This window comes from Scardinius erythrophthalmus (assembly GCF_964197995.2).
Source record: "Scardinius erythrophthalmus genome assembly, chromosome: 11".
In the NCBI taxonomy this organism is placed as follows: domain Eukaryota; kingdom Metazoa; phylum Chordata; class Actinopteri; order Cypriniformes; family Leuciscidae; genus Scardinius; species Scardinius erythrophthalmus.
The window spans coordinates 10,823,527-10,895,615 of record NC_138231.1 but is presented as its reverse complement, the minus strand read 5'-3'; the positions used below and the strand labels follow the sequence as shown (position 1 = coordinate 10,895,615).

The following is a 72,089-nucleotide window of genomic DNA, read 5'->3' as shown; positions in this document are numbered from 1 at the left end:
ATGTGATGGGTTTTGACGTGAACTATTTGCACACGAACTATTCGCTTTTTCGTTACGCATCCGGTGTGAAAGGGCCTTAAGGCTGCATCGATAGGTAACTTCGCGTCTGATGCCATGTTGGATCCATAGATATAAACAAACTGCTTCGGTGTGTCGCATAGACGTCGTCATCGTCTTGCTGCTCCCTCCCCGTTCTGTGATTGGTTCCCTTTTTGAGGGGAAAATCTGGTCCATGGTATCCAGGCTGCCTAGCAGCGTGAATAAAATCGCGCTGCGCGCAAGGCAGCATGGTGAAACCCAGGCTAATGTTATACAGTACCAGTAAACAAAACGTTGTTTCCACACAAATTGATTTAAGATTTAAAATAAGGGATTTGTGAAGCCAGCCAAACAGATTACAGCTTGCCGGATAGAGAAAGTACTTTCAATTTTGTTATGGTTGGTAAAAAGGTGCAGTCTCTGGTGTTGTCTGAAGCTTAATCACCTTCTTACTGAAGTAGTTTGATGTCAGAAGTACCTCAATGGGTTTATAGGAGGACTGGAAAAAGAATGACAAACAGTAATAGGAAGTTGCACTGTGGTGGCGACAATTAATGTCTCCGTAAACTGTCTTTCTCTTTTTCTGACAGAATAGAATGAATGTATAACCGTTCAGCATAATTGTGCATCTCGTGCAGCGCATGTAGTTATGTATTGCCTGTAGCCAGTGTTTATGACATTACATTCAACAAAAAAAAGATGTTAGAGTAATGTAATCGATTCACCGAACACAAAGATTTTAATTCTTGTTTAATAAGTTGCTTATGTTCCGTTATAAAAAATTGGAATTGTTACTTCATTAATTTTGTATTGAGTTACATAAGCAAAAGGTTTGGATTTGGACATTTGGAAAGGAAAAGGACATTTCATCCTCCTAAAGAAAGTGTTTACACAATAGCAATACCAAACCCATTTCCTCTTGAAACTTTATTTAAATAAATGATCACCAGACGTAGAAAACCATGGCCGTGCCAATGGCATATAGCAGGACTATTCAACTTCATCAAGAAGTGGGCCAAATGATACATTCATCGGGACAGGCCCGAGCTAGAATATTTTGTGAATGAAATCAGCAGAGCACAGTTATGTTATTATATATTTGTTCATTTAAAAAATAAAATCATTTTTATAGTTTTTTTTTTTAGTTTTTTAAAAACATTTTGTATTATTCATGAGAAAGATTCCTTCCTATGAGGAAATTCAGAAAAAAAAAATGCATAACGATTTTCCATTTAAGATAATAAATCAGACTGATACTAGAGCTGTGCATCTATTCTAAAGTGCCTTTTTACATTGTGCTTTTTCTGTTTTGCTATGGTTTCATTGCATAATAAGCACACAGGTTGAGAGTTAGGCCTAATTATATTCATTAATGTGAACGAGTAATTTTCATTCTTAATACTTGGAACTTGTGGTTTTTGTCTTTTTTCAGTTTGGATGATTCAGTGACTAAGACTTAACTGGTTTTAAAACTGAATTTTTGACAGATGATACACACGTTCTCCACAGAGCGCATGCAGTGACACATTTTCACATCAAGCAAAGAAGTTTCGGAGAAATAGAGCGAAACACAAAACTACCAATCTCAAGAGAGCCACTGAACTTTTTAAGCAGGTCGAATTCAAGTTCAATAGGCCTGGAATATAGCATATTTATGAAGTAGAATATGCAAATTAAAATATTATGAGTCCAGACATTTGTGAACACCTTTTGCAGTTAGGCTAAATTTTGAACCTCTTAGTTTAATATTATCACCAACTATATTGTTGTGGGATCATGGTAAAAGCGTATCTTGTTTAGAGATGATGTGAAAGATGTGAACGTTTGACTGCATGATAATGTATTTGAGAAGGTTGTTGAAAAGAATTTTTCTCCTTCATGTGCAGGTCAAAGTAGTGTTTGGCGGTGGGGGTTTAGTTAGATCACTTTTCTCTCCACATCTGCTGGGCGTGCTGCTTTTGACCTGACCTGCTCATGTCAGAGATGAAGTCATCTGTAGACTGAGCCGTTGGGACGCACGCATGCACCGTATGTTTCTGTAGTATGTGACATACTCTTATAATGCCTGTATCAGAACAGTTTTTAATTCTGCTTATTTTTAACTGTTGTTAAAGCTCATGTAACAAATGTTTTCTTCATGTTATGATGATATTTAAATTTTAATTCTTCAGCTTTACATCTAGCAGCTGGGCCCCTTTTGTTAAGTAGTGACCTCATGTTTGGTTATTCCCACTGATGTGCAGCATTGCCAAGACAAAATTGTTACATCATAGCATGCTTTTTGCCTTGCGGAGATTAAGCACCTTATCACAGTATTTGTCTCGTTCCATGTGTCCGTCAAATTGCCTTTTTCAAGGAGGTCCCCTATAAAACCTATTATAACAATATGCCAAGATGTTTATGTGCTGTATAACGAACACCAGACCTTGTTTGAGGTCAGACCTGCATTGGGTCAGCTGATAAACTGTTCGTTTTTCTGTTTTCCTCAGCAGTTAATCATTTTCTTCCTGTGCATGTGGGATCCCAGAATGACAACTAACACATTCAGGGCATCTTATCCACCTTATTTTTCACAGCAGAAGTGAACTGTTTTCTGTGAATGTGCAAGAATTCCAATTCATATCGCTTCGATTGGTAAATAACTAGAAGAATTATAAAGTGCAGGAAGCGGTAAAACTATTTGTGCTACAAACCAGTGTGTTTATGATTATGATAATAAATTAAAATATGATATCAAATAACTGTTTGCAATATCAAGCAGTGTAACAGACTTTTTCTATGGCTAAAATATCAGGAAGCAGATGACACCGGAAGCCTTTCGCATTCAAGTTACAATTGGCTGCAGTCGCTCTTACATCAAAAATATGGTGCACTTCAACATATGAAAGCAGCCAGAAATTTGCTGTTATAGAGGATATAAAAATGTGTTATTTCCACTAGCAAAGAAAAATTGTTCAGTTTTGCTGTTAAAGGGAGAATGTGAGTTCAAAACATGATTTGGTAACACTTAAAGCCTTTATGTATAATGCATTATAAAGGTATTCATAATGTGTGTTATAATGCATTATATCTTATCATAAATAATTGTAACTAAAGTTAAAATGCAATATAGTATTTTGCAGATTCCTTGTTGCAATTGAAATTAGTGGGTTGTCATGTTTTTAATGCATTATACTTTTTAAAGGTGTAACAATGAATAGATAAGTATTATAATGGTTACAATTATTCATGCGACTATACAATTAAAAATATTTTTATAATGCGTTATGCATAAAAGCTAAAGTAAAGTGTTCAAAAAAAAAGGAGGGCTGAGTAAAAATTAATTTTTGTGGTTATCAAAATTATGCCACAACAGCTGCTTGAACTTAACTTGTGTTTGAATGTGGAATATTCCTTTAAGAGCCATACTAGTGGTATTGTCTCCTTGCCGAGTTTGGCTTTCCAACTTACGGGAATATATGCACGGCAAGCACGCCCCGGGGCATGGGAAAAAGGCTTATTTGAAGGAAAGAAAACTGATCTGTAACAACTTTCTCAATTACTATACTATTCCTAAGACTCATCTACAGTGTTTATACCAGTAGCTGTTCGTTTCCTGGAGCAGGCTTTGCACCCGTGCCATGACTCCATGGAAAGTAAAGGTCTCTTTACTGTAGCCCAGTTGAGAAACTAAGGTCAAACAGAAATGGGCTCCAATGTCAGGACAAGTACAGCTTGGAAAAAATTAGACGTTTAAAAAGTCAGTGAACAACATCCTGTAGACATGCTGAAATCATTGTCTAAATGTCTCTTTTGTAGTTTTCAGGTAGTTATCTGTGGATTGCTCTATTTAAATTGTTTTGCATTAAGTTGATTATATAGCCAAGGTTGGACTAAATTGAGACAAATGCAACAGGCATGACCATATGCATACTTGTACAGTATGATTATGTATAACATTTTAACTTTATGTAGCATGACTGATTGCAAAACGTGATTTGGACATGCTGCAAATTCAATTTTTCCTTATAATGAACCCCTTTTTGAACGAAATCACCCATAACAGTTCTGATTGCTGCTAGTTTTTATTATGACAGCATCTCCTCCCATTGCAATGTTGCATGCATGTTACAATTCTACAAATGACTTTTCTCTCATATTAAAACAATTCCATCTGTTCACAATTTATCCATTCCCTCCCTGTCACTAATTAGCACAGAATACATTTTTATTTTAAGTGTAATTTAGGTCACAATTTTTGGCCAGCTGCAGTAGAGTTCGGTTGAGCACACCCTTTGAAATATTTCATAATTCGGCTATCAGCGCAGATCAATAATAAATAAAGAGGCATATTGGCAGAGAGAGCTTCTCTTAAGCCTCATGTTGACTTTTACAAATCCATCGTGTGCTAGAGCCAATGTTGGTTCCCCCTCCATCACCTTCCTGCTAAAAAACAAAGGCCTTTCGGAGTTTGCAGTGTTTTCATTAGTGAGACCTTTAATAGAGTTTTGAATTTAAGTTTAACAGATCGATCTTTTTAATGCACTGGGTAGTGAAAGTTAGGATCTATGCACATCAATCCAACAACAACTACTCACAAAATAAATCTGCTTATTTACTGTATCATTTTTGTCATTGGTTACAGTCTTTCTTTTTCTTTTTAAACAGCCTTTTCTTTTCGTGCTGATTTGTTAGACCGCAATTGACCTTTAGTCCAGGTCCATAGGGCTCAACAATCTGTTTAGAGAAGAGCAGGTGCTTGGTTGAATCATATGTGGATTACTCACATAGACAAAATGAACATTTATTTGTATGTTCTGTGCAGTTTAGTTCTACATGGTATTTATTCCCCCCATTGCTCTTAGGAAAAGCATGACATTCAGGTGTTCAGAATGCTCTCCAGAGCCACAGCTTGTTTATGCATAGCTCCGCTCTTCATCCAGCCCTTCTGTGTGGATTATTGCTCTTAAGAACAGAAGGGATGGCTTTTTGTGGTGCTATCATTCTGTAATCACAACCTCTCTTTTCACTATAGCAGTACAAAGCTATCTTGAGTATAGGCTTTCATGGTCATAGTCTGCCAGCTTATGGCCTTATTCACAATTCCTCATCCGCCTGCAGCATCGCTCGGAGAACACAACTTTTCTCCAGGATTGACCAGGAATCCCCCTAATCTGTGGCTGATTAAGCCCCACTGCACAGAAACCATTTGAAGGCCATATTTTCATAAGAGCATAATGTTTATTTGACTTGCCCCACCCTTATTATTTCTCTGCCGATTATGAAAATAAACCCCCTGACACATGTCTAGGGAAAGGAAAGTCGTCAAAGCAGCATGTTTAAATCAACCAAATTTGGACATGTGTTTTTAATATCCTTTATTTACTTGTTCCTAGTGATGAAATGTTAAATTGAAGTTTTACCTTATTAAATGTTGCTGATGCAGGCAAATATATATGGCGCTAACCTCTAAACTGTGTTTTACTGTAATATTATATTTTTGCAAAATTCAATCTGCCCAGGGGCTTTTAGAAACATTATGAATCTGGGATTGATGGTAAATTTCAAATGGAAGAACGCTGCCACAGTTTATTGAAATATCATGCTTTTTTTCTTGTTTTATTTATTTATATTCATCACTCATTTTGGGGTGTCTTAGGGTTCAGCTCGCAGTTGATTGAAATTGGTTCCGTGTCATGTCTGCTCTCATCAACTTATTCCAGGGTTTTGTTGGGGGAAAAGTGTGTAACTCAAATCAAATCACATTAACGGGTCACTTGTATAATAGATTAGGCTGATAAAATTCCACAGGTCCAAATTTCACATTTTTATGTAGTGTTTGTTTCACTGTGCTGCCAAGCATCTCCTTAGTTACAGGAAATTGTGTTGGTACTTTCAGATTGAAGCCACTTCATCAAAGGCTTGACTGGCAATGAGAGTCATTTGTTCCATGATTTGTATTCATGATAAAATTATGCAAGAAAATGCTGTGAACACGGGCATCTTTTCAGCACTGAATGGGATAATGTGAGAAAACAGAAAAGCCGGATTGGTACTGGCAGCAGACTGTTCAGAGCTCCATTAGTTTTAGAAAAATGACTCTAGGAAGGAAAACTTCATTCTGAATCGCATTAGTTTTATCAGTACTCCCAGAACAATGGCTTTTTAAAAAAAGTCTAACTTTTTGGGCACTTAACAAAAGCTTAATTTTGACAGTGCAATGCATGAACATATCCGCTTGTTTTTTCTCCTTACTTTAGATGATGAGTTTGGCGCCGAGGGTGGTGGTCCTTCACAAGCCCCTTACGATCCACCCCAATCCCAGCCTTCTTTCCACGGACATCCGTCAAACCAACCCCCAGCATCCAATTTCAGTAATATTCAGATACCTCCTGGGTCTCACGCCCCAGCCAATACACCTGCAGATATTCCCCATCCAGAAGGTAAGCTAGCTGAGCATTAGTGGAATTATTACTTTACAACCATCTGTCAAGTTTCCAATATACACAAAAGTTTGGGGTAGCCATAAAAAAAAAAAAAAAAACGGAATGGATGCATTAAATTGATCAAAAGTGACAGTAAAAACATTTTTTCTTTCAAATGAATTAAACTTTCTATTCATCCAAAAATTCTGAAAAACAAAACAAAAAACGGGTTGCCACAAAAATGGCTTAACATTGATAATAATAAGTGTTTCTTGAGCAAGTTAACATATCAGAATTATTTCTGAAGGATCATGTGACACTTAAGACAAGAGTAATGATGCTTAAAGTTATCACAGGAATAAATTACATTTAAAAAAATATATTAAAATAAAACATTTTTTAAATTGTAATTATATTTCACAATATGACTGCTTTTACTGTATTTTTGATTAAATAAATGCAGCCTTGGTAAGTGCAAGAGAATTCTTAAAAAAAAAAAATTAAAGCTTATCAACCCCAAACTTTTAAACTATTTCAAGGGCTCTTACTTGTTTATGGATAGCCATGCATTTGATAACTAACTTTAAAGTATTTGAGTATATTTGAGTATTTGCTCTATTTGTGTGAGCAAAGCAGCAGAAGATGTCAGAATGAATCACTCTAACACTGATTGTCATTAAATAACTCTAATCCCTTGACTCAAACATACAGGTTAATTAGTATTTCTCAGAGTGCTGGCACAGAGCTGTAATGTGGTTGCATTTATATTTCCCATTCTGTTTTCCTGTTTTCCTTTTAAAGAGCAAAAAGCTAGGCTGAGGGTCCCCATGAGGGGCATGTTTCCCTTGGTAACTGCTGTGTCCTATGTGATTAGTACCTCAGCTTCCAGACACGGAAATGACTAATCTGCAACATGGCACCCCACATGCAGCCACTTAATTTGATCATGCATTGCATGTACTCACTTCCTTGCTTGTGTGTTTGACTCCATGTCAGCTCTCGGACTCTTTAAAGATTATGCTCAGCCATAGCTAATGGCTAAGCCTATCTAACTCTGAATCAATTACGGTGGTGGACTAGTTAATTCGTCCATTACAGTTTTTCAACATCCTATCAGCCATGATTGCAAATGCAAAATGCATTTGTTTATGATTAAATTGACTTTTTCCCTTCTTTTGGAGCAGCACAGCCCATCAAACCAGTGCCTGTTCCACGAGCCATGCCAGTGGTTGATCCTTCGCTTCTAAACAATACCCAGGAAGGTAAGCTTTTTGTGTGAAGACAACTCTTTACTGAAATCCAATCTCACCGAACCTGGCAAATAATCGTGACAGAAAGAATAGGACCTCATTTCACCAACATGATTGATCTCATTTTCTGCTCAAATGGGCAGAGGAAAAAGCACACATTGCACTTGGCTTTTCTAAATAAATTAATGAGGTAATTTCTGACTGCCCTATATTGTTGCAATTGTCGGAAATAGAGCAGATTGAACGATTTGCAGTGCAAGATGCAATTTGTCCAGTTACAAATTTGAGATGACAAAAGTTACTTTTCTTGCCCAAACCAGTCATGTATACATTGACAACAGAGTATCATTTGATATTGTTTTGGCTAATTGAAGTCAGTCTGCTGTCATAACAGGTGCCCAGACAATACATAAATATTGGTCATCATTAATATTGCATAGAACCACGTGCCAAAAAAAAAAAAAAACATCTACAACCTCAATCTGAAAAGTTTGCAATGTCATACTGCAAATTGCTTTTCTCATCCTCTCTTAACCGTCAGGGTCTTTCCGGGACAACAGATTGGCCATGACATTGTCTAATTGGTTTGAAGGGAAAGTCTGTGCCTCATAAGACACTAATTGGGCATGTGAAACATGGCTCTGAATGTGAAGTGTTGATTTAGGGGTCGTCCTTGAAACCAGGGATTAAGGCACCGATATACTTCAAGCGAAATCGAAGAATGAACTGATGTGATTTTCATTTTGAACAAAATCAGGCCGAAACTTAGCCTGGGAAAACCCAGACAACTTCCGGCAAATTCAGATTTGCTCAAGAAGTAGTCTGGCAAAGAGCTCATTCAAGCCCATTTCCATGGCCTAGAAATCGCGGCACCAATCAGAAATGTTGAGGCGGGCTTTACACAATGACGATCGCTCTGATTGGTTTTAGGTCTATCCAATTGAGCCCAGAGGCATTTGAGCGACGTCCGTTCAACTTTTAAATGCATTATTATATTCAAATTGCAAACACATGAGGACAGTCTCCATGAAAGACCCACTGGCAGATGAACGTGCTACTACATTTCTCTCCGAAACGGAAGGAAATTAAATTAGATTTAATAGAGGATTTTAACTGTGACACGATGATTGACAGGGCAGTTTAAGTGACAGGATGCACGCGACAGATCCGTCCGATAAAGATGACGAAGTAGTATGTCCCAAAGCTTGCCTACTTTTTTGCTACACATTCAAAAGTAAATACCTTTTCTTCACAAAAAGAGTACATACTTTTATGGCGTAGTGAAACTTAGGCGAATTGGGACGCAGCATATGGATTTACACGATGACGATCGCTCTGATTGGTTTTAGGTCTATCCAATTGCGCCCAGAGGCATTTGAGCGACGTCCGTTGGTGACGCCCCTTTGGAAATGATTTGTCTATGGAGCTTTGCCAGACCATAACTCAGTTACTACTGAGAATGGTCTGGTTTTAACCAGGCTAGCCGAAACTATGTTCGTTTTGGGAGTTTGAAACAGCTTGCCAAAGAGAACTCTCCGGAAAAGTGGATAATTACTTCAATCCAGTTTCACTGACAGTCTATCATGTCCCCGTTAAACTTATTTAATTCAGTTAGTTGCCAAGGCAAATGTTTTGGGTTTTTTTTCTTCGTTTTTTTGTTGTTGTTTTTTTCAATGACTGAATATTTAAATTTTAGTTAACAATAACAATACCAAATCTGATATGGTTGTCGGTTTAAAATTAGTCAAGTTAATAAGAAAAGTAACATAGGATAATATGATGCTATATAAACCAGGGTTCCTCAAACTCGGTCCTGGAGGGCCACTGTCCTGCACAGTTTAGCTCCAACCCTGATCAAACACACCTAGCTGTGAGTTTCTAGTGTTCCTGAAGACATTGATTAGCTTGCTCAGGTGTGTTTGATCAGTGTTGGAGCTAAACTCTGCAGGACAGCGGCCCCCCAGGACCGAGTTTGAGGAACCCTGATATAAACTATATGCGCTGGATACAGATACAGAGTCCTCTTGTGGCTCATGCAGAGTCTTCACACAGACCAGCACTTCAATCTGTCATTTAACGCTGTTGTGGTTACTCTATTCGTTTCGGTGAAATCACAAAACAAAATGCACACAAACGTGTCTCTGGTCTTTATATACAATCACTGATGTGGTGAACATATTCGGTTTTGATGAGAAAAAAAACCTATACAAGGGCGGATTAGAACCCAGAACCTCTGACACGCTTCTACCACTAGACCATTAAGGTACACAAACAAATTTTGCGGATCTATGTAATTATTTACGTAAAAAAATCTCAACACTAACAATATATTATATTATAGTAGATGTAAGACTGAACATTAAAGGTGTATGTCGATAAATTAAATCCAAAGTACTATTGAAATTGATTTTCTGGATATAGTAATGTTAGTTTTTTTTCTGCCATTGTTATTGTACATATATTGTACATATTTCTGATATACCATTGTATTAGCAGCCCCTCCCCCCACACAGTTACGCCACTGATGGTAGTGTCAAATATTTTATCCTTCTGAAACCTTATGCTTTATTATGCTTTTATAAATCAATTCAAAGTTATTAATTTAATGAATTTAAATTCCTTTTCTAAACCCATGCTCATCCAATCCCTATTTTTCAGAGTAGTTGCTGGTGATCAATACTTGCAGGGCAGTGATTAAGAAGACAGCAAACAAGCTTATACACCGACATGCCCCCGAGACTACCTGCAGAGATAAAGCCTGAATAGTTATTTTGGCAGCATGCCTACGAAACCGGTTTCGTCTATTGTCACGAAATCCATAACTTTTAGTCGGCACGGTCTGGAAATGATACGATTCGATTTCGCTGAAAATCGGACAAACGGTCTAGGAGGAGTTAGAAAAAGTAGGTTTTAAAGAAAATAAAGATGGTGGACAGGAAGTTTGGCTGACTATGGCAAAATGTATATCTATGTTTTCGGCATAACCCAGGGAATCTATTATGACCAGTGTCATTACAATAGGCAAATTTATTCAAAAGAATTTTTGGAAATTTCATTATCACTTCTTTACCACAAGGTGGCGCTGCCCTGAAACGATACGTTCATGCGTTCACAAATACAGCATTTTGGTACAAAATTCAAAATGGCCAACGCCAAAAATGGTCGCTATGGTCGACTCGGCATGGCGCCATGAATATAACGAGACCACTTTTATGCTTTTTGGACAAACCGTTCAGAAGTTATAAGCAAACATAGCCTATTTTCGTATCTCCGGACCAGTAGGTGGCGCTGTGCCGAAACGCAGCATGTAGCCTCAGGTCATGCTTGTGATGACATGTACCAAGTTTTGTCTGAACACGATAAAGCGTTGCGGAGAGACAGCCTTGTGCTCTACGTCAATTTCATTTGCGTGTTATTCGATAACCGTTGGATTTATCAAAAGCTTTTTGATAACTTTTTGCCAGCATAGTCTGAAGATGATCTGATTTGATTTTCATAAAAATCAGAGCAACGGCCTAGGAGGAGTTCTAAAAAAGTAGGTTTTTTTTTTTGAGAATTCAAAATGGCGGACAAATTTTCATAATGGAAAATGACGTCATAGGGTGCAATCGTCTTGAGCTAGGGAATCAGAGGAAAAAAATATTTAGTTTCTAGCCCTTATGATTCAAAAGTTATTGGCGTAAACATGAGTGAAACTTTGGACCTTCGGTGCTTGGCCCCTAATAAGAAGAACACCAACAATTCCAAGGTGCCTCCGCACCTTCGGTGCTTGGCCCCTAATTACAACAAATCCCAAGATGGATCATGTCACTGCAATGTATCTGGGAAATCCATCTTAGTAACAAGCAAATCCTTTCGTCACTGGACCTGTACTTACAAGCCATGTCTAAAGTCCTAATCAAGCTAGTCTTCAAACCTGCTTCACCAACCAAAGAGTAACTTTCTAAGCAAGTCCTCAAATGTTAAAGTCATTCTAATACAATCTGCATTCTTTTTCGTCAGCATATAAGTAGATTCATATTTGTAAATATATCACATAGAATGAACCAGTGTTTGTCCCAATTAAACTTCTGTTCCACATTTCACCCCCTCTACAGCCAAAGTCGACCAAGGTCATAACATTACCAGTATTTTAACATGTTGAAATGTTCTTGAAGTCGAGCATCTCAGTTGAGACAGCTCTGTGGTTATAGTCTTCCCAGTCTGTGTATACTTTAGTAATCGAGGTGTAAGCAATGCTTTTGAATGAGACAGAAAATGTATTGTGGTTAAATATTAATACTGGAGAGGAGACAGGATCTAGAGATCTTTTTTAGGTTCCCAGAACTGCTGTACCTTAAACTGTTTTGAAAGCTGTCAAGTGTTTTGGTGGTCGTCTCTGTCCAGTTCATTATTTTGTTCCCACATTATGGATTCAGCTCAAACTGTCACTCAGAGTGTCATTGTGAGAGCCAGCATAGTTTACATTGTGGTAAAGGCATTTGTGCACCATGACTATAATATTTCAAATGCCTGAAGTTAAGTATTCATAAACTAGCCCAACCTCAACTCACCCTATAATTTAATGTGCTGTTGGCCACTGGAGAGACATGCATGTGTGAAATGGGTGCTTTGCTTTTCCAGAATTTTCTCCTGGGAATCATTGAAATACTCTGGTAATAGTATCTGTATCTGTCTCATTATTTATATCATTTATATATTCGCTATTATTTTATAGCTAATGTACACAACCATTCAAACGTTCAGGGTCATAAATAATTTTCTTATGCTCACCAAGGATGCATTTATTTGATCATAAATACAGTAAAAACGGTAATATTGAGAAATATTATTACAATTTAAAATATAATTTATTCCTATGATGACAAAGCTGAATTTTCAGCATCATCACTCCAGTCTTCAGTGTCACAAGATTCTTCAGAAATCATTCTAAAATCCTGATTTAATGCTCAAGAACATTCTTTTTTAGAATGGTTGAAAACAGTTGTGCTGCAACTCTGTCACTTGATACATTTAATTCCCCCTTAGAGAATACAACTAATAATTTCTTTTGCTCTTTACAGGAGACTTGCGGCTCACACCAGAAGACTTTACTCGGGCTCAGAAATACTGTAAATATGCAGGCAGTGCACTGCAATATGAGGATGTGGGCACCGCCGTCCAGAATCTGCAGAAGGCCCTGAAGCTTCTAACCACTGGCAAAGAATGAAACCATTGTGCTGTCCCCCTTAAAACCACTTTATCAGAGATCTGGCCCAGATGAACTGAAAAAGGGCCGTTTCCCCAACCCCATCTGTATCAAAAAGAGACGCTCCACAGGACACCCCCACATCACTCAATACAACATCTGTTTCAGTCATATTGGATGTCAATAGCTTTTCATTACTAGACCAATGAGACAAAGATGCAACACTAAAAAAAATCAGGTGCATGTGAAAAGACCCTTTCAAATTCTGAGGAGTTAATACATATTCATGGTTTGAAGTTTTCTGGCTTCGCAACAATTTGGTTAGATATGCATGGACATGACAGCATGTCTCAAGATGTCTATTAAACAAGAACTCTCATCTTTACCTCAGGCTCTCTGAAAGATGAGCATTAGAGTGACTTTGCCCTTAACTAATTTTACTACATTCTGTTTACTCCTTTGTATATGCTTAAGGTGGAAGGATTCTGCAGTCATTTACTTAAGTTTTCTGTGTTATGATCAACAATAAATCTTTTTTTGACTCTTATTTGACTTTTCTTGGTCATTTGCAGTGTATTTTTCCCTTTGTATTATAATCCAAATGAAAAAATTATTCTTTATTTTGCTTTTTGGTGCTTAAGTATTAAATGTAGTCATTATATGCTGCTTAATAAGGTGGATGCATTACATTATGTAAACAATAAGCATTACGCACATGCAGTCAGAAAATGAATGAGGATTATAATAGTGTTAAATCAGTCAATTAAAAGGTCAAATCAGTTTATTTGACTAGATTAAATTAGAAAGACTGGTATTTTCTCCTTCACTGTCATTTGGTACTTTGTTCATATTTGAATTATTCCAGATGCCAGTAACAGAGTTTAGTTACATTATGATGGGTAATAAAAAAATAATAATAATTATTAGGCACAACCCATTTAGCCATATGCATGAATGAACTTGGCCAGTTCAGTGTGGATATGCCGGAAGCAATTAATTACAATAGGTAGTTCCTGTTGTTTTCTGCTCAATTTGTGATTCTTGCGGTTGAATTAGCGGTGCCACTGTTTTCCTCTCTCTCCACTGTTTAGCCTGAAGTGTAATAGAAAGGGCATTGACTGAGCTATCACTGCATGCATCTGCATTTGCCTGAATCCTTTCCTGCCTCATTGCGGATGCAAATGAACATCACCTGGGATTTTCCATCCTTACCTGTCTTACTCCTTTGTACTCCGGTTTAATTGGCTCAAGTGAATTTACAAAGTAATATGTTGCTTCTGATAAAATCCATCTAGGAGTGCATATCCATTGACATACAGAGGACGGTTGAACCATAATGGCTTTGTCTTTTAACCTTTTAAAATTAACCTTAAATTCTGAGTGACGACATTCTTCAGATTCTGTGACTTTGTAATCTCTCTTTAGTGTTTTAAAGTGTGTTTAAGGGTATTGACATTGACGCACAGATAAAGTTTATTACTTGATCGCTATCAGTGCTGTGGGAATCGAGAACCCGCTTCATCTTTTTTCTCCTTATAGCGTTATCATTAAAATTGACCATGTTTTGCATTGGCTAATGAGCAAATTATTATTTTTTTTTGAACAGCAAAGCATTTGGAAGGATTACACAAATCCTAATTTCTAGCTCTTTAGTTGTTTTAAGTTCAAAATCTTCAGGCAATGTCCTGTGCTATGGTGATAAAACATCATTGTGGCTGTAAATCTCACTAAACAAAACATAAATGTAGCTAGCCTATAATAAATGTCCATGTTATTGTCTATGGGTTCTCACACCCACAATAGATCAAAACATAACAGTCCCCACAGAGAGACACTATCTGATTCAAAGAAAGAGGCAGGCTCTTCATCCAAATAAACTATGACAATATTTGTAGTTATCATTCATACATCAGCTCACAGGCTTGTAGTAAACAGGAATTGGTTACAACTGCATAACCTGAAATTTCTGTAGAGCATGAAATTTGACCTGAGCGCTAAAATGTAAGTATCTGAGGTACATGCAAATACAGTTATCCGACTTGTAGGAACTATCTAACTGGAAGATCTTCTCTGACGTTGAAAACAAAGTAGATAGCATGGGTTACTGAGGACAAAATCATTTTTACAGTTGTTTTATAAGCCGGTCTTTAACAAATTAATAAGAAGTAATAATTTGTTAATGAAAATATAAGTATGAAATTATTAACAGACATTTAAGCACAAGCAAATTGTTTTAATGTGTTTATTACTGTATGTATTTATTTGCAGATGTAAATTTGCCTATATATATATCTTACAAGTGTTGGATATAATGATGTACTATCATGTAAAATATCTCACATCATTTTTGTTTGGTTGAGTTTAAAATTATGCAAAATAACATACAAATATATGTATATATATTTGTAGCATTTCTGTATAGAATGTGTGCATGTGTATAGCCTATATTATATAGCATATGAGTGTGTGTGTGTGTTTAGCCTACTCTATCGACATATAAATAACTGCGCGTTTTTTATATCCAAATGTATAAATATAAAGATGTATGTCTATAAATAAACATAATAATGTGTTACTTTTAATTAGACATTGTTATTTGCTGCTAATTTCATATTTAATCCCAATGAGTACCATGAGAACTAATACAACGTAGGCTATTCATATTTTATTTATTTATTATTTTGCGGGGTCTCCTCGGGATTTCTCTTACTGTAGGGTGGGGCTCTGTTGAGAACTGCCTCCAGCGGTTGGACAAGTCAAGAACAGTTTTGTCTAGTAAACTCTTGTTAACGCTTTAACCAGCATCTGTCCGCTCGGAGAACAGGTTCATCCACCCAAAATAGATATTGCACTTGGTTTAAGAATATCTCCGGTTATGAAATGTTTTTGCTAAGCATTGGCGTGGCGCGTGAAAGTTGATGGTGGGCTGCCTCTCAAAGTTCTCTTAAAGTTGTTCAAACAGGAGAAGAGATAGGCTATAATGGTTCTTCAACGAGACGAGCTTCAATGAAATAATGTAAGTAACTTTTCTTTAACTTCCTGTTTGTTTCCTTGTGAAATGGGATATTCGGACTATATCTAATATAAAAAATATATATATTTTGGTTTTCACTGTTTAACGTTCGCTGGCAATAAGTCCCTGATGAGGTAGCTTTTGTGATAATAGAATTTGACCAAAAGGAGATTGGCATCCTTTGAAAAGTTCAAAATATCGTCTAAAATTAATCGTAATAATAATACAATCTTTATTTTGATTGTCAACTCATAAATGGAAAGCGCACATTGTTTGTTGGTAGGCTATAATAGGTGTATTGTGCATATTTTTGTTGCACTTTACTTACTGTTTTGACCACTGAAGTGAAATATCCATGCCCCAAAAAGAATGGGTGTCGCATTACAATGTTGGTGGGCAGATGAATTGCTTATTGGACTTTTAGATGGCCGCAAATAAAACTGTAAACAACTAAATAGTACTTAAAATGTCTACGTCTAAATTATAGCTTCCACTCATAGTCTGTCTTTCTAGGTGCCTGCCTACACGTATAGGCTACAGCGTTTTTGGGCGATTAGACATTTGATGCCTGACTGTTAACTTGATTTTAAGTCACAACCATGAAGTATATAATGTGGAATTTCTTATGTCATTAGATGAGATGAGCTCATGTCAGAAAAAAAAAATGGGAGGATTATAAATATTCAATTTACCTGTAGTGTTGACAGCTGTGGTGTTTCTGAAGTTAATAATCTCTTGAAGTCTTGCTGTATTTTCAGTTACTTTTAAAGCATTAGTGGTTGTTATTAATGCATTTCTTTAGTACAGTTTTTCGTAATTCCCAAAGCTTTAAAGTCTATATTAATATTAGCATTCCTATTATGATGCATTATGATTTTTGTGAAGTCTTAGACTTAATACCAAAATGAATACCAGAAGGCACTGTTTCTGGTTTTCCAACTCATTTTTTTGCCATGATGAATCAAGTTCTTTATGCTGTTTGCAGGGTCCCCTGAGTCGCTGACCCCATTCATGTGTATTTACATACGCTTAGAGGAGCGTTCTGAACATTATTCATATGTTCTATAATGTCATGTATTACATGAATTTTATATAATGGTCTAAATAAATGGCCTCATTCTGATCACTGTGGCGACAAATGCTCCAACTTACAGAGTTGCTGTGAGGCTGTTTATTTAAGGCTGAAAAATATGTAGTAACATTCTGATTTGTAACAATGATTTATTTCTGGGTGTTGACTTACATTCCTCTTAGATAAGATTTTCTTCTCATTTAAAGGGATCGTGTCCCTTTAAATTAAATTATTCCACCATTGTGGTCTGGTAATGAATGCAATTGATGGCATGTTGTGGTTGTTTAATAAAATATGAATTCAGGGCCCTATCTATTGTTCTGCTGGCTGATTCTGCCTTTGCTAAACTGCACTGTGGGCTGGAAATAGAGATCTCCATTATCTTTCGACAATGGTTGTTGAAATGAAACAAGATCTCGGGACCTCACGCAGGATCTTGTAACTTCACACACTTCTAGTCTTGGCAACAAAAGCTTACAGACTGAGGTGTTATTAACCATAGTATCAAATGAAGCATTGCGATAATCTCATTATAACATACTCTGTACCAGATGGAGGGAATTTTCCATCCATTTGATATAATGAAGACATTTATCACTGTAATCCTAATGTAGATGAACAATGCCCAATCAAACATATAATGTCTTCATCAGAATAACTTATGAGGTCTCTAGTGGTTATCATCTCCCACTGGAATCTTCATTTTCCATGAACTTCTGATAATGCCTCAACAGAACTTGTCTTCTTGGAAGCAGATTTCAGACCAAGGGTTGTTTATTAATGTCCCCAATTTCAAATTTTGAATGTGTTTTGTAGTGAAATCACAGATATGTGCAGTTGATTCATCTGAGATTGATTTTATGGATTGGTGTTGCATGCTTTGTAGATTTTCTAACTAAGGTTTTACAGCTTGATGGAGAAGGAGAACCGTTTTAAGTACTTTTTATTCTTTAGTTCTATAGAAAACCATACATTTTCTGATGCTTCAAAGAACTCTGAAACCGATATTCTGAGATATTTTTCATAGATGTAACATCAAAAATGTTTTTTAACCACAGCCAACTCAAGAACCCTATAAAGCAAAAAATGTTCTTGATCTATATTACAAATAACCATTGAAGAACCTTTAAGTATGTTGTTTATCTCCTTCTCTTTCCAGTAAAGCCTTGGATTGCCGTTTTTGCTGCTAGCCAACTGTGATCAAAATTTCTCAGAAGCACTATTAAAGCTTTAAAGAGAGCAGGGACACCTGGGCAGTGCTCGGTACAGTCCATTATTGTGGATCTGAAGCACCAATAGTGATCCATTCTGAACAGCAGTCATTGCTTTTAATGTGATGAATAGTAGGCTCTATCGTATATGTCAGTATCCGCAAGGACATTGGATTTTGTGTATTTTAGGGTTAAACATCGTTTGGTAATTCAGTCACCCTCATGTTGTTCCAAACCGGTATTACTTTATTTCTTCTTGACTTTATCACTTTGTAGAACACCCAATTTTTTTTTTTTTTTAAATGTCAATGAAAGTGTTCTGTGTTTTTTTGGACCCCATTGACTTTTGTGTTCCACACAGTTGTGAGTAAATGATGACAGAATTTACATTTTTGGGTGAAGTCCTTAAAACTGCGTTAAGAATGAGAGTAGTTTTAAGCATTAACATATTAATATGTTAACACATTTTACATGCAAGAGCTAACTGCTTCAGAGCAACACTCCTTTTTAATAGATAACACACTGAATATAAATGGCTCTCTTGTGTTTTTCTCAGTCTCAAGTTATGCTTTGTAAATAGTGGTGTACCTCCTTTGTAAACCTCACCGTCCGTGATCTTTTTCAGCAAACATCTTATGGCTGACGTGGGAGAGTGATTAGTCATTATGTAATGGGGCAGCTTTTGGATGGCTGCGGTCACTGTTCTGACAAGAAAAAAAATATTTCCATGCCACAAATACATAATTTAAACCTTCAAAGTTCTCCCAAATTATAGACGCATGAATAAAGATATTGTACTCCTGCGTGTGAGAGAAAGTGAGAAAAGTTTATGCATGAAGTTTATGCTAGTTGCCGTGTATGAAGTGTTTAGAGTCAGTGACTAAGAAAACCAGAAAGCGACAACAGTTCATGGTGCTATTTGCATTTTGTGCGAGTAAATTCGAACGCGTTTTTTTAAACATCCATTGCGTCAAAAGTTTATCCCGGCCTTAACTGCAGTCCATTTAATGAAACCTCTAATGCAATTGTGGTTTTCGTGTATTTACACTATACTAAAATTACATATAAGTAAGAAATTAAATTGTGGTTTTGTTTCAAAATTTATTTTGCTTAATCTGATTGGCAGGATTTCGTTCATCAGCGGTCGGTGGTGGAGATGGAAGTTCCAGAATGCTCTCGCAGTTTTCCTGCTGTTGAACTGCTTTTTGACTACAGGTAAAGGAGCTCTGCAGATGTAAAATGTTCAAATGCAAATGGTGTGTTATCTGGAAATGTAAGCCGTAGTTTTATTCTGAACTGATTTGATATGTATATTGCTCATCATGCTAATCAACATTGCTTCCATCTCATTAATTCACCTTTTTCTCTCTCTTTAATGCTTTATTTCATATTTTCAGTTGCTTCCTGGCTTATTTCAGTGATTCTCTTTTCATTTTCTATATGTACGTGTTTAAAATGTTCTCTTAGCTTCCTTACATTTGGACTTTGTCACATTTCTTGCTCTTTGCCTGTATCATGCTTTTGAAAATTACCTTTAACATGCTTTTATTGTCCTTTTCCTTGCATTTTGTAGGCTTAGAAATCCCAGCTGTTATACATGAAAATATCTTAGTCATAAAAAGAAACATAATTGTTTTTTGTTTTTTTTAAAGAAAGAAAAAGCCATAATCGGTTTATAGTTGAATAATGATCCTACATATAATCCTAAATGTATCAATAAAACATGAGGTCTGTCAGTGTGCATTGGATGGTAAACTGTGTACCGTGCCTGCTTCTGTTTGTTGGCAAGCCATTACGCGCAACATTTGTAGTTGTTTTTGTGAAGCTGACATAATCTCTGTTACGACAGATACTGTATTATTATTATTCAGACATGTTATTAATGATTTCAGCACCAACATGGATTTGCTCTTAACTGGCGGCTCAAATCCTTAATCGGTCTGTTGTTGCTGAATTTAAGTTCCTTGTGAGCTGCATATGAAAAGCATGTGTCTTTTTAATATTAGTCGCATACCGCAGCTCGCCTGATTTGTTCGTACTGTTATATTGGTCCAAGTAGGAACATTTATGGTCGTTGGATGCCTGTCAGAAATGGTTTAGAGCAAAGATCAGATTTAATGCTGGGAATCAGCATCAGGGAAATTTCTAAAGTGCTTTAATAGTTTAAAAAACGGACAACCGAGAGCTAATGCTCTTTCTAAACAATGAAATTCAGTTTATTTAAGCCACGGCATAACAGAATAATGTTACGCGTAGAAGGCCAACAGCAATTATTTAGCTCCATATTAGGATGGTACGCCTCTCATAGGCATTCTAGACCTCATTTAAATCACGCCTACATCAAATGTTGCTCAAACTTGGAAAATTCTCGATGGAATAATTTGTTGACTAGATCTGATTTGTCACATTCTGTAAACAACGCGCACAGACTCTAGATTCCAGACAGGGAATCTTTACTGTCCTAGTGCAAGAGCTTGTTATTAAAACCAGATGTGGTTATGGGCTGTGGAGGGAACAACCCCTTTGTGCATAAGTTTACAATATGCTGTTGTTGTTTTTCAACCGCAAATGTACACTCAACATGTCACATGTTTGTTCTACGAAACCCTTATTTTTCTGCCATGCTTCATAAGCCAAGGAGCCATGGGTGTGTTTATTGAATTTATTCTCTCTGGATCTTTGTAGAACAGCTGCTCCGTGTTGATCAAGAGCAGCGCGCTTAAGTGATGGACTCAATTAAGGAATAGTTCCCCTAAAAACGAAAATGATCTTATTTATTCCATCACCTCATTCCAAACCTTGATTGCTTTTTTCTTCCTTCCATAAAACACAAAATGAGATGCTGGGAAGAATGACCAAGCTTTTTTTTTTCATCCAAAGTCACTTCACAACAGTGCATTTTATTTTATTTTATTCTATTTTATTTTATTTTATTTATTTTATCTTATTTACTTTTATTTATAATTTTTTTCCCTGTCATGAAAAAGAATACAACTGGTACATGATTGTTTAATATTTTGTCACAACTTAATTTAATTGTGTTCAGTCAACCTAATATATTTAAAACTGAAGTTTACTTAATTAATTTGTGTGAAAACTGCATGAATCATTTTTGTTGACAACTAACTGGGCAGTGGATCTGTAGTTCCCAGCATGCTTTGCAAGGGACTGCATTAGGAGGGTAAATTTAGGGATTAAAGTGTTATTTTATGTGTTTTTCTGTAAATGGAAAGATGTTGTTAGTTAATGTTAGTGTTTAATATTCAGTTATGTTAGAAACTTAGAAGACTTACTGTAATGTTTTTGAATTTTGTGGTTACCATTATGCAGAAGAGTGGCGACTGTGTTTAGCTTAGGGCTGTGAGCACTTAGTATACACTATACATACATTAAACCTCTTTAATTTAATTAATTAATAACACTCAATAACATTTTGAACACTCAAAAGCTATTCTTTAAATTAATGTAATTAAATCATGGAAAGGATTTCCACGTGATTAAATGGCTTTCTTTCAGCATTAAGCACTTTTGTTAGGCTAACTTAAATTGCATAGATTGGATCAACTTTATTAACTGGTGTAATTGTACTACTGTAAAATAAGTTGGATTCAACTATATTTAATTAAGTTGAATGCAAAGTAAATTAGTTGGTCCAAAACATTGCAAATTAGTTGGGCTGACACTATTAAATTAAGCTGTGCCCAACCAAAGTAAATAAGTTGAATCAACCTTAATAAATTAAGTTGACCCAACGTAAGTACATTAAATTGGAATAACAGAATTGCATAATGCTGAAATAAAGCAAGTTAATCATGTGGAAATCCTTTCCATGATTTTTTTATGTTCATTCAAATAGTTTTTTTTTGTGTGTGTGTGTAATACAGGCATCTGGCATGACAGAGAGGTAATGATGAGAGTAAATGATGACAGGATTTTCATTTTTGGCAGATAAATGCGGCACACCTGAAGTACAAAGACAGCAGGTAAACTGCCAGGAGAGTGAGAGAAATGAGACCCTTCAGGATTAAAGCTTTCACAAAATGTGACGCTGCTGAAAGGGCTATTTTAATCTCCCGGGTCTTTTTTAGCCTGAGATCCGTGACGTGTATCAGACATTCCATCTTTTGGCATCTTTACTAAGCGGCCTTCTTCTAAAAGGACATTTTGAGATCAAAGCTCTTCTTTTCTCCTGTATAATCAGGCATTCTTTCATTGACCTTCACTTCTTCACCAGTCACTTCACAATCCTGCTAAAATCCCATCATATCAGCAGCTTATTTGTTTGTTTGTTTGTTTGTTTGTTTGTTTTGTTTGTTTGTTTGTTTAGTTAGTTAGTTAGTTAGTTAGTTAGTTAGTTAGTTAGTTAGTTTTGTCCTGTCATGAATAAGATTACAACTGTATTTCCAAAGTGTTGATGATGAAAAATACAAAAAATTAGGACATAAATAGCTTACACTTTGCTGTTTCCTTAAGTGTTGTTATTATTATTTTTCTCTGCAAGTGTTTATTTCTGTGTATCACTATAGTGCAAGAAAGTAATTCAATGAAACTGGTGCATTTTCCAATTTGATAAAGTGATTTTAAAGATTTTTAAGCATGACTTTTATTACATTTTAAAGTCACCATGAAACAGAAGTTGTGACCAACTTTACTTCAGTATTGTGACGTACTTTCCGATTGAAACGGAATATTGAATGTTGGGCGTGGCTTGTTTTTCCCACTGGGAATTGATTGGATCGCTGTCAAAGCTCGCGGCAGACTGACAATTGGAGAGGATGTTATACCCAAGCCCTCAAACTGACGTCATCAGAGAAGGAAGGCCATTTTTGAGGGGAAGATTTCAATCAAAGATTACTAAGGCAATTTGTGAATCAACTTAGTGAAATTACTAGTCTTGTGGTGAACAATTCATCCAAGTAAATGGTGTCAATTTTGATTGAGTAAGATTTTTTAAGAAAATATAATGTTAATAAATTGCATTGTGCCTTCTCAAGTTAAATTAATATATTTGAATATATGTGTGATACAAGGCCGTAACCCTGTCCTGAACATTGGGGGGGACCAATTTTTTATAAAGCATAAATAGAACAGTGAAGGAAATCATAATTTTGAACTATTTGCAAACAATATTTGCATTAATTTGTATGGCTTATATGTTGAAAACGTAAAACATTTTTATCTAGTCACACTCAGTTAGGAATTACTTGAATCACATAAGTGCATATTTTCAATTTAAAGCGGCCATATTTGAGTTAAAAAGTTGAGTAGTGTGCATCACTGGATGTTACTGTCTGTCGTTTAACATTTCTATCGTAAAACAGTTGGCATATTAAATCTTACCTCACTCTTTCAACGTCAAACTGACACTTCGCGCTGGAATTCATGCTCTGCTTCTGTGAACGGTAAACCCTGCATTCTTTGATTTGATTGGCCATCTCAATCAATTTGACTTCTATGAGCGCTGTTAGACCACTGATAAGACTAACAATCTAAATTTTGTTAGTTGTTATCAGGTATACATGTTTAAGACATTTTTATGTATATGAAAGAGACAAATTGTAACCGTTTTGTAGAATTACCCCACTAGTAAGTAAGTGACCTTTGAGTGGAGTGATCCATGTCTTGTTTTGTACAGTTTGTGCAAATAGGATCATTAAAAATAGCAGGTGACGTGTTTGGTCCCTCTGACGCAGTATTGAGATGAACCCGTCCTGGGTGGGAACCAGGATCTGAGCAGCACACGATGCTTTGCCAGGTTAGACCTGTGGCTTCTGTAGCACAGTTGGTCGTGCCTCTTTATACTGTGGCCCACTCCGACAGCTTTGCACACATCTATAAAACAGCAGGATATTCCAGTAGCGTGATTCCGTCCAATAGTGATTTCAGCCTCTTTCTGCAAAACACTCACAGGCCACTTGTCAAAAGCTGATCCCATTCCTTGCTTGTTCAAACCCCTGGCATGATGGCGGAAAGAATGATCTTTTTTCCCCTCACCTCTTTCTTTGTTTTTGCTGGACAACCGTTACAAATTTTCCACCATTTTCTGTCCCAGGTGTGTCGATGGGGTCTTGTTTGTGGCAGGTTTTGTAGTGACCCAATTCAGACTGGTTTGACATTCTGATTTGTGTGGTGTATTTGATCCCCCAGAAGGGACCAGAAGAATGCAAATGTGTAGAAACCTTAGCTTACACTTCAATAAAATGGGTCTGCTATACATTTACGAAGTGTTGTTTGCATGTACAATGTCTGCTGGCTTTTCACGAGAAATGAAATAAAAAATGAGGCAGTTATAAAATGTATTAGAATCTATTTAGTTTAATTGTTTTATGGTTTACAACTACCAATGATACAGCCAAAGATAATTTTGCCTTGGAGCCCTAACACGTAATGTGTTATACTTTATTAAATTCTGAGTAACTCTTCAAATGTTGTTTTTATTACATATTTTGACTAATTTAGTTTCATTTAAATTTGGCTTGAATGCTGGCACAGGGCTATGGGAAGCGATCACTAGTCTTTCCTAGTGTTTTTTTTTTTTTTTTTCATTAAAAAGTTATCCGTTAATGCTGTTCAATTAGCAAACTCGACCTGAGGCACATAGTAACACTTTTGCAAGAATTGTGTGTTCAATTTAATTGTGTATAGCCCTATTCGCACTGGATTAGTATTACCTGGTAGCCTCTAGTCATTTGTAATAATTGCGGAGGTTGTCTGTGATCTTAATCCCGTGCGAATCGGCCATGTCTGTAATTTGGAAAGTAAAATTTCCCCCGCAAATGACCTACCATATTTCGCTGAGCACCGAGGTCCTGTGATAATATTAGTCCCGTGCGAATCGGCATCTCTGTGATTTGGCAGGGTCGTATTTAATTTTTTCAAGGTTTTTGTTTCCAGTTCGCTTTTTTATCCATCTTTTGCGAAGAATGGAGTCTGTGTTGGAGTGTTTTGATTGTATTTTGGGCGCTGGGTTATATCGCTATACACCATACAATGAGAAAAAGAGAAAGAGAAAGCTGAAAACCATCAGAAGAGCGAAAACAAAAAGAATGATTAGATGGAGCTATGGATGATATGTATGCAGCATGCGGTAAAGAACATTCTTCTGCTTATGATATTTCATACAGCTAGACCTATAACGACAAGACATTTCCAAGCAATAGCCCATTGACATCATATCAGGGAGATAAGTCAGAAAATTTGAGTAAAACCACAGGCTTCGCTTATCCCGTGCGAATGCGCCACACGAAATTCAGATGTGGGGAGGGTAATTTCTAAATCACACGAGGTCCCCAGATAACACTAATTTAGTGCGAATAGGGCTTATGTTAGTAATTTGTATACAGATGGCTTTTTTAGAGTTCAGTAATGTTTAACTTTCTGCAGTGTATAGCCCCTCAAAGTCATAAGAATATTTAAGATGGTTTAAAATGATTTAAAATAAGACCAATAAGCTTTAACATAACCAGGGATCCCAATGCCTTGAAAAACCTGGATATGAGGTAGAAAACTCGTGTAAATCCTTCTAATTCCATGGGCATTTTAATATTATATATATATACACACACACAGTATATATATAAACCTTATTCTTATTATCCAGCAAATCACAAACAACTTGAAGAGCCATGCCATTTCTACCAAAAATGTATATCAAATTTGTTAGAGAGTAAACAAATGTCATAATTAGAAAAAATAGTGATAATGGGCATCTTTTGAGTCTTTTTCAATGCTTTTAGATGTCAGACCACTTCTGACAGAATAAGAGAAGAGAAAAGTGTGTGGTTTTGGCATCTTGACAGTTTGGATTGAATTGTAAGTGGTCTGAAATCCAGCCTCTATTTCAACTGTCCACTCTGGTGAGCTCAAGGCATGTAACGACTCAGGTCTCTGAAGAGAGCGCAATCTGTGGTTTAAGTTGTGTCCCCTTTAACAGAAGATCATTTTCCCTTTCTAGAGTGGATGCCCTTTATCATTCTATTAGAGCAGTTCTCACGATTAAAGTATACTCTAACTTTATTGTTCCCCACCTGGAATCTGTGTAAACCATCAAATCCCAAATTCCCTGTTTCTCCAGAGGTTTGATTACTATACCCTTTTAGTTTAAATCCAACTACAATGAATACTCAAAACAGATTTTTTTGGGGCCATGCCTGAATGTTTTTTTAATGCGAAGAGTTTCAAAAATGTCATGCATGGAAATTAAATTTTTTCACACACATTGTAAATCATTTAAATTAGTTTGTCATTTAACTGTTTGAATTGCTTAACCCTCAGTAATGTTTGTTAACGTACATCAAACTTGTCCTTAGGGAGCCACTGCATCATGAGAAAGCTTAATCGCTCAGCGTTGCTCAATTTGCCAAAAAGTGTTGCGGTTTTTGCTTATGTGCTGTTCGGGGCAGCATGAACAGAGGCCATTGTCTCTGAGTCAAGTCTTTTTCCCAGTGTGTTGAAGTCTTTATGTCTGAGAGTGGACTTGAGGGGTCTGAATGGGTTATTTCACCCAAAAATGAAAATAATTGTTATCAGTTACTTACCCTCATGTCATTCCAAACCTGTAAGACTTTCGTTCATCTTTGAAACACAAATGAAAATATGAATGAAATTTTGACAGTCCCAGCACCTACCACTTTGTTGCATCAAAAAGTTCCTAAAACTAATCAATATGAATTGAGCGGTTTAGTCAAATTTGTTTTTAAAGAGACTGGATTGCTTTATATGATGAACAGATTTAATTAAGGCTTTTTTTCACATATAAACATTCATCAGCGAACATAAACAGAAGGTCAACCGTACTTGCTGGATGCGCGAGAACAAACCTGTTGCAGAAGCTCAAACATGCTGCGTAACACAAGTATGAACCACAGTGGTTCTTGCGAAAGCTCAAACGTGGTGCTTAACACGAGAATGAACCTCAGTGGTTCTCGCACGTCAAGCGAACATGCTTGAGCTCACGTTTACCCTACTGATGTGTGAGTTGATGAATGTTTAAATGTGAATTAAAGCCTAAAATTTGTTCATCATATAAAGCAAAATAAAATTTTGACTTAACTACTTAATTCCTATGGATTCGTTTTTGAAGCGTCAAAGTGGTAGTTGTGCAGACTGTCAATGGAGGGACAGAAACCTCTCAGATTTCAATAAAATATCTTCATTTGTGTTTCAAAGATGAACAAAAGTCTTACGGTTTTGGAACAAGGATGGGTAAATTATGACCGAAATTTTCATTTTTGGTTGAACTAACCCTTTAAAGCCAAGGGTTTGGTTGGAGATGTTGTTGACATGTCTATCAAATGGTTAAATCGCAGTTCAGGGTTTTCAGTTGTCTTTACGGGATAATGTCTTCGGATTCCAAAAGTAATTCACTGTATCTCGACCAGCCCTGATATCTTTACTGATAAATTTCCCTCTCATTTTGTCCCTGTCGATGCACTAACCCGGTGGCTGTCTAAACGCATCTTCCTGTCATCTGATTTCACTCCTGTCCTTGGCCCTTTGCTAATACCTCTGTCCTTCGGCCATTCAACGTAAAGTGACATGTGACCTGTTTGCTTGCAGTAGCACAAAGCTGCCAGACTAGCGTCAGCTGCAATGTGGTGCTCACCGACTCCCAGGGCTCTTTTACCTCCCCCTGCTACCCCAATGACTACCCACCCAGTCAGGCCTGCAAGTGGACCATACAGGCCCCGACCGGCTTTATAGTGCAGATCACCTTCCTAGATTTCGAGCTCGAGGAAGCACAAGGCTGCATCTATGACCGCATCGTCATCAACACTGGCACGAGTGATGCCAAATTTTGCGGCTTAACGCCCAATGGACTAACTCTCAACTCCAGTGGCAATGTGATGGAGGTTTCCTTTAACTCAGACTTTAGTGTCCAAAAGAAAGGCTTCCATATCAGTTACAAGCAAGGTATGTTTATTACATGGCGAGCTCTGCACAGCATGGTTATTTATCTATTGTTTTATTATAAGTTATTTAATTTAATTAATGATCAATTTTAAGGAATAATTTAAATTGTTAATAAATATTATTTTATTTAATAATTTCATAAAATAAAATACTTTTTTGTTTAATAATTTGTATTAATTTATGCTTTGTATCCTGTTATGGTTTATCTCATGCTATTAATTATGTTTTGCTATGGTTTTGTGGCTTCAAAAAAAATTCAGATAATCGTTCCTGACGAGCGTGACAGCTGGAGCACGGTGTTTTAATGTTATGAATAAACATCGGACTTCATAAACAGCAGCTTTATCAAGATTACATTGCTAAACTCTGCCGCTCTGTTTCATATCACAGCTGCTCCAGCATATAGCTTTGCCTTTCACTCTATCGGTATCATCTCATTGTGTTTTTATGACCACAGTCACAAACATTTAATCATATTAAGTAATTTATATTCTGCACTTCTCTCATTCTCTCAGTCTGAGTTTTCAGCCTGCAAATAGTTTTCTTAATCAGTATTTTTGTCTTGTTTTTGAGGATAAAAAAGAGATTATTCATTAGATTTTTTAAGATAATAAGGCTTGTTTTCAGATAATATACATTTTAAATACTTCATTTATATGTCATGCATGTTGGCATATAGTTGTTTTCTTCATAAACGTATGGAAACCTGTTTTCACCTCAGAGTAAGTAGTAAAACGTGTACACAACCATTAAACCTTTGGGGTTAGTAAGATATTTTTAATGTTTTTGAAAAAAGTATCTTTTACTCAGAAAGGCTGCATTTATTTAATCCAAAATGCAGTACAAAGAGTACAATTTTGAAATATTACTGCTTTCTATTTTATTAGATCTTGAAATTTAATTTATTCCTGTGATAGAACATTCCAAAAGTACAGCAGTTATTTGAAATAAAGGTAAAACATTTTTTTTTTTACATGATTTTCTGCGGAATTTTCAGAAAGAGTTTGTGAAGTCACACATTTGTTTCAGCACAGGAAGTTCATAGAGGGTGATAAATCTTTTTGTTGTTGCAAAAACAAAAATAAAATTGATATCTATACACTTTTTTTCTAGGTGTAGCTCATTATCCAATAACAAGGGTGCCTACATAAATTGACATGTAGAAATGTTCACTTGTTGAAATCAAACAGCACAAACTCCTCCAAATGAAATAACAACCAGCAATAAATAACCTAAGTAATGAAGTCAGACATGTGGGAATGGACCCATTAAAACCCAGTAGCTTTTACATATAGAGACTGTATTTTCCAGTTTGAAAATGAAACACTTTTGAGATCAATCTCATTAACGTTTAGTATTCGGCTAACCTGTTGCTTTTTCTGTCATCCTTCGATAGAAATAGACATCTGGTTATGTCAGAAAGCATCACAAATATTACAGTGCAGGGACCTAATAGCACAACAAGAGATGTATTTTTCCATCCCGAATTGGTTATGGTTTTTATTGAGCCGGCCAACAGACACAAACTTCGGCCAATTTAAATGAAATGTGTCAGCAAATAGGACTTAAAAGAGGAGTTTTAACATGGCCAAAATAATATGACTTCCCAGTTTGAAAGAAGTTTAATATGCTTGTCTTAGAATGATTTCTTAATATAATGTTCCTGACAACCTTGGATGATTTCAGACATTAATGTTTCTCTTCTTTTCTCAAGTGATGAAACGTATTATAAAAAGTATTAGTTGATTCACGTTTGACTCACATTTAGACTCTTGTCCGGTTTAGCTGGTTTGGAGATCATAAAGAGGTTTGAATGAATGGTTTTCTATCCCACATTAACTAAGTACGTGCATTTGTGTCATGTTTTAATATCTAATGGTTTTTCACTCTTGCAGTGGCAGTGTCACTGAGGAACCAGAAGGTCGCAATGCCAAGCAGCAGCAAGAATACAGTGAGAGTGTCCAATTCAGTGTCCATTCCTGTTCTCACTGCGTTCACTGTGTGCTTTGAGATCGCCCGCACTGCCCAGAAGAGCACAGAGACCATCTTTACCTTGTCTGATGCTCATGGGACATCCATTTTGGCATTTGAAAAAACAACCAGAGGCATGGAGCTTTTCATAGTCGGTTCCTACTGTTCTGTAAACGACAAAATCACTAGCTCTGATATCACATCCAGCATGAAGCCCATCTGCCTCACCTGGACCAAGTCCTCCGGCTTTGTGGCAGTGTACTTTGAAGGTCACTATCTAGCCAACATCTGCTCAGCCTCTCTGGTTTACACCCTGCAGGGTGGGGGAACCCTCCAGCTTGCAGGAAAAGGGTCAAACTCGGTCGATGTGGATGATCAGAATTTGGATGGCTTTGTTTACAATTTCCGATTGTGGGATTATGCCATGGCCTACTCCGAGCTGTCTGCCCTCACCTGTGATGATGTAGGTAATGTCGTTGACTGGGATCATCGGTTCTGGACTATCCCGGGCACTTACACGCAGACTGACAGCACACTCAGCTGCAGTGAGTATACTGTTTTAGCTATATTATGTGGATGCTGGTTTATGATTGATTAATTGTGAAATGTAAGGCGTTTACATGTGACATTGACTGTGCGCATCAACAAAATACGATTAGACTGATTTATTTGTCTAATGAATCTGACGATCTCATATTAGATTCATATTTTGTTGTATTTTCTTATTAAATTCACTGTCAAAAAAATCTAACATCCTAAAAACAGAGAAGTAAAAGTGCCTAATACATAAAAATCAGGGGTAGAAAGCATTTGAAAAAACATAAGCAAATACAGATACATTAGAAAGAAAAGGTAAATGTATTTATTTATTTGTTAGAGATGTTTTACACTAACAGAGAAGGCTTTGTCTGTCCTGTGATCACAACGAACATGCACCCAACATTCATTGGTGGTCAAAAAATGATTTTGATGACGTTCGAAAAAGTTGTGCACGGAAATGTTGTTTTGTTATGTGCACATTACCACGGAAATAATATCTAAGTGCTATTCTTCATCTTGCATGGATACGTTTCTGCTGTATTAGCATGCAAGTTGTAAATGCAATTCAGCCAAAGGATATCCAGACTTTCTGGATACATATATGGATGGATGTTAATGCCAGGTTTGAAGGGGCCTTAGTTTGACCATTCCCAGTGGATTTTTTTGATCAAAAAAATTCGGAAAGAATCTTGAGAACCAAATCTCATCCCGCTCCCGAAGACAGCACTTTAAACGTCATTCAAATGCCCTCTAACTCCCAGTGTAGAGTAATGAGCTTTGGGTGGAAAAGCAAAGGCAGGAATGATTCACATGCATAACAAGCTTCACCAGGAACTGCTTTCATCCACTTAGCTTGGTTCCTGAAACTCTAGATACTTAGCACAGCTTGGGTCAGCAGCCCATGGAAAAAAAGTGTCGCTTTAAACCTTGCGCCTCAGATCTAAAGCATTAACTCACTAACTTTCTGTTCTCTAAGATAGATAAAGCTAAATGTCCTGTGTGAACATTTGGTCTATGTTAGTCTTGGAAGTTCCAGATAACCTGTTGAATCGCCTATATATTAGAAGTCCCTTTTAAAGGCATTTCCTTGTCAGGAAGAGATAACATCACAGAGTGCACGGATTCAGTGTTCCTTCAGATAACAGATCAAATGCAAATCATTAGCAACAACATATTGTCTTTTTATGTTAACGGTGAGCTTCAAAGCACAAGTCCACCTGTGAAAATGCTTGTTTTATTTTTTTTTTACTTTACAAATTTTATTTCCAGCACTACAATTTGAGTGAAAATTTGTGTTGAAAAATAAGCATGAAGTCTTCTATTAGATTTTTCCCTCTTTTGCTCTGTAAAAACCTGATGATCATGCTATCCAGCATGATTTGAGAATGGTCTTAGATGATCATCTTTCATCAGAAATTTGTTTCTTTTTTTTAAAGCAATTTTTTTTAAACTATGGTGCACAATCTTAAATATTTGTCGTAAAATTCCATTGTTTGATTTTTTTTTTAAATCAAAAACTTTAAACCTATTGTTTACGATTAAAATTGAATTTTGAATACAAGATTTTCAATGTGGACTTCCACAGTATACCTGTGTATACTGTGATTTCATGTTTTCAAAGGTGTTAACATCACTCCGTTTCAAAGAAATATATTCCTTTTGCTAGATATTGTATGCAACTTACTGAAATATCAGTGCCATATCACTTGAATTGAATGCTTATGCTAACTGTAGTTTGGAAAAGCAACTAATTTCTCATCTTCTTTTGCAGTCTGTTACCCAAATTGCATTCACTTAACAGCTTCAACTAGTGGTGAGTGTACTGCTAACATGCCTAAATATGTGTGTAATTGCTTGCTTTTAGCTGTGAAGGTCAATGCTTCAGTGGTTTCCTGTACCTGAAGATGTTTTTTGGTGTACTGTCATGCAGGGCTGGACTGGGACAAAAAATGGCATTTTGGCCCAGACCGGCCCACTACATATGATCATAAACACAACTGATCTTTGCATGCCCTTGAATATGTATACCAACTCCTATTCCTTAAAACCACTAATGCCATGTAATGAGTGAGTAAAATTTAACAGATGAAATAACTTTTCAAATTTTTGGTAAATCTATAGTGAGTGGACCTCTGTCCCTCTAGGGGTGTTCGGGGGAATGCTTCCCCGTAAAAAAATTTTGTGCTTTTTAATGTTAAATCCATCAATCTGGTGCACTTTGAAAGTTCAAAATTAAGAGCTCCAACCCATTTTCAGTGTGCAAATTGAACAAAGAAAAAGTTTTAGTTGTGATATAGTGTCTGTCCACATTACACTACTACTGTACATAATAATAGTTATAAAATTAATCCCATGACAGTAATAGTCATATATTGTAAAACAAATGCACTGAAAAATAAAATAAACTTTCATAATTAGTTTTGTAGTAATTTCTATACCTGAAAGAGATAAACACATGATATCTTTTATTTTGACAGAAACTGCATCCAGCTTTTATTTTGGCGGAAAACATGGTTTACAAACGTGTCTCATTACAATTCTAGTAAAATGCTTAATCATCAAATATGTAGATGCGAAAATAATGCATAATGGGTTCCTACACTCATAGCCTAAGTGTTCTGAAAGTAGCCTAGTTCTGCTTACCGCAGTTCTCTAGTCTACACTCAATATTTTCTCTCCTTATCCTATGAGGTATGAGATGTATCGGCCCAAAAAGCACGTCGGCCCATCGGGAAAGTGCCCGGTCTGCCCAATGGCCAGTCCACCCCTGCTGTCATGTCATTCCAAACTGTTATGGCTTTCTGTGGCTACTTGCTTTTGAAGAACACAAAGGGTGGATTGTGAATAAGACTCTGGAAGCTCTCTTCAATAGATGTGAACTGAACTGAGACTGAAGCCTCAAGCATCTTAAAGGATGCAAAAGCACCATAAGAAGTATCATAGATGCAGTCCATATCATTGAAATTCACAGTTCAAGTCTTCTAACATCTGCACATCAGTCAGTATGTTAGCTCTGTGTGATGAATAGTCCAATTTCTTTAAAGTTATATTTTTGGATATATATATATATATATATATATATATATATATATATATATATATATATATATATATATATATATATATATATATCAGATAGGATATAGTGTAGATGAGTCAGGAAGCAATGGGGAGGGGAGAGAGGAAACAACAGCAAAAGCACCTCGAGCTGAGACTCGAACGCAGATCGCTTGAAGCACAGCTGCACCATATGTCGGAGCGCTGTTGCTCCGATGGATAGTCCACATTTAAGTTGTTATTTACTGATAATCATTTCCTTTAGTGAGCTGGTAACTATTTTGACTGGATCATTAAGTAACTAGGTTGAACTTGAGAATCGTATCTGTCATTTCTTGATTGAGTCAATTTGCCCTGTTTTGTGAACTGGATCACCAGATTCATTGAGAAGATCTGAATGAATGAGTCCTTCACACACACACAAATATCACTATGCTATTTTAAAGGTGCATCTTTGTCATTTTGCTGAATGACAGTCATTTTTTAGTATTTTTGAAAGAGTGGCCAGATTTTTTTTTTTATAAATTCTCCACTAAAGAAAGTCATACATGTTTGGATTGATTTTTGGTTCAATAAATAATCACAGAATTCTCTTTTTTTAGTGAACTACATTCTTTTGTTCAATTCGCTCATTTAAAAATTGTGCCATTTCAAAGGTAGAACTGTTCCAGCTAGCATTTCTTGACCTTGACAGGAGCAGTATAAGACCCCTCTGCAAACTGCAGACAGTTAGACGCTGGAGCCTATGACACATAACTATTTCCTTTGCTCAGTTACAACCAGCTGTGCTTGTGATGTTGGCATGAAGTCAAGAGGCCCGTGAAGTTAAGCCCGGAGCAAAACTAATGCTGTCACTAATAAGCATGCTTTAAAGACGCTACGCTCCCCTCCCATCTCTTTCCATTGGCTACTCATGTGTTTCCCTCTCATCCTTTGACAAGATCAGTGGGGGATGGCGATCCCACCTTGCATGGAAACGCAGAACTGCTCAGTTTTTTCCCTTAACCTGCCTTTTAATGCAGAACTTCAAGATGATCAGAGACTCAGTGCTATAACACTAGACAGCCGCCGCAATGTGACGTCTCTGTTAATATATTTAAGAGCTCTTACATTTATCCTGCTACTTCATTCCTACGTATGTGCTATGGATTAGTTTCACCTGGTTTGATTCAGTTTGATTCCTTTTTGATTCAAATTTGACACCTGAATCAAATCTTTTTAGAGTTTTTCACAAATGACTTGTCCTCAGAGCTTAAGTCAGATTTAGATTGTACTTGAAAATGTCAAAATAATCAGCTTTTGTTGGAAACGATAGCGTTTTGCTTTACATATCAAAACTCAAAGCCATCAAGCCACTGAAAAGGTGGAAAAATATTAAAACCTTCAAAATCTTGGTCTGTACAAATAGTTTATAGACAGAACTTTTGGTCAGTGCTGCATGCTCACACATGCTCACACATGCTCTGATGACTAAAGTTTAACCAATAGATTTGATTTGCGAGTTGAGTTTTTCCTTTTGCAGATTGCTTTGCTTTTAAATTGTTCAAGATGTCGCGTCATGCATTCAAGCATGTTGTTTTGACACAGTCATAAATGATCAATTGGAAAGATCTGAAAAGCAAAACAAGATGGAATTTGGTAGGCTATTTCACACATCCTTAATGGGTTTGTGTTGAGAAAAGGTGGCATTCCTGGGCCTCGATCAAACCAGCCAGTAGAACATTTCTGTCATTCAACTGTGGCGAATTATTAAATTCCACCTTTGAGTCGCTGATGTTCAAGTTTCAGCTTGGACATTTTGAGGTCACATTCCATTGTCAAAGCCCAGAGGATGGCTGAGAAATGTATGACACTTTTTCAGTCCAATTCTGGTCCTTAGTTAGACTTTTTATGGATGTAAAAGAGAATTATAATTTTACAGTGTTTAGAGCTTAAGTAAGCTTTATATTGTATTTGTTGAACAACAATAATCTGGGGCTGCTGAAATTTATTTGCATAATATTTATTCCCATGTAGTAAAGTTTTGTGTGTTTGTAGATTTTATAGTTATCATTTATATTTTATACATTTAGTTTCAGTGTCACTTTAGATTTATTTTTATTTTTATTTATTTTTTTTTTTTTTTTTCAAACATGTATTTATTTATAAAATGTCAAATGTTCATTTTCAAATCATTCATAGGTACTGCCATAGCAACTCTTTCCCCGGTAACCTCAGGTTGTGCCTCCCCTGGACTTGGCTGCCCAGGTAGGAAGAAATATCCTTATTATAACCTTTAATGCTGAACACATTCCTCAAAACATGTATTTGTTTCCTGGATAATTAGTTTACCCATTATAAACCATTCTCATCAAAGACTACCTTTTTTGTCGCATCTGTACGACTTTGCTATTTAAAGAATATTCCTTTGTATCTTATCGATTTCATTTATTATTTTTTAAACTGAGGTATTAAAAAAAATATATATATATAATACTTAATTTGCAAGTCTTAGACCTTTAGTTTTGGGTAAGCATGCCAAACAAAAACAGCTTACCTTCTGCTCATTAAGACACCCCTAACCTGAACCTAATAAACATCCATCATCAGCAGGGAGCCATGAGAATCCTCAGGCTAAATGTCCTCAGTAATGTCCATTAAAGGTCATTGTCCCATTTTAACCATTTTGCTTCTTTCCCAAAGGTCTACTAAAATTTCTTTGCATAATATTTATTCCCATGTAGGGAAAAAAAACACATTTGTGCCTAGGACAGTCTTCTTTTAATAAAGATAGTCTTCTAGGTTTAGAAATGTCTTGTTAACCTTTTCTTCTCATCATTTAACTACACTTCATCATATTTTTTTTTTCTTTTCATTTATGATATGCCTGCAGAATATCATGGAGCTAAAACATCTGTGCAGAGAAATCTATATTTGTCTATCAGTGTAAATAAATTGAGAAGTTTCTGCGCATATCTCTAAAGTTGGATAGAGTTTTTTGGGGGTTAGGGAATCACAGGTTGCCTCCTTGAAATTCCATTATGATTAATTATACTTTACTGGTTATCGTATCTGAGGGGGAAAGAAGCATAGGTAAAAAAACAAAACAAAACAAAACAAAGATTGACCTATGTATTTCTAAGGACACACGAGGTAGTATTTAATCTCCTGGGTGTTTGTAGAAAATTACTAGTAACAGACATAGGAGCTAGCAGGAGAACATCTCCCTTTTCAGCACTTTGATAAAGGCAATGAAACTTTCAAGCTCTCATAATTCATTGTGCTAGTTTTCAGGGGATGCTGAACTTAGCAAGGGCAAGTAAAAAACAAACATATGTTGCCCAATTTTTCTTGACATAATAAATTTTTTTTTTTGTTGTTGTTGAAAATTTTTCATTTCTGGTTAATCCCTTTTTTACATTTTCATTTCACGCTATGCTTGTGATTCACATTGTGGTTAATTTGCTCCACAAGTTGTTCTTGCTTTTTTGGTTTCATTCTAACCGCCATTTAATGCCAGTGTGCCCTTCTTCCATCCCTGCCACCAGCAACATTAACTGTTACCACCGCATCCATTGCCACCACTAACATGATTCCTACTAATGCAACAACCCACGGTAAGCATTCACCTCTGCCTCCTCATCATTTTATGCATGTGTTCCTTTTGTTTCATGAGAGTAATGTCTTTTGCCCAATGCAGAACAGGTGGTGGTCAACTCATTTGGAGAATATCCTTATTAGCTGCGAAAGTAATGTTCCATTTAGAAATAGAGGATGTTTTATTAATGCCAGTGGCCCTGTTCCAGAATATTTAATGACTTTTAAAAATTTTAAAAAGTAGAATTGAAATAGTGCCAACGAGAATGGTTGCTTTATATGGCACATAATGTCCCTAGTTTTTTTCATGTAATCCTGCAGGATTGTTTTAAAGTTAATCTGTCTGGTTGAAATGCTAATATCTGTCACATCATTGTTATGTACAAGTGATTTAAAAGTTTGTAAGCAGTATTAATTCCTTTTTAAATGTACTTTTTTTCTCTCTTTTCATCTTTTTTTATTTTGTTCTGGCATCAAATAATGTAGTAACAATGCAGTTGATTGTCTTCATTTGAATAGATGCTTAATGGGCCAGTTTACTTTACATAACTAGTTTACCCAACAATGGGTTTCATCATTTATTCATCCTTTTAGGAAGTGTTTAAATGATTACAGAAATTGTATATGTCAAATGTCATCTGTCAAATAATTCACTGCAATTTCCAAGTCAAATATAAAGTATATCTACATTTAAAAAAAAAAAAAATGTTATGAAGGGAATGATCCAATAGATTTACTTGTTTTTGAACTTATATGCATGCATGTCAGTAGAGCTCATTATTTCTCTATTTTCATCATCAGCTCTTACTACTACTCTTTCATACACAACTACTTCTAGCATGCCTCTAACCACAACTTCTGGTAAGCAAATATCTAGGTTTCATACTGTTTTATATTCTGTTTAATGAGGTATGATAAATGCCCTCACTAATACATGCGCGGGGCTCTGCCTCTTTATACCAACACTAGTTCTACTCACATCTACTACTAGTGCTAAAACAACAGTTACAACATGTAGTATATTAATTGCCATTAATATACATATATGCTGTTTCATATTTCCGCACTAACCAAACTTTTAACATTGTCATGTCTATGTGTGCCATCATTAGCACCAACTACATCACCTTTAATCCACTCTAACCCGCCACCCATCAACCCTGGTAAGATATCACTTCTGCACAAGATATTTGATCAAATACCAATTTTATTAGCACAAATGTTTAACTGGAATCTGCTTTTAGATCCATTTGATTGTATTTGGCAGTTTGTTTCTAATTATTCCAGTTTTAACTTTATTTAATATACTGTAAGACTAGAAAAAAAATTACACTTAAGGGGATAGTTCACACAAAAAATATATATATATTTTTGCCATCCCTTATCCACCCTCATGTTGTTCCAAACCTATATGAGTTTCTTTCTTCTGTTAAACACAAAAAATATATATTTTAAAGAATGTTGGTAATCAAACAGTTGATGGTAGCCATTAACGTCCATAGTAGGAAAAAATATTTTATTTTGTGTTCAACAGAAGAAAGAAACTCATACAGGTGTGGAACAAAAAAATTATAATGTTTGGTGAACTATCCCCTTGCTGTTTCCATTTTTACAGTTTTTTCAATTGGATAAAATATTGGCACAAGTTTTTGCAAATACCTTTAACTGCCCAACAAATACATTTAAAATAAACAAAAATGACCAATCAACAGAAAAAAAAGTATAAGGACCCTTGTCTCATGTCCTCATGCGTAGCTTTTTGTTCATTTACCTAAACCATTCATCAGTCACTTAATCCATTCCTTCATCTGCAGCTGCTGCTACTAACTCACCTCTGTCCAACAGCAAAACCAATGGTAAGCCAAACCTGTTATCTGACATCATACATGGCTTGCTTGTGCTTACCAGTCACTGCTAAACCTTCATTTGTATGGGCAGAATGGGAGCGGCTAGCTTGTCTAAATAGAAACGTGATTGGTTAAAAGATTGGTATATAAATCCGAAAATTTCTGGGTGTAGATTAAAGGCTTCATACCTCGTAATTTGATATATATATATTTATATATAGTTATCTAATATTACCGTAAAAAGATAATTGGACGAATAAACACCTTTCTTACTCCATTTTGTCAATTGTCTGCTGTGTTTAGCTTAGCTTAAATTTATTGTTTTTTAGACTTGACTTCTACTTCTACTTCCTGCTTTTTTTTTTTTTTTTCAGGTCATAGCAGTCTTTAAACACTTATCTTTCCTATTCTCTTTCATTGCATATTCTTAAATTCCCTAAATGTGTTCAGCTAAAACCTTTCCTGGCACCTATTACAGTTCTCTACTGTTCTCTTGCTCTTTAGCAAAGCTTCATTTCAAAATAAACTACTATTCTTTTACTTTCTGAATGGCATCCTGTGTACATTTAATATAATCTATTTGTATATTTTTTAGTATTAGTAAGTCATTTTTAAACTAATTAATGGCTTATTTATGATGCTAATACTATATTTCTATCATTCCCTCTGTGCTAACATTAGCATTGCCTTCCTGACAGTTCTCCTGAAATCCTTGACCTGTGTTTCTGCTGTATAACTTTGTTTTTGCTTTCTTTAAAGTCCTCATTTAGGTATTAACCCCTGGATTATGTTTGTGCTTTATTTGTTTCAAACAGTCCTTGTGCTAACTTCTATATTTAGAATGGGATTTTTTTCAGGATGTTTTCCAGCATATTGTTTTGTTTTGTTATATGGTGCACTGTATATCTGCAAAGATAAGTAATAGCTTGCTCTGACCTCTTCATTTTTACCAAATCCTGGATCCTCTGCTAAATAATTGGAGCAGAAAAAGAGAGGGCTGCATTTTTGTGGTCACTACTGCGGTTTACTCCTCACGCTGAGACTCCGTCCACTAGCTCTCCCCCTGCTAGGCCTCTTGTTGCTCCTGCTCCCCGGGGCCCCAAAACATCACTCGGCTTCATCTCCACACCCCTCATCTGGCCTGTGAGGAAGAAAGTTGAGGCTGCCGTCACTCGGCCACACAAACGTCCCGTCATCCATCTGACCAAGCCGCCTGCCCAACCGACAATAAGCATGATGAATGAATCCCACTGGCTGAAAACATCCACAATGGCCTCTGTTGCCAAGAAAACAGACTCTACAAGCATGAGGCCAGCCTATTCCCAGGTGAAGCCTCCATGGAAACCAGATTCTCACAATCAGAGTGAAGACTTTGAGTCTTTCCAGGTGGCGTCACTCAGTAATCGTAAGAATAAGCCGCTAGCTCCTCAACTGGTCCTGAGCGATAGTGACAAGAACAGCACAGAGATACTTGATTACCCATCTGGTTTTGGCGCAGAAACGTTTTTTTATGACATTGACTTGGATGATGACGTCTTCAGCCTTTTTGACTTTGATTCCACCTACTCCTTGGATGAAAGCTTGGCCACTGCCATCCCACATAACATGTCTTTCTTAGAAGTAGAAAGTGTGCCTACTGTCAACACCATGACTTTTGGACCTGTGAGACAGGCTGTTAGCAAACATGAACATTTACACAGTCAGTCAGACCTTAGTTTACCCTGGGCTATGTCAGAGTTGGCAGAGGTCTCAGAGCAGCTCGAGACAGACAGAAAATGGACACTTATCCCTTCTCCCGGCATCATTCCGGGCGGAACAGGTGTGCAAATGATCCAGCCTGAACTCAAGAGTCTCTCTGGCCAAACAGTAGCATGGCCAGAGCGGTCGCCCACACACCTTGTGGATATAAAGCTAACAAGCACTGGGCCCTGGGGCCTCTCTGAGGCAACTGCCACTAAGGACACCTTTAAAGATGTGCAACACGGACAGAAAAAGTCCACCATCGTGCCCACAGCGGTTACACGTGACCAGATAGAAACATTAGCAGAGGGTTATGTTAGGACAAGCTTGACAGAACATGAGTATAGTCTTACCGATGCCACTCCTTCCTTTTCTTCATCAACCTCCCAACAGAGCTCTTTCGACTATCTCCCTGATCAAACTATTTTACTCATAGAGCCTTTGGCAGCGAGCCCTCTCGCTCCGCAAGGCAGCTATCCCCTCACAACAGAGACACTTGTTATCTCCTCTCTCTCTCCCTCTTTTAGTGTCGAGCCGGTGACTGGACTGCTTATGGATTCAACCCGCAGTGCTGCCACTCTCATTGAGCCTCTGAGTTCATTGCCTACTGCAGGGGTTCAAAGTGACTATTTAATGATAGAGGCCATCAGACAGAGTCTATTGTCTTCTTCGCCACTCACTGATGTTTTCCCATCTCTGACACCTGGCTCAGCCCAAAGTCTCTTTATCTCTGATGCCAAAAACAATACTGACCTGGTTTTACCCTCCATGAACAATCAGTTTATCTTCTCTGAAAACCCACAAGCTGTTGACTCCAGCCAATTACCAACTTTGTATCCGGGTATTGCAAGCGACATTTCTACGTCAATAGTGGGCAGCCGGTCCAAATTAGATTCACCTCTGGTGCTGGAGCCGTCGCATGTAAACAGATTGCCAGAGACCTTTTTCAGAGGCTTAAGCAGGCAAGATGATGTTAATCCTTCAGAGACTGATCTGAGGGACTTGTCGCATATGCCTCATATTTCTCATATTTCTGTCAGCGCTAGTTCAGAATTACCATACGGTTCTGTGGTGGCCCTGACAGATGAATGGAAAGATTCTCAGTCTTCACCCCTTAATTCAGACTCTCAAATGAAAGTGGAAAAGATAGAGGTATCGCCCACATTCAATTTGCCCTCCCAAAATATTTTAGATTCTGGCTCAGAACATGGCATGGTCACTTCAGCATGGTCGGGCTATTCCGGGCAGAGTTCCCAAATTTCATCAACTGAAATATTTCCCTCCCTTTTGTTCAATTTGATAAGTAAGATTGGACCAGATGAGGCCTCACCTTATGAAACCAAATTCAGATATCAATCAGAGACAATGGACATTTCTAACTTCATAAAGCCTGCTGATGTCCTTCCTTCTCAGTCTGAAGGAGAGATTTATCAGGATGGATTTGTTATTTCTGGTGCATATAGTCGAAAAAGCAGTCCAACCCACACATATGTTGAAGCCACCACTACCACGTGGTCTCTCAATACAACTTCTCTAAATATGTCAGAGGTCTCTAAGTCATTTAACCAAAACAGCACACATGACTCTATTGGTTCACATAGTAACTCCGCAAATACGACCACTAAGCAGATTGTGAGCCATTCAAACACTATTTTAGCCTATGAATTGTTTAGAACAGATATTCACAAATTTGAATCATTTTCAGTGAACTTGCCACACACTCCTCCTCCTTTGCAAATGACTATGACCAATTCAGATCTGTCATCTCGTACTTTTCATCAATTCTCCACCTTTACAAGCAGCATGCCATCTGAACTTGAATCAAGTGCCTCCATTCCAGTCCTTCAACCCTCCAAATCAATGGACATCTCAAGCAGCTACAGTCAAGACCTGCTGGACACTAAACATGTCCACTCCTCAATAACAAAGCAGCCATTTTGGGCCAAGAATGAATCAGCAAACCCCTCCAGCCTCAACCACAATGTGCTCGTTGTTCAGCCCGCCACCACAGATAGCGAGACACATCCGTCTCCAGCTATTGACGACCAGTCTTTTGTCCCCACAAATGGCACAGTCGACACCCCGACCAAAGGAGTCAGCGCAGGTTTTGGCTCTGTGCACACTGGTGCCACCAATGGGACTACTACAGAACTGGCCCCATGTCCATGTAAAGCTCCCTTTCATATTACATGTCTGTGTGGACTTTCAACCGGGAACAGTATGTTTTCCAATAACAATCTAGAACTTAGAAAGAAAGATAGCTTCTTTTATTGCTGAATCCTGACTTTCTGAGCAAGTGATCGTAGAATGATGGGTTGTTCAATTGAGGGGGAAAAATCACGTCTTCTCGGTGTGCAGATTTTCATTTTTGATTCCATGTGATTTACTAGAAGTAGTAAGATATTAACCATAGCCAGTTCTGACAATCATTGAGTTTCAGTACTCTTCGTGTACTGGCTGTTACTCACTCACTCACTCAAATTGAGTGCATAGGTCTCTTGTAATTATCCACATTTTTATCATTCTTCCTTCTTAGGAGACTACCTTTTTAATTATTTTAAACATTGAACAGTTCAGCTTTACTTTCAAGAAGAATTTGCACTCTGATGATTTTATGAGAGAAGTGTGCTATCTTAGGAAACTCTCACATTTTCAATTTGTGGAAATCATATTTTTTTTTATTATTATTATTATTTTATTATATATGGAGTCTCCTAAGAAAGTCTTGGCATGGTGTAGTTATGCATTATAAAGTAGTCCAGCACTAACAACTCAAGATACATGAGAGCCATCTTGTGATAGAAGTGCAGCATAGCAGTAGATCTCAAAATACATGACTTGATGATCCAGGATTTTTTTACTGCAAAATCATCTATACTGATTTTTTTACAAATTTCGACACTTTGGATAGATTTGATTTAAAAAGTGGTCTTGAGACCACCAAAATTTCTCATTGCTCATTTCCAAGATTTTTTATCTACTGCTATGCAACACAGAAAATAAGGTGAATGAATAAACAATGTTTTGATTGATAAAAAAAAACCTTATTCTCCTTTTACAGAGGAAATTTTCTACAGAATATCCCTTGTGGTTATCGATGAACAACCGAACACCCCCAGGGATGTTAAGATGATAATATCTCAATGGGTATATATTTGTTTTGTTTCACTTTTTAATACATTTTAAGTCTCTATTAATGGATGTTATGATAATATTATGAATTCTGAAATACTTGGTTTGCAGATTGCACCAATATAGCATGTTTTCCTCTTCTGCATTAGCTCTCAATTTGATCTCTTTCTAAACATGTTGCTGCTTTCTAATCAATTTCTGTGATTTTTACAGCTTAATCAAACGTTTCAGAACTGGAGCTACAGCGTTTATGTTAATAGTGTCAGGTAGGGTTCTTTTTTCCTTGAAAATGAACATCTCTTTCTTTTATCTAACGATGACTGTTAGCAATCTTACTCTCATCCCCTTTTCAGTCTCCAACCTGACACTGTTCTCTCAAGGGCCGCAACGATACGGTAAACATTTCAACGTTCATATCTATTTTTTTTATCTCTTTTTTACTAATGTAATGGTGACCATGTTTCACAATCTTTTGTTTTCAGTTTTTTTGATGTTTACTTTTTTTTTATGATGTTGCATTCTACTTAGACAAACCTACATGGCCCTGCTGGTGTATAAGAATACAACTGATGCAAGTCTGACAGAGGCAGAGATTAACAACAGGCTGAGAAGTGCCCTTGCAATTGGAAATGGCTTGATATTGGACAGTATAATCGTGAATTTAATGGGTATGGCATGCTCCTTTGTGTTCAGTAATTCAGTAGCCCTTCAGGTTATGACTAAGCATTTGCATATTGCTAAAAAAAACATTATCATTAAGATCTCCTAAAATATGGCTGAAATGGTATTCATATCAGCATGGCATTTATTCACTTATGAGTAAAACCTTTTAATGAGAAAAAGTACTGAGTGCACCTTTAATGAAGCACATAGGCTGGAAAAGTTTCAGAAGATTCAATTCACATTTATTTATAGCACTTTTCACAATCCATATCGTTTCAAAGCAGCTTTACAGAAAATGCATGCATCTACAGTACATTACAATTTAGAGTGATCTGTTTGTTACCAGAGGTGACTCTGTCCAAGTAATGTATCACATAAATGTACATCATGTACATTAGCTAACTGCATGTATACAAATCATGCAGTTAGCGAACAATATATTAATTTAGGGCTCATTGAAGTAATGAATACATGATGTTAACAAAATGATATAGAAAATTTAGCATGTTGATTCAGAGTTTGCTTTGTCTGTAATGCTCGCAGGAGTTGGAGTCCTCTCGAGTCATCTGTGATGTGATGTGGCTCCTCTTTAAAGAAAGGTTTGTAATTGAATCCTTTTAATCCTGTACCTGTTTGGTTGCATTGCCTCAGAAAACTGCCAGCCAGAGGACTTCCCATTCCACTACAGATGGCCAGAGAGCAGACCCACAGTTACCCAGTATATCCCCTGCTTCCCTTACAAAGAGCAAAACGCATCCAGGACTTGGTGAGTAGACACTTATAACTTCTGATCCAAGATGCAAATAAGAATAACCTACTAATTAATGCGCAGTTACAACCAGTAATCATTTACTTAAAGGGTTAGTTCACACAAAAATGAAAATTATGTCATTAATGACTCACCCTCATGTCGTTCCAAGCCCGTAAGACCTCCGTTCATCTTCGGAACACAGTTTAAGATATTTTAGATTTAGTCTTAGATTTAGATTTAGTCAAAAACACTACATGAAATAGCTCGAGGCCTAGAGAGAAGGAAATGAATAGTGGAATAAAGTCGTTATTTTTGTTTACTTTTTGCGCACAAAAAGTATTCTCGTCGCTTTATAAACTTAAGATTGAGCCACTGATGTCACATGGACTACTTTGATGATATCTGTATTGCCTTTCTGGACATGGACAGTATGCCGTCCATTGACTTTCAATGGAGGAACAGAAAGCTCTCGGACTAAATCTAAAATATCTTAAACTGTGTTCCGAAGATGAACGGAGGTCTTACGGGCTGGAATGACACGAGGGTGAGTCATTAATGACATAATTTTCATTTTTGGGTGAACTAACCCTTTAATTGACAGAAAAGTCAATTACATATTTTGCTTTTGTTTTTTCTGCTCTTTAGCATGATTAGCCAGTATAATTATACATCATTTTGGGGCCTCCCTGACCGTGGAAACTGCACTAATATAACAAGCATTTTCGTTTCACAAGGTAGGTTCTGATCCATACTGCACACAGTACTCTGGAATCAAAACTTGCTTTAATAACTCTTACTGCCAATTCAACAGAGAATGCAATGGAAGTGGCCGTGCAGCTCGCTGACATAACCAATAATGAGCTCTCTATAGAGGAGGTGACACAGATTGTCTCCAAGTTGAAAGAGCTTGTGAACATAGCCAAAATCAATGCCACCCTGGCCAGCACTGTGGTCACCATCATCTCCAACGTCATGGTCAGCTCAGATGCCGCTCAAAAGGACAACTCAGAGACGTATGTGCTCTTACCTACACTGTAGAAAATACGGAGTTCGTTGCACTTAAAGTGAAGGCAACAATTTGCATGAATTTTAGGACACATTTAATTAAATATCTTTAGTAAACATCAAATTTCCAGTTGTCATGGCTTAAAATCCGGCATCATTGTAACAACTGCCTATTTAGATTAAGTACGTCTAAGATTTCTATCGCCGTATGAACTTCTATGCAAACGAGTCCCTACGGTTAGCGGTTTTATGGTTGGAATATTACATTCTTCGTTTGCATGTCTACATGTCATTTGAGAGCAAAGCACTTGTTGTCTTAATTCAAATGACTTGCTTTGCTTGTTGGTGTGACTTAAAACATCAGTGTATATTGTAATAGAAAATTGGCACAGAGAAAGTTTAAGATGTTAGGGCTAGAGATGCACCGATTGATCGGCTGGTGACCGGAATTGGCCGATTTTCACGTGATCGGCCGTGACCGGCGACCGGCTGGGACAAATGCCGATTTTATGCCGGTGTCATGCCGAAAAGTGATTGTCTGCCGAAAATTTATTGCATTATTTATTGCAATAAGTAGAGGCTTCAATCATTTTGTTATAAGTAGAATACTGTATTTTATGGGTTGTTTTCGACATTTGAAGGTATTTTAACAGGTAAAAAGGGCTGGATTGGTTGGTACACAGCAGGTAAAATAATGCAGAGTCATACGGATATTTGCAAAAGAGATCATGTCTTTATTTTATTTAGCGGTAGGCTAAATCATGTTATTATAGGCTACAGTCCGTTTTCCAAATACAAACACGTATTCCATCGGCAACAACAGGCTTCTATTATTTCCTATAATGTAAATGTCATACCTGATTAAGCTATAAACTGCAAACACTTATTTGGCCACAATTGTTATTATTATGTTAAAAGAAACGTTAAAGTATCACACAGACATACCTTTGCTATTACCACGGACATAAACTGATGGTTATTTGCACGTTATGTATGTTTAATCCAGCTGTAGACGTTAGGAGACTGGGCGCAATCAATTTTCGGCGGACCATCACTTTTCGGCACGACACCTGTCAAATGCACTCGGGTGCCGCATGATTAACATCGCGCAACATCAGCATTGTACGTGCACACGGAACACACATGTAGAAAACCTCGTGAATTACGTCCGTTCAGACCGCAAGCGCGTATTTTTTTCCGGCGTGCATGTTAATCAATGAGTGCATTCACAACGGGATCAGGAGCAGCGCGTGAGCGTCAAGCAGGAACGTCGCGAGCAGTGAAACGCGTGTTTCGGCGCCAAGTCTATTTGCTGCCCTGCTCACGCTCAATTAAAGGGAAAGCACACTTTTGATGGACAAAATAGCCTAAATAGGGTTTCACAAAAAAAGTGCCAAAAATGCACAGAATTTGCGTGTTTTAACAAGAACTGGAGTAGGCTATGTCAGAAAAGAAAACGAAGACTAATATTTATAGAAAATGTACCCATTTAAACTTGTTTTATTATTCAGTTTGTACAAGTGATTGCAATAGGCCCGCAGGGTTCTCAAGTTTTATCAAAAGCTTGGAGTGAGATCACATGTGGTTGGGGGAGGAGCCTAATGGAGCCCCGCCCCCACTTGTCCCCGCCCCCCAATTTTACCCATTGTTCATAATCAACCAGCACAAATTGAAATTATAACAATTGGTAAATCTAATAAATGACAGAGCAATTCATCACATCAAATATACTCTTTAATTTTATATTTCAAAATTACAAATAAGTTATACAAAAATTACAAAAATATAATAAATTGCTCCAAACAGTTTGGAAAAACAAATATTTTTGCATTTTTTAATGTGTCTAGTCGAAACGGTATAATGATTTATTGTGTAGTGGGACATTGTGAACAAATGACATATTAGAGTATTATTAAGGTGGGTGTGTGTACACAAGAGTTATGAAATGTGTTTTGTGTTGTAAGTGTTTGAAAAATACAAATGCAATGGCAATGATTAATGTATGTTATGACCCCTGATCTATATAATGACATCATTCTATATAGATCAGTGGTTATGACAGGATATATATTACCCAGAGCACTCTGCTTTAATGTAGCCTTAATGTAACTAGAAATACTATTAATACAGTATAATATATCATTTAAAATAAAATAAAATAAATACATTTAAATTTATTTAAAATAAAATGAAGAAATACATCTTCATTACTTCCCATACCCACTAACATTTCCCTTAGTTTCAGATAACGTAAGCTAGCCAAACTGAGCCAAAGCTTCTGGCCTGGTTGCAAAATAGTTGTAGAGTTTTTGACTGCATCAATAATAATGTATACGATGGGCTATATATTAAATGTTCTAGCCTAAAAATGTTAGACGAGCTTTTTTCCGACTTACCTTCTCCACGTGTGTTCGCGCGATGTTGTTGGTTACCTAGTAACGAACGTACGGTGGCCGAGAATGTTCCGTCAACTTCCGTGTGTTCGCGCATCTATGTTGCCTATTAACGAACGCAATCTGGCCGAGATACGTGCTGGCGGCAGGAAACTTCACTGTGTGTGCCCGCGCCTCGTATACAACGTTATATATAAAACTTGTAGGACAACTTGGTTGGCATTGCCTTTTCAGCGTGAGAAATACACGGTGTGGCGTGTGAGCGTGTGAACTGGTTGAATTGCGTGTGTCTCACGGCCAATGCGTGAGACTTGAGAACCCTGGGCCCGTGTGTGTGTGCTTTGAGAAATATCTTTATACTGCAAGACTATATTTATTTTATTTTTTATTTATATATTATTTTATTGCCATTCCCTGTTTTCATACAGATGTTTAGTTTGCTAAATACATATCTAAAAAAATTATTGAATATTGAATGTGAAAAGGAAATGGTTCTTCCATAACACTGCACTTTAGATGTGTGTGAATTACCCACACCTGGAGTAATTTATATAGTTATATTTTATAGCGTTTATCTGTTCAAAAAAAAAAATGTACTATGCAAATTGTAAAATGTTCTATTACAGAAAAGATATAAAATAAATATTTGTGTGTGCTGTAAAGTGGTTAGAAAAAATCTAATTGGAATCGGCTAAAATCGGTATCGGCAGGTCACACTTAATGAAAAATCGGAAATCGGAATCGGCCCAGAAAATTGTAATCGGTGCATCTCTAGTTAGGGCTTCTTTGGTTATTTCTCAGCATTATTTACTTGACCTAAGAATATATTTGTTACACAGTATTTTCTCTCAGATAAAATAGTGTATCTTCAGTCAGTCCAGAAGTTTTTAATCTTATCATCTGTTCCTCTTCTTATTATATCGTCATGTGTCTTGGCTTAGAGCTCTCAAAGCAGTGGATGAAATGGTGCAGAAGATTGAGTTTGATGGACAGTCACTGACCATCACATCCAAATATCTGGCAGTAGGAGTTTCTGCCCTCAACACCAGCAATTTTAACGGGACCAAGTTCAGTGCGTTTATGGCGACAAACACGACGGACCCTCAGGTAAATGTTATTGCACTTCTCTGCTTTACATGTCATTAGATGTGGCATTTGACAAGTTTTTACTGTATGTAAGTATGTGAGTGTGTTTCTGCTTGATGGGGGTCTATATCTGGTAGTACGTGTATATTTGAAATATGTACTGCACATAAAATCTGCTTAAGACTTCCTACAATGGGCTGCCCAAACATTTGAGCTGTACTTTTTTCTGCCCAAATATTTTAGCAGTAAAGTTTTAAAGTAATCTTTAGCAGTTAAAGCAGTGTAATGAGAGGTGACATTTATGGACCATGCCCAGAGGTTGCACCCATTGATTAAGAGCCAACGATTCCTGGAAAGTTGTGGGAGGTAAAAGCAACATTGTAGAGTCTGAGAGTGACTCAGAAAATGACACATTTCAGTGCATGAGTGTCAGAATGTATATTTTTGCAAGTATTTAAGTGAATTTTGTTTATTTATAGCATGCTCGCAGCTTTAAATCGTTGCTTTTTTGTGCCCTTTTGTACAGTATGTACTGTATATAGTTGAGGTTCACTGAAACTGGACTTTAAAGAATTAAAACTACAAATTAGCCAAACGAATGTTTATATTATCGCCGGAAGGCCCCATTTATACTACATATTAGGTTACACAACCAGATGCCTGTTCAGTCTATTTTTTACTTGAGATCCTGTAATGAATTAATTACTTTTTTATTCTGGCAGATGGTGCAGTAACGTCTTCAAATGCAATTACGTACATTGTAGCTCCTAAGAATACTATTTTGGGATAACACAACCTGGAGAGTTCACCTTTGGTTCAGTAACACAGGACATCTGGGTGTTAATGTTACTCATGAGCAGATCCCCCGTTGTTTGCATGTCCGTTTATTGAACATTTTGACTAATATTATTATGCAGACATGCGATGAGTACGTTTTTCTCCACAGATCGATTTTGAATCAGAGGCCCAGAACGCTTTGGCTGTGGTCACTCTACCTGCAACACTGCTGCACAACCTGAGTAATTCACAAATGGAGAGAGTGTCCAGAATAAACTTTATGTTCTTCACCAGGACAGGGCTCTTTCAGGTGAGCATGAACCAAATTAGCTTCTTTTTTTTTTCCTATCGTTGTACTGTACATTTTTCTGTGAAAAAGTGTTTGTGGTATTCTATAGCCCATTCACATATTTAAGTAAGGCTTTATTTAAAGGGCTAAAGAACAATGTAATATTGACAATTCTTATTGATATTTCTGTCAATAGCACTTTGGATCATTAATGGTACGGTAATGAATATCTGGACATTTTCTCTCAGTACAGAGTAAACTAACTCCTCAGAATAAAATCTGCATTAAATTGCGTAACATACACTACCTTTTAAAACTAGTTAGGGGTTTATTCAGCAAGGACGCATTAAATTGATCAAAAGTGACAGTAATGTCTATTTTAGATAAATGCTGTTCTTTTGAACTTTCTGTTCATCAAAGCATCCTGAAAAAATGAGCACTGAAGAATGGAGTAATAGCTCCTGAAAATTCAGCTTTGCCATCACAGGAATAAATTACATTTTAAAATACATTAAAATTAAAAAACAGTTATTTTGTTTTGCAATAATATTACTGTTTCACTGTATTTGTGATCAAATAAATGCAGCCTTGGTGAGCATAAGAATCCTATTTCAAAAACAATTAAAAATTGTACCATCCCAAACCTTTTAAATGGTATGTCATTAATTTGATTAACATACACTGTATATCTAATGATATGTTCCTTATCTGAATGCATCATTTATCTCTTACTAATAGCTAAAAAAAAGTGATATACTCTGTTCATACTTACAAAACTAATATATTTATATTGACTAAAATTGAGGTGTAATTTTTTGTATCTGAGCAGATTTGTCCTGACATTCTGTTTCATTTCTTTTCAGGATCAGCAAAGTAATGACAAGTCATTGAACAGCTATGTGGTGGCTAGCAGTGTTGGCAACTTCACAATCAAAAACCTGCAGGATCCCGTCAAGATCGAGATTGCACATATGAAGTACCAGGTACTCAGCTTTTCTTTTTTTTTCTTCTTTTTTTTGTCAGTAGGGGTGGCTAAACCCAAAGTTTATTGTATTGTTTATTGGCGTTTTTGCAGAAACTTGGACTCTGTAGATTTTTCTATGAGTAATTACAGTAACTATTAGTTTTATTAGTTTAACCTTCCCATCAATTAAATTTCAAAGCAGTCATTTTCTTCCAAAAAAATGTATTGTGTCTAACACTCTTAATGTGTCTGTCTGTCCTCCAGAAAGAACCAAAGCCTCTTTGTGTGTTTTGGGATTTCAGCCTTCAAAGCGAGGGTAAAATAATTTATAAACAGTCCCATAGGAAGCTGTACATATAGACTTACAGTAAATGTATAATATCCATTTGTCTCCATCAGATCATACAGGGGGCTGGAATAGTGAAGGCTGTGAGGTCAGTCCGGAGTCCAACAGCAACAGGACCGTCTGCTTGTGTAATCACCTCACACACTTTGGCATTCTAATGGTGAGATTTGTGGGATTGGCAGCAAAATGACCCAACAGAGTGGTTTCTTGTATTAAGCCAATTTGACAGACTGAAACAACGTTGATGTGTCTTATGTGTCATCTAGAGTGGCTAATCACAGCTGAAACAGACAGGGCCAAATACTTGGCAAATAGCTAATCAGGGATCTTCACTGTAGTTTGGCTCTATATGCATGTAATATTAAAGGTGCGCTTTATATTATGCTGGTATACCATATTTGGCAGTTGTGTGAATGAAGCATTATGCAAACATTATCAGTGACGTTGTAGAAATTCTTTATTCACAGCTAGTCATGATTTATGCATTTCATGATCCAAAGTTAAGCTTTTTTTGTACTATTAAACCCAAAAATGTAAATTGTCCCATAGTTTACTCACCCTCAAGCCATCCTAGGTGTTTACGACTTTCTTCTTTCAGCCGAACACAAAGTTATATTAAATCATATCATGGCTCTTCCCAGCTTTGTAATGGCATTGAAAATTGTCAGAGTTTTTAAAGCTCCAAAAAGCGTCATATTAACCAATGGGTTATTAAATGTCTTCTAAAGCGAAGCGATGAGTTTTTATATGAAAACTATAATCACTGGCTTCCGGCAACGCCCATACGAGGGTTCACGAGAGAGTCGAGTTCCTCTTCTTTTATATCGAAATCATCATCCAACGGTTTTCTTTAAAACTACACATTTTAGACTTCTAATTCATGACCAGCGTTTTGTTTTGCTCTATCCTCTGTGCTTCCACGTTCGTTAATTCTCACCTAAGCTTACGCTATGCCTACGTCATACGTCGGGAACTATTCCTTTAATTTCCTTATGTAAAACTTACATCCCTTATACCAATGGATGTGTTTTTCATATTTCAGCATAATTAAACACGAATGAGACGCATACATCTCTGGTGAATGTCATTATTGATTAACTTTGCCTCGCTTTTGTCTTTTAGGACATCTCTGGAGCTTCTGCGCAGATAGATGAGAAGAACAACAGGGTTCTTACCTTTATTACCTACATCGGCTGTGGCATCTCATCCATTTTTTCAGCAGCAACAGTGCTCACATACATCGCTTTCGAGTGAGCAGCGTTTGACTTTTAAACAGCGTGTTTTTAACGACTCATCTATGTGAACACATTGTGAAGTCTTACATTTGGCTTTCCATTAACGGCTATTAAAATTCTAATGTTTTCTTCAAGAATGTCTTCATCAGCTCTGCACAATATCCAGGATTATGTTTTACCCAGTTTAGGCTACACTCTCCTCTTCAAGCCCTAATAATGTAGCATAAAATTAGACTGCTTGTTGCTAGTATTTACAGTAATTATGCTATAGTAAATAATAATAATTTTATTCAGTTAGGAAGATCAAAATTGGTCAAAAGTGACAGTAAAGACTTTTACATTGTTACAAATAATCTCAAATAAATGCTATCAAATATCACTCTTTCCAAAAAAAATTAATAAAAATGTCTCAATTCAACTGTTTTTAACATTATAGATAATAAGAAGTGTTTCTTAAGCACCAAATCAGCATATTAGGATGATTTCTAAAGAATAGAGTAATAATGCTGAAAATTCATCACAGGAATAAATAACATTTTAATATATTTTTAAAAAGATTACTTATTTTAAATCGCAATAATATTTCAGAATATTGTTCCTTTTACTGTGTTTTTGATCAATTAAATGCATAGCCTTGGTGTGCATAAGAGACTTTAACAAATCTTCTAGACCCCAAACTTTGAAACGGTAGTGCAAATGGCGAAAGGTGCAACGGAATTGCAAAGACTCATTGTTTTCTTTGAATTAAATCTGTAGGAAGCTGCGGCGAGACTATCCTTCCAAGATCCTGATGAATCTCAGCACGTCACTGCTCTTCCTCAACATGGTGTTTCTTCTGGATGGCTGGTTGGCTTCATACGACATTGAGGGATTGTGTGTGGCAGTGGCTGTTTTCCTGCACTTTTTTCTTCTCACTTCCTTCACCTGGATGGGCTTAGAGTCCATCCACATGTACATTGCCCTGGTCAAGGTCTTCAACACCTACATACGGCGATACATCCTCAAGTTTTGCATTGTGGGATGGGGTAAGTTTTACACCAAGATTTCTTTCTGTTTGCCAATGTTCAATATAACATGAGATCACTGTGAAGGAGCGTTGAACATATTAAGCAGTGAGAAGATCTGACTGTGTTTTCAGGTGTCCCTGCAGTAATTGTTGGAATTGTGTTGGCTGTGGACAAAAATTTTTATGGAAAAAACTATTATGGAAAAGGAGGGAATGGACAGGGCACAGAATTGTAAGTTTGGCAAATTCAAACTGGCCATTTTTTAATGTCAAATGTGAAAGTTGAATGCAACAGATTTGTGTAGTTTACATTCTTGATAAAGAATGAATTTCTGTTGAAATGGTCTTTTACTTTCTTATTCTGTTGGTTTTCCCGGTCTTTCTTTCTGTAGCTGTTGGATTCGTAATCCAGTGGTATTCTACGTGACGTGCGTGGGCTACTTTTCCATGATCTTCCTGATGAATGTTGCCATGTTCATCGTGGTCATGATCCAGATCTGCGGGCGTAATGGCAAGCGCAGCAACCGAACACTCCGAGAGGAGATCTTACGTAACATGCGAAGTGTGGTCAGCCTGACGTTCTTGCTGGGCATGACCTGGGGCTTTGCTTTCTTCGCCTGGGGTCCGGTCAGCCTGGCCTTTATGTACCTCTTCTCCATTTTCAACTCCTTACAAGGTTGGTTTATACTTACACCATTTTCATTATCCTGTACATTTAAAGACCCCATGGAATCATTTGATGCTGGGCATGATATCTTTCATGTGTTGACATATTTCCTATTTATACATACAAATTTTTAATACAAAAGCCGGTATTGCCCACTGTCAAGGCATCGCGAGTTCATGTTTTACAGCAGAAACCGACAAGCACCCTTGTCGTTTGTGAACACAAGCCGATAAGTCTGTTTTATCAAATCAGCACGCAGTATTCAGGTCAGGTGACAAGGCTGTTAGACGCACTAGCTGAGAGGACTCTATGTATCATAGCAATAACTTGGGTTTTGTTTAACTCTGAAACATGAAATGTGAAGTTATCTGCTTTTGCCAAGAAAAAAAAAAGGTTTTTGGAGTTTTCTGCTTTTGCTAAAAAACAAACTTTTAAAGGTGCTGTAAGCGATCCCGGGAGACGTTACTTCTTGTTGACATTCGAATTGTTGTCAAACAAAACGGAGGCTAGCTAGACCCTCCTTCCTCCTCATCCCTTCCGACATAAAGGAAAGTCCAAATAGTCACCACAAACAAAGTTAAGTTTTACTGATACTTCATTCAATGAGTTAGATAAATGCTTTTATATAGTGCAGAACAGAATGCAGAAAAAGAGAAACATTATCTTAAAATCGTCTCGCCACCTGAGGTTATAAATAGCTCCCATACAAGGACGCAATAATAGCATGATAACGTTCGCGTTTCCCAGTGAGCATAAACAACGGCGGCGGCGTAAACAAATTAGGCAAAGTTGTCAATAGCCTATAAATGAACATTCAAATTCATAACAAACAGTGGATGAAAACAATCATTCACACAAATTGTCGCCCTACTGTGAATTTGCTTGATCATTTACAATAGAGATTGATCGCTGCTAGAAACATACATGTTGTATTCACCAAAGTTAACGCTGACTGCATAGATCTAGCTAATTACATCCTTGTGTTGGTTTGGCGAACATGAACGTCAGTTTAGAAAGAAAAATGGATTTACCTGTTTTGCAAAAACAGAGCAACTATGTCGGACTGGAAGCCCTTCTGCCGGCGGAGTTCTCGCCACCCTTTAAAGGTTTTTCCGATGTAAATTCGGGACTTCGTGCGTTCCTTATCCTTGTCCCTCTTCTTTGCAATTTGTTCATCGGAACGTCGTCTCTTTGGTCGTGTGTCGGCCATAATTCAAACTTCCCTCTTCATGCTTCTCTGTTCTCTCTCCTCCACACCCCCTTCACGTGCACGCGCACTAACCCCCCAAACCCCACCCTCCAATACTTCTTGTCGGTGATTGGCTGGAGCACTGTTTGTTGTGTTTCATGGTGCGGGTGAGCCCAGTTTGTTTTTGTTTCCGTTTGTGGAGCCTGTGGTGTCTAGAGAGACCGCGTTTTTTTTACAGTGTGTTCAGGGGACAGGCAGCTAGCGGATAGTGAGGAGATGTTTGCTGTATGTGACAAAAAATGTTTTGGCCTAAAAAACGCGTCGCATCACTTACAGCACCTTTAATATACAGTGGGGGAAATAAGTATTGAACACGTCATCATTTTTCTCAGTAAATATATTTCCAAAGGTGCTATTGACATGAAATTTTCACCAGATGTTGGTAACAACCCAAGTAAGCCATACATACAAAGAAACAGACAAAAATAAGTTCAGAAATTAAGTTATGTGTAATAATGTGAAATGACACAGAGAAAAAGTATTGAACACATGAAGAAAGGGAGGCGCAAGACAACTGAAAACTTACAGTAATTAAAAAGCAATCCAGCCCCCTGTCAGTGGAAATTAATAACAGCTGGTTCAGTCCCAAATGATGGCCTACAAAAAGGTCTCATTGCCAAGGTGTCACACAAGACACATCTCATGATGTGATCATCGTATCGTATCGTGATGAGCTGTCCAATTTACACCCCTATTTTATAACCTCTTAAAACATTTAGAACTCCAAAACTCTTTTTGATTTTAATGGGCTAGTTTATGTATCAAATAAACATATTTTTGTTTATTTGACATTTCTATACTGTACTTTTAAAATTGTTGTTGTAGTATATAGACACCTTTAAAATATCCTGTCTAGATATTACTTTTTATATTAAAATGAAAACTCAAATATTTACAATTACCCCAAATTTAGCTCTTATTGACAGTAAAAAAACTATTCTAACCGAATAATAAAGACTGCCGAAACCCGGGATCGAACCAGGGACCTTTAGATCTTCAGTCTAACGCTCTCCCAACTGAGCTATTTCGGCTTATGAGAGAATCAGTGTAGAAATCTGTAGTTCTTTATGTGGTCCGCTAGGGGTCGCTTTGGTATTACAGTTTTTCTCAATTGCTTTGGCACATTTTTCGAAACAGTCTTAACATTCTCTAAACTGTTTAGTTGTTTTTTCACCACAACAGTCAACCATGAAAATTAAGGGTTTAAACAAAAATCTCATATTTGTTGAGAAAAGTCAATAGCATGTAGAGAAAAAAAAAAAAAAGTCTATGAACATTTGTATTTTTACAGTGTTTATTGTTGTACTTCATGTGTATATACACAATACAAGTGTATTTACTGTACATGTAAAGTAACTGACAAGAGTAACAAGATTTCACTTTACATTTCATATTTGTGTATTACCACAAATACACAAACAACAAATAACATTCATGAAAAAAAAAATTATAATAATATATTCTTGGTGGACATCTTGTCGCTCACGTTGGTCAGGCCAAAGATTTTCATCAACATCACATCTGATGTTTTCCATTGCCACACACCGGGGAAAAAATCTCCTTGAATGCCGCACCCATCCCCTGCAATGGTCAGCTGTGATGTCCTCACATGCAGCATTCATGGCATCCAACAAAGACATCTGATTTTGTGGTCTATGATCATACACTTTCCACCTCCATGCTGCTCCATTTAGGAATGGAGAGTATGGTGGAAGGAATTCCACTGTTATCCTTTCATGTGCAGCAAACCAGACCCTAACACTGTTGGTTCAGTGGAAGCTGACATTATCCCAGACAACAACATAATTAGGCAAATGTGGTCTAACTAAACCTCTTCCTTGTTCTGGAATCAGGTCTCTGTAAAGTGCATTTAGGAAGGCCCGGAGAAGTTGGGTATTATAGGGCCCAATGTGTGGAATATGTGTGCTCGCACCGTTCTCTGAAATGGCAGCACACATTGTAATATTGGCCCCACGTTGGCCTGGTGTGTCAATTGTGGCTCGGTGTCCAATGAGATTGCGACCACGTCTCCGGCCTTTGGACAGATTAAACCCAGCCTCGTCCACAAAAACAAGAATGTGGGTCATTTCATGTACTTCTAACTCCATGATTCTCTATGAAGAAACACAGAAAGAAATGTAACAGTAAATGTATTTTCTTATGGGTTTCTGAAACTTACAGTAAAGTAATACAGGCATCTTAGAAAAACAGGAAAACTCACTAAGTGCACACCAATGGTTTACCTGGACATACTGGTACCGCAACGCCTTGACTCTTTCACTGTTCCTCTCAAATGGCACCTTATAGAGCTGTTTCATAGTCATCTGATGTCTTTTTAAAACTCTGTCTATGGTGGAAATGCTGACAGAATTTATATTTGCAAAGACATTATTGTCATTTATGATTGCACTTTGGATCTCTCTTAGCCTGATGGAATTGTTGGCTATGACCATGTTGCAAATTTCTTGTTCTTGCAGTTGGTTAAATACTGCTGCTCTGCCACCAGCGTGAGGTTGTCGTGCAGTTCTATAGAATAAACAAATAGACTTGCATTTACCTTTACAATATTGTTGTTTATACTGTAAAAATACTTTACATACTGTAAAAAAAAAAAAAAAAAAAAAAAACATATTTACCTGTTTTCCCTACGGAAGGTTTGCACAATTGATGACACTGTGGACCTGTTTACATTAGGCTGTACTCTTCGACCAGCCTCTTCCATTGTAAAACCATGATTTATGACATGATCCACAAGTGTGGCTCTGATTTCATCAGAGACTCTGACTCTTCTATTTCCACCTCTTCCTCGATTATTTCTTCCTCTACCTCCACCACGTATTCTTACACGCCTTCCAATTGCTCTTCCACGAGCATGTTGCTGCAGTTCAGGGTTGTGAACGTCCTCCATTCTCAAAAACTTCTACAGCAGTGATTGTGCTGTGGGCAATCTACATATATATATATATATATATATATATATATATATATATACATATATATATATTCCCAAAGTTGATTGGTTAAATGGTTAAATGGTTGATTCATATTAGAGGTAATTTGCAATTAGATTGCGAATGCAATTAGAGGTCATGTGCCAATTTAGCAGACATTACAAACAATGTCAATGTCAGATATATTTTAGAATATACATTCATGTATACTAATTATGATAATTGAATAGATCGTTTTGAATGTGATGGCTTACACAATAAAAAATGTCTGAGAAGTTCTGAAGTGTTTGACAGTGTAATTGAGAATCGAGTCATCAGTTTTGATCAACAAGCCATATGCAATTATTTGTTGTCCAAACTGCAGACAGTTGTATATACTCTTTGCACACATGTGCCAAAGCATTTGCAATTTGCTCAAATCAATAAGAAATTCCAATCTGATGTGAAAAAGAAGCGAATTGTTCAGAGATCTGAACTTAATGTTTTGGGAAATAAAAAAAATCATTTGAGAACTGAGCCAAAGCAATTGAGAAAAACTGTAAGTGTGGATTGAAAATAGCTTATGGTTTATAAAGATTACGAACTTACGAAGCATTATTTATTTCATTTATTTATTTATTTTCAACAGGATTATTCATATTTGTGTTCCACTGTGCCCTGAAAGAAAATGTACAGAAACAATGGAGGAGATATTTGTGCTGTGGAAAGTTCCGCTTGGCAGATAATTCAGGTAAATTTAGTACTATGATATTTTTGTTGTTTTGTTAGCTACTATATGTCATAATCCTATACCAAGGGATATTCATATATTTAATACAAATACGTGGAAAAAAATAATATAGCTAGGCCTATTGATTAGTTAAAATTATCTGTTTGAATGCTGGAAGTTGTGTAACGTTACCTCTCCTGTTGCATTCTTGGTACATTGCAATTGTGCTAAGACTTTTTTCTTTTTAAACACATGCATTATTGCCTAGTGATTCTTATACTTTTTTCCCTAGGCGTTTTGGATATTGCCTGTTTTGTGACTACATCTTTAGGTGCTGAATCCTGAGACTTTTGTTGCACTTAGAATGTGTGTTTCTCTAAAGCCCAGCTTTTGGGACTTTCTTTCGCAGAACTATTATTAATAAAATTTAGGACCAGAGAAAACTTAGCTGGACTTTACTTCCAGTTAAATCTGATCAAATAAGATGTGAAGTTAAACAGTGCTGTTTTTCGAATGCCAGTCCCACACCAGTCCTGTTTTGACAATGATAGATTTGGCAGATTTAACTTGAGTGTTTTCTTATGTTGTGTCTTTATGCATGGGATGCACCTGTGTGACGAAAGTTAACTGGTAGTTATAGATAACATTAAACCATATTTTGCAGACTGGAGCAAGACTGCCACTAATAATACCAAGAAAGTGAGTTCTGATAACCTGGGAAAGTCCCTCTCCTCCAGTTCCTTTGGCTCCACTACAGCCAACTGGACGTCTAAAGCCAAAGCTACACTAAACCCCTTTGCCAGGCACAGTAATGCAGGTGAGCATAAAAATCATGATGTGGATTGCTTAGACCACAGTTGGTGTTGCAGTAAGATGGAATAAAACTGGTATTTCATTTCAAAGGGCTTAAACATGTTTTGTTGGCATGCTCTCAGTAATATGTTGCCAAGATGTGTAATGGTTGACTATTTGCCCTTCATGCCTTGTGTTATTTTGTGCTTTGCTCTACTGTGTTGCTTTTTGTGTGACTGTACTGTGTACTGTGTGACTCAGTGGTGTGTGTGTGTCTGTATTTATGTTTGTGGTATAGATAGTACCCTGCAATAATGCCATGGAGAGACTTCCTGAGGTAAAACCACACAAGCCAGTTTGAGTTCACACTGCTTTTCTCTATTCATGTGATCAGCTTCCCCTGTTGGGATAGACTGAATTCAATCCAGCGGCCCTAGACATAATTCCTAGCCTAACTCACTCCTAACACATAAATGCTTATTTTTTGCCCTCTAAAACAGCCCTTCATATGACATTACATTTTTTAAAAATGTTAGGCATCTGCTGTGATGTTTTATGATGGAATAGTTGCCTGTTGGATTGAATCCAAGTTGTGGAGTGACATTCAAGAACTTGAAAGCACACTGCTGCTGGTTGTCATTGTCATTAGTATAGCTTATAAAGTTACTAGCACAGTGGTGCAATACAAGGAAACACCTCAATGCGGAAAAAATTATTATAAAGCAGTTATAGATTTGACTCCCACCCAACCTTTCAGTAGACATTGACAAGCTTTAGTGTCTTTTGGGACTTCTGAATGTCATTTGCACTCTGTTTGACACTAATTTTTCTCACGGTTGCCTGTTTGATTTATCTCCATTGTTTTGTTTTGTTCTTTTTCTTTTCGTTTGGCAGTGTTAATGTCCCCACAGGAGAAAATACCCAGCTTGCACTGCTGAAACTAAAATATATAAAACTATACACAGTAAAACGTCATGCCCACAGCAGGATCACTCTACACGCTGGTCATGCAGAGGTTTAAAAAAATACACTTGTCCTGGACAAGCGGACAAGCGTTAATGACGAGCCCTGGGATATAGTGCAGCAGATTAGTAAAAAAATCGTTCACTTTGGTATAGAAGCATGAAATTTGGCACAGATACTCTCTAAGGGCCACTATTTTGGAAAAAGGTGTTGGCCACTCAAAAATTCAATATGGTGGCCATTTTTCAAAATGGCCGCCATTGCTATTTAATTCTTATTATATCAATTATTCAAACAGTGATCCAAGCATAAAATTTGATACAAATATACTCTCTAAAGGACATGTTAATAGAAAAAGATGCTTGTCCCTCAAAAATTCAAGATGGCCGCCATTTTTAAAGATGGCCACCGCTCCTGTCGAATATTAAGGCGAGACACGGCAGGCAAAAACATTTTTTTTTTTTTTTACTGGTCAATTTTGAGATTTTTGGATATTTGTCTTCAATAACATGTCTTATTTCAGACTGTGGTGAAAAAAAGTCCAAAATACACATTTAGGTCTTTATTTTACTACACTTTGTCTGTTTGCGTCTGTAGATTTTGCGTAAATTCAACAAAAGTTGTCGTTGTAAATCCTCCCGCCGATCCGCGATCTCTGTCTGCTCTCTGTCATCACAGGCACCGCTGGAAAGCTCTCTCTTCACTGTACAATGCTGTCGGATCCAAATATGGTCATTTCCTTTTTATCAGCAACCAATCGCGAAAGTAAAAGGGCTGAATGCGCAATCTCATTGGCTGATGATAAATCTTTGAAGCCTCAAAATGACCTTTCTCTCATATACTCCAAGTCAGAAATCTCCACTTCAGTAGCACCTATATACACCAATCTTTCCAGTCTTGTACCTAGTTATATTATGAAGACATTTACCGAGGGATTTGTAAATATATTATTCCTAGCCTGATTTATATAACATTTTATTCCAAAAAACATGGCGAAAATCTTTTTTTTAAGGCTATTGACAGTATATTATGTTTTACAGGATAACAAAAGTAGATATCCATAATCCCTCTGTAATTTTTTCCCCATCTATTATGTGAACACAATGAAAAAATAATTTTTAATCTGGCTTTATCCAATACTCAGATTTCGTTTTTTAAAATATATACAAATTAGCCCATATTTAATTAGATATTGCCTAATTTGCATATTTAAACATTAAATTACAGAAAACTTGTAATTACATTTTTTTCTCGTCTTAATGTAGGTATTCAACTGGGAAAGTTTCATGGTGATATCTGCTAGTTATAATTTTTACCCTATTCACCTGTAGTGTCTCGCCTTAATTATTTAAATTGTTCAAATGGTGATGCAAGCATAAAATTAGGCAGAAATACTCTTCAAGGAACACTCTTTTGGGAAAAGGTATGTGCCACTCAAAAATTCAGGATGGCCACCATTTTCAAGATGGCCACCATTTCTGTCAAATAGTCATAATGTCTGCTTTCTCTGCCTCCTCTTCTTTGACCTGTCCAGCTTAGTTAAACTTGCCAGGGATATAAAATCCCCGCCGGCATAGCTCTCAGGTTCATTGGAGTTCATACACAAGCCTCTCCGCCACGGCAAGGTGTAGTCCACAGAGAGGTAGGGCCACTGTTAGAAAAAAGGATACGCTGCTGGTACAGGTTGCACATACAGTGGGGAGAACAAGTATTTGATACACTGCTGATTTTGAAGTTTTTCCTACTTACAAAGCATGTAGAGGTCTGTAATTTTTATCATAGGTACACTTCAACTGTGAGAGACGGAATCTAAAACAAAAATCCAGAAAATCACATCGTATGATTTTTAAATAATTAATTTGCATTTTATTGCATGACATAAGTATTTGATCACCTACCAACCAGTAAGAATTCCGACTCTCACAGACCTGTTAGTTTTTCTTTAAGAAGCCCTCCTGTTCTCCACTCATTACCTGTTTTAACGCCACCTGTTTGAACTCGTTACCTGTATACCTGTCCACACACTCAATCAAACAGACTCCAACCTCTCCACAATGGCCAAGACCAGAGAGTGTAAGGGCTGAGCTGAGCTGTAAAAAAATTGTAGACCTGCACAAGGCTGGGATGGGCTACAGGACAATAGGCAAGCAGCTTGGTGAGAAGGCAACAACTGTTGGCGCAATTATTAGAAAATGGAAGAAGTTCAAGATGACGGTCAATCTCCCTTGCTCTGGGGCACCATGCAAGCTCTCACCTCGTGGGGCATCAATGATCATGAGGAAGGTGAGGGATCAGCCTAGAACTACACGGCAGGACCTGGTCAATGACCTGAAGAGAGCTGGGACGACAGTCTCAAAGAAAACCATTAGTAACACACTACGCCGTCATGGATTAAAATCCTGCAGTGCACACAAGGTCCCCCTGCTCAAGCCAGTGCATGTCCAGGCCCGTCTGAAGTTTGCCAATGACCATCTGGATGATCCAGAGGAGGAATGGGAGAAGGTCATGTGGTCTGATGAGACAAAAATAGAGCTTTTTGGTCTAAACTCCACTCGCCGTGTTTGGAGGAAGAAGAAGGATGAGTACAACCCCAAGAACACCATCCCAACCGTGAAGCATGGAGGTGGAAACATCATTCTTTGGGGATGCTTTTCTGCAAAGGGGACAGGACGACTGCACCGTATTGAGGGGAGGATGGATGGGGCCATGTATTGCGAGATCTTGGCCAACAACCTCCTTCCCTCAGTAAGAGCATTGAAGATGGGTCGTGGCTGGGTCTTCCAGCATGACAACGACCCGAAACACACAGCCAGGGCAACTAAGGAGTGGCTCCGTAAAAAGCATCTCAAGTTCCTGGAGTGGCCTAGCCAGTCTCCAGACCTGAACCCAATAGAAAATTTTTGGAGGGAGCTAAAAGTCCGTATTGCCCAGCGACAGCCCCGAAACCTGAGGGATGGAGGAGTGAGCCAAAATCCCTTCTGCAGTGTGTGCAAACCTGGTCAAGAACTACAGGAAATGTATTATCTCTGTAATTGCAAACAAAGGTTTCTGTACCAAATATTAAGTTCTGCTTTTCTGATGTATCAAATACTTATGTCTTGCAATAAAATGCAAATTAATTACTTAAAAATCATACAGTGTGATTTTCTGGATTTTTGTTTTAGATTCCGTCACTCACAGTTAAAGAGTACCTATGATAAAAATTACAGACTTCTACATGCTTTGTAAGTGGGAAAACCTGCAAAATCAGCAGTGAATCAAATACTTGTTCTCCCCACTGTATCTGCGAAACGGAAGGTGGAAGGACCATCAGAATTGAGACTGGTTTCAACAATATAGGTGACCAGTTCAGAAAGAGCCATAAGAAAGATGGCTGGTTGAATCGTTTCACTCTGTGACTCTTTCTCAAGCCTTCTGAGGTGGAGTTTCTCTCTGTTGTAAAGATGAATGAGACACAAATGATGGTATTTCAGCTCCTGTGCAATGGCATCAGCACCACTTAGTTGAGACAATAATTTAGCATCATTCAGTGTTTGTGCACATTCATGTAGTCTGTCATTCAGTTGCAGTGTCATTACCTGACGTAGGTCAGATTCAGGAGATATGTTATCACAAAGAAAGCAAACCTGATCATCTAGACTTTTCTGCATCATGGTTCTGCGATGCTTTGTTTGGCCTTCATCTGTCTCACTACATTGAGCATCGGATTGTTGCTTCTGGGCACGAAGTAACTTTGTGTTGTTAAACCGAAGTCGACAATTCTAGTGATACTTTGCTTGGTTCCTTCTCAAAGTAGCTTCTATACCACCACCTTCATCCAATCGTTCCAGGTCCAGGGTCATTGGCATTTTGTTCATCTTGTGAAAGAGTGGAATGTTGGTGGCAATCATTTTATAGCCATCATGTTGAGAAACATGATGGGTTGGTGGTGATTGGAGGGGTTCCTTTGTGTCTGTCTGACAAAGACAACATTTCATCCAATCAGTTGGCCTCTTGGCTGACATGGGATTTTTTTTATTTGCCATTTTGGAGGTTTGTTGTCTGATTAATGCCGAGGGGTTATCCTTTTACCACCTCAATCATAGACATAGTACACATTCAATTATGGGATACAACTAGGTACGGGTCACCTACACCTAGCCCAATCATTCATCCAGTGCCATTTAAGTCCTGTGTGATCTGTACACCTTCCAGGTAAGCATACATGAACAAGTCATGTATTGCCCCGCTTACCCTTGACTCGGCTCTCCCGCGCTGGCACAACCTGTCAATTCAGGTGCGGCTATCTAACTACATCTATTACTAGCTAATTGATGAGGGGCTGTTAGACAGCATTTGGGACACTAAACTTAGCTATACTATTACAACTAGTCAAGAACTACAGTGTAAGTAAAACTAGATCAGCTGACACTGAACCCCATGCTGAGTTCCACAGCAGTGAAGTCACCAGTGTGCCCTGGTTGTGTGATGACGTTCACTCTATTAAACAAACCCTTCCTTAACACATTAAATTGAGCTCTGACAGAAATGGTGGCCATCTTGAAAATGGTCGCCATCTTGAATTTTTGAGTGGCACACATCTTTTTCCATGATAATGTTCCTTTAAGAATATTTGTACCAAATTTCATGATAGCATCACCATTTGAAAAAAAAAATTTAGGATTCAAGAAAAATGGCGGCCATCTTGAAAAATGGCGGCCATCTTGAAAAATGGTTGCCATCTTGAATTTTTGAGGGACAAGCACCGTTTTCCAAAAAAAACATTCTGAAGAGAGTATTTTCACAAAATGTTATGCCTACATCACTGTTTGAACGATTGACATAATGAGCATTTGACAGAAATAGCGGCCATCTTGAAAAAATGGCCACCATGTTGAATTTTTGGATGGCCAACGCCTTTTTCCCAAAGAGTGACCCTTAGAGAGTATCTGTGCCAAATTTCATGCTTTTATACCAATTTGAACGATTCTCTTGAAATATGCCATTAATCTGCTGCACTAATAGATAATATGCACTTGCTGTATAGCACTAATAATGCACTTAACATCAGAAATTTAAACACTATAGATACGATTTATACTTTGTGTACTTAGTACTGCTCATTACTTTGGCACAAGTAATTGTACTGTTATGCACAGTAGAGTTTATGTCATTGTAAAATATTGAGACATTTAGGATTTAGGAGGTATAGGCTTGCTATATTTGCATACATGCTAAGATGAAAAGAATTCCGTTATAACACTGAAATTGCATTATTTATCTAAGAATACATTCTTCACAAGCTCACTCTGTGTAATTATGTATTTTAAGTTATTGTAATGTACACTGTATAGATTTTTCCTTGACAATATTTATAACTGACCATTCTTTCTTCCTATTTATTTAAAGGTACACTATGTAACTTTTGGCCATCTAGCGGTTAAAAACAAAACTGTTTTGGTTGTGCTTCGGCTCTGCGTGACTGTGCGGATGAATATGGTTATCCTACTGCTCATAAAACATTCAGTACTAGGCTTAAGAGATCCAACCAGTTTAGATGGCAAGGTGACAGCTGATTAGCTGAAGACGTTACTGTAGCTATTCCCATTAATAAACACAGAACAAACTTGAAAATAAATTCCAGCACAGCGCTACAACAACCATAATGAAATGACCCTTCACAATAGATAACGTAATACAATAAACTCTGTGAGAGAGCTACATATGGCAATTTATCTGTTTATTAAAATACCGTACTCACCTGTTGAGTAATAAAAACGCCATCTTCCTGTCGCTTTTACAATATTTCAAATCCCTCAGTTCTCTGAAAGGCCAAGCCAATGTTGATTCTTGTTTTATTACAAGCTCTGTCACGTTCTCTTTTTGACTCTCCTCTGTTCAGACTTTATTGAAAACGGGTGATTTTCCGGAGGTTGGAGATTTTGCTTCTGCATGTCAACCTTTCTTGCTCGTTGTGACAACTAACCTATGCCATTTCCAAAGTAGACAGAGTAACTTTTCTCTAATTACGGATATGACAAGACAAGCACGGGCAAGTGACACATATATGGAGTTTCCCGTGAAAACCATCCCAAATGGTCTAAAATATAAACACATATAATAGGCTTACCATATCAGGGTAAGACAAAAAGACGTTTTAGAAGGATAGATGATGTATTATTTAAATTGTATTAATTTTGAACAAAAAAGTTACATAGTGTACCTTTAGAATTTCTCATTTTCCCTTTTCTCTTTTTGCTGTTTTATTTTTGCACCTTATAGCGAAGTAAAAATCTCATCAGGCGGAGGAAGGACAAGTTCTAGTTCAAAGACCAATTACAACACAAATTGTGACTTAATGTGAAGACAGATTTATTTGACTGATTTTTTTGTTGTTGCTGTTGTTTTGTTCATTTGTTCAATTTCGCTAGTATGACACAATATGTGAATTGTGAAATAATCTTTGCTATTATATTGTATAGTAGAATTAGCTATCTAAATGACCTCATCATCATCAGATAATGACTTGTCTAGCATAGTACATAAGCATAATGTGTTCTGGTTGAAATGCCAAAACTGTGCTCCAATTTTTGTTATTCTGTATTTAGTTGTGTAGATCAATACCTTTCTGTAGCTCCAATTGCTGTCGTAATAGGACAGAGGCTAAGGAATCATTGCAAAGAAAAGCTTAAGCAATATAGTTCTGGCAGAAGCGTTATAGAAGGGGACTGAAGGTGCATGTGTGCATTGGAATGTTTTTGCCCAAGAATGCACAAAGGCATGGAACATCAACAGAATGGCATGGACAATTAATAACTCACCATTAGTTGAATGAATTGGAAAACTAATATGATCCAGCTGTCAAAGTATTGACAACACTCAGTTCTGCTTTCTTTTGAAGCAGCCAACATGTACGAAAATAGTTTGCATTGGGTGCCAGTTGTCATCTTCATATTGTATGCGAGTGTATAGATACTTTGGCATCAATACTGGATTGCTCACTACTTTTAGAAGTATATTCACACAGTCCTTCAGTCAACCATTGTGGCATATTTGCAGGTAAAGGTTTCTCCAATCAGAGCAGTCCCAAATGCAGCCCTTCCGACGGAGAGGCTTCCTCGTCCATCCTCCCCGTGCACCAGGTCTTGGACAAGGTAAAGGGCTACTGCTCCGTACGCTCGGACAACTTCTACAAAAACATTATCATGTCAGACAGCTTTAGCAATAGCACTAAATTCTAGGGAGAGGAGGCTGAGATGGAGCCCTCCTGTGTCCCAGGCAGGATCATGTTTATACGCTACAGTGCATATTGAGTTAACCCTCCCTGACTGGAGTAGAGAAACACATAACCCTGTAGAGAGGGCAAGCTATGAAAGTGTGGATTTTATATACTGTGATATTCAGCTTATACTGACTATGTGATCTGTAAATAATCATAATATATTGTACTGTTTGTGCTTTTTCTAATTTCTGTTTTGCATACTTTTTTTTTTTTTTTTTTTGCACATTACTTTTTTTTTTGTTCAAGTATTTTGTATATATAAATCTATAAATGCTTGCTGCGGCATAAAAATGGGACCATTTCACGACCAAAGACTTAAAAACATGAGGAGTAGCTAGTTCCTCTGTTCGGGACTGAAAGAACACGAATGGTTGGAGCTTGAATTTTAATGCTTGTGAATTTTGCCTTGGTTTAAGAAGATAAAGTACATTTTCGCTGTAAATTAGTGAACCTTTAATACCTTTATTTTGTCATTATTTAAATGATCTCTGTCTTTACATGATCTACTACTGATTAACATGTTATAGAAAATGTTGTTTTTTTTACAGTGTGAACATTGTTCAATAGTTTCAGTGCATACGGTTACATAAAACTACTCTAACAGAAAGGGCAAAACACCAAGATCAGGCTTCTGCTATTTGACAACGGAATGGAAAACAACAGCTATACACCAAATCTAACATGTTCAGATCTTCCTATTGCTGTAGTTTAATGACATTGTTGTTTCGACTTGGTATTTATTATAAACGCTTTTAAGAGATTTCTATGCTTCGGAGAAGAAAATGTCAGCAGCAGAAAACATTTTGTTCAGTTTGCTCTGGTCATCAGTGTAGATCATCATTAGTATAGTGGCTATGGATGCTTTATGAAAATGTGACATCTTGCATATTAAATGCACTTAAACCAGATCTTGTCTGTCTTATTTGCTTGAACAGTAACATAATTTTCTGCTTATGGTGAAAAGTAACTGTCATAGAACGTTTGTGCATAGTTTTAATACCATTCTCAAAACGCAACAATTTATATATATATATATATATATATACATTGTTCATAGAATGTTTTTTTCCCTGAAATGTTGTTCAAAATGTTCAGAGTACTTTCAAATGGAACATTCCTTTAATGTTTTTGCTAACAGAAAACAGAAATACAGTTTACATAACTTAATGGGGACAAAAACCTTCTTAGAACATAATTTTGTGAGCTGGGATGTAGCACAGTAAATAATATGGATAAACTGTGTAGAGCAAGAGTTATGTAAAACTATATGAAGAGTTCAGATGCAAAAGCCTCTAAGTGCCATCTGAAATTTTAATTTTAAGTTCAGTCATTTCACTTAAATGGCGATGCAAATTACCTATTAATTGTCATTTAAGTGAAATTACTTATATACAAGCTTTATAAAAATGATCATACTAGAAGAAAATTTCAGATGGCACTTAGAGGCTTTTGCATCTGAACTCTTCATATACGGTTTGTTTGATATTAAACGTTCACATTACATTTAAATTCCCAACTAATCAATATGAAAGAGGTTGCCTAATTAAAGATCATGATGAATCGAGACGTTTAGGCCTATGTGATACCATCATATCTTGATAATCTTAATCATCTGTTTTTAGCTCACTTTTAATCATTTGTTGGGTTTTGTCAGGGTGTTTCCCAGAACCTAACAGGGTGGTTAGTGGCTGGCTCAATCCGTCTGACTGTAACAGGGGGACAGGAATAGAGAGTGTTTGTTCCTTTGTCCCGGTAGTAAATGAGAGCACCACAAATTCCTTCCAGAAGTTTCTTGTGAAAGCCTTCCTGTGAGGTAAACCAGCATTCCTGATGATGCCAAAAATGAATGGAGATAAGTAGCCAGCCTTATTTAAAGATTCAGGCACTACTATGCTATTCACCTTAACTTACATGGTAAATCCCTCAATATGTGATCACTCAGCGACCAAAGCAACTAACAATATTGGTTTACACCAGAAAGGCTGTACACCACTTCATGGAAAACAACAACAGGAAAAGAAAGAGCGAGTGCAGTTATTCAGAAAATTGCTAGCCTCTAGCACTGTGGAAACATTTAGCTTTGCCATTACCGTCTCCCCGTTTGATCTCCAGGCACGGTGACAGTTTTATCAGTTTCTCTCACACTACAGTATACCTTTCTGAAGTTATTTTCTGCTTGACTGTAACTGTCATCCACTTTTTCTGTGCACTTAACCTCACTTTCATTGTACGTTTATAAGCAATTTTCATGTCATTGCAAGTGAAAAAAAAAATCAAAATTTGGTACCGCAGCCATATTCCATCAAGAGAGATGGTCTATGTGCATTTCACCAATGACTGGGTTTTAGCTTTTTATTATTTGCCTTTTCACATTACAATAAATATTCAGCTCATTCATTAGATTACAAATTGATTGCAAGTTTCAACTGTCTGAAAAATCAAACTACTGTATATCCACTGATAAATGTGAACTGCTTGTCCTAGTTCTGTGCATACACAGACATTTTTTATTATTCATATTATTCATTAACAAACATCCACAATTTAATTTACAGAAAGCTAGACATAATATTAAAACTCTGAACCTTGGATGACAGAGTGATCTTTACCCAAGAAAAACTAATGTTTAATGTCAAACCTAAAGTGCCCACAAACCACTATTGCCCTTAATAAATATTCAAAATGTAATCACTATAAGGAAACAAAATTGGAAACATCTGATGATATAGTATATTACACGTCAATTAGAAGCAATACGGTTTAACAGTATTTCGCAAAATACTGACAGTTAGATAATATATCACTCCTGTTTGCTTCATACTGTCACTATTGAGATGCTAGCATTTCATGACAAGCCCAATATGTGTAATACTATACTTTGTAAACCATTCACAGCACACATATTCAGATATACGGCCAGGCTTGCTGCCCAAATAATAATAATATACAGCAAGTTACTGTGTAGCTTTTTTTCATCCCTCTCAGGTTTGTATTGGATTGTGCCTCCTCTGTCTCTGGGGGAATCTAGAC

General features: G+C 37.0%; 2 protein-coding genes across 21 annotated transcripts in view; both read left to right on the top strand.

The window, feature by feature from the left end:
- Positions 1-13,428, top strand: part of vta1 (vesicle (multivesicular body) trafficking 1) — a 44,462-nt gene extending 31,034 nt beyond the window's left edge. For all 3 annotated transcript variants that reach the window (XM_081379589.1, XM_081379590.1, XM_081379591.1), the window contains 3 exons: positions 6,279-6,461; positions 7,628-7,705; positions 12,757-13,428. In XM_081379589.1, coding sequence (XP_081235715.1) covers positions 6,279-6,461; positions 7,628-7,705; positions 12,757-12,902 — 407 coding nt within the window. In that variant the 3' untranslated portion in view covers positions 12,903-13,428. The remainder of the gene's footprint in view (positions 1-6,278; positions 6,462-7,627; positions 7,706-12,756) is intronic.
- Positions 13,429-15,630: 2,202 nt separating this feature from the next.
- adgrg6 (adhesion G protein-coupled receptor G6) lies at positions 15,631-69,968 on the top strand. 18 transcript variants are annotated; one of them, XM_081377826.1, is made up of 28 exons: positions 15,757-15,897; positions 19,304-19,392; positions 27,736-28,089; positions 29,985-30,605; positions 32,372-32,413; positions 35,839-35,904; positions 38,035-38,094; positions 43,882-43,967; positions 44,166-44,218; positions 44,306-44,347; positions 44,481-44,620; positions 45,267-45,381; positions 46,012-46,100; positions 46,178-46,379; positions 49,706-49,871; positions 50,797-50,937; positions 51,113-51,130; positions 51,780-51,899; positions 52,145-52,196; positions 52,280-52,386; positions 53,349-53,476; positions 54,218-54,486; positions 54,600-54,699; positions 54,860-55,143; positions 59,963-60,064; positions 60,708-60,860; positions 61,134-61,172; positions 68,837-69,966. In XM_081377826.1, coding segments are annotated over exons 1-27 (3,618 nt in total). In that variant the 5' UTR covers positions 15,757-15,895; the 3' UTR covers positions 61,151-61,172; positions 68,837-69,966. The 18 variants fall into 18 exon arrangements, with proteins under 18 accessions (XP_081233943.1, XP_081233942.1, XP_081233950.1 ...); XM_081377812.1 differs by lacking the exon at positions 38,035-38,094; XM_081377828.1 differs by lacking the exon at positions 51,113-51,130.
- Positions 69,969-72,089: the final 2,121 nt, after the last annotated feature.

What these genes read in the sequence shown, in the direction of transcription:
- adgrg6 (XM_081377811.1), top strand. An exon ending in AAGCATTTTCGTTTCACAAG is followed by an intron (nt 46,101 to 46,177) that starts GTAGGTTCTGAT and finishes CCAATTCAACAG; the next exon opens with AGAATGCAATGGAAGTGGCC. An exon ending in TTGCACATATGAAGTACCAG is followed by an intron (nt 51,900 to 52,144) that starts GTACTCAGCTTT and finishes TCTGTCCTCCAG; the next exon opens with AAAGAACCAAAGCCTCTTTG.